Here is a 72,089-nt window from a genome sequence, read left to right as displayed (position 1 = left end):
CCTTTCCTTTAAAAGAGTGTAGTCAGAAAGGGTTTAGTTTATTTTTACTCTACGCCTGATCGGCCCGAACTACGCCGGTTTGATTTTCGCAGGGTGCGAGATATGTAGGCAACCCTCATCGGGTCCAACCTCCTCTTTTCAAAATAGCCAAAATGTTAGAATTTTAATTTCGTCATGCATGATGTCGGGTGATGTCGTTTCGTCAAAGATAGCTGAATGTTCCCCAAAGGGACGCCGGAAGGCTGACTTTGCACAAACGGCCATTATTGGTCATTTTTTTTTTGACCAAATTGCCCAACGACCTCAGAATCCTCGTCCCTGAGGCTCTGTGAAGCCATGTTCCCCATGTTGTTCTCATTACTACTAAAGAGTCATAAATAAATCAAGTGATTGTTTTGTCAAAAATAGCCAAATGTTCCCGCAAGGGACGGCGGAAGGTTGATTTTGCATAAAACGGCCACTTTCGGTCGTCTTTTAGAGTTTTTGATCGATTGACCCTCACAGCCTTGAGATCTTCATCCCCGAAGTGCTGAAAGGTCGTGTTCGAAAATCTGATCTTCTTTTTTAGAAAGAATATAGTCAAAATATTTTTGAGTCAAGTCATTTTTGCTTAAAGTCACCTTAATAAATGTGCAGGATGAGCACAATGCAAAATGAGCACTTTTCGATAATGACTAAAATCCCTGTCAAGTTACGGCTATGGTGGAATGATCTAGGTGTTCAAGGACAAGATAAGGTCAAGAAATATCTGAAAGGTCTCACGGGTTTACTGAAAATCCAGCCTCGGGGAGATATCATAAGAGCTTTGGTCACTTACTGGGACCCAGCGCACAATGTTTTCCACTTCTCTGATTTTGAACTCACCCCAACTCTGGAGGAAATGGCTGGGTACATCGAAAATGCTGAACTTCCATTAAGGCAAAGATACCTGGTCGTCCCAAGAGCTGTCACGGTGCATCGATTTCTAGACTCACTAAAAATACCCAGGACGGTCCACAACCCAGATTTGGTCGCCGGTTTTTGTAATCCATGCTTCATATACGACAGGTATGGTCATGTAGGAGGATTCAACAATCCGATTAACAAGATATGCAGCAAAGGTAGTCGTCAGAAGTGGGATAAGCACAGACGGGTGGCTTTCATGATAACATTTTTGGGCCTTCTGGTATTTCCGAGGAAAGATGGGAATATTGATCTGAAAATATTCGGGGTCGTCAGTACTTTACTCACTCAAAATGACAGTACTCTTGCGCCTATGGTGGTATCCGATATCTTTCGAGCTCTCACAGCCTGCAAAGCCAGGGGGAATTTCTTCGAAGGTTGTAACTTGCTGCTACAAATATGGATGACTAAACATCTCTGCCATCGTTCCGAACTTTTGAGCCATGGTTCCTCGGAGAAGACTTGCATAGAAGAGTTTTACACAAGTACCAAAGACATCAGTCTACCCAAAGGAGTTGTGGCATGGACTTCATTCTTTCAAGCTCTTACTGCCAGCCAAATACAGTGGACACTCGGATGGTTGCATGTTGATGAGGTCATGTATATGCCAGCAACTAGAACTCATTTCCTACTGATGGGACTTAAGAGCATTCAACCTTACGCGCCCTGCCAAGTCTTGAGACAACTCGGAAGATACTAGATAGTACCACACGTGGAAGATCTTAGTGCTCAAACAATTGAGATAAGCCCTGACGGACAATTTCCTGAAGCAAAAATCCGCCAAATCTGGAATGAATGTCAATATTTGAAAGCAGATACTTGTGTGCAGGATCGGGCCAAAAGTGAAATGGCGTTAGGTTACCTTGCATGGTACAGAAGAGAACTCGAACATGAAAGGCCGGCTAAAAGACCCCACATCCTGAATTGCGCCGAGTCATCGCAAAAGCAGTGGGATTGGTTGGCAAAAGAAAGAGGCTATCGTACCGAAATCAGCAAGTTGAAGCAACAAGTGGAAGGTCTGAAATATGAGCACAACGTGCAAGTTGCTACTGATCTGGGAGAAAAGAACAGGTTGGCTCAGGAAAACGAGATGCTTAGGGCCCGGATCAAACAGATGAGGATAGATGCTGATAACCAACAAAGGAGCCGGTCGGATGAACGATTGATAAAAGCTTTAAGGATGGAAATTGGGGAGTGCCGGAGTGAGTCAGAAAATACCATAGCGGGGCTCGAGGCACACTGGGCAAGAAGGACAGAAAAACGTAACCGGCACCTACAACAGTTGGAAAGGGATCACGAGCGAACCATTGCCAATATGAAGGAAAAGGTGGACAGAGCGTTTGAGCAAACCCGAACCCTAGGAGTTGAAAATAGACATTGCCGCAAGCTTTTAGCCCAGATGGAAGTAGAAATTCAGCAGTGGCAAAATCAATGCCTCCAGGATTCTCGGGTTATGACAGCCCGTAATGATCAAATAGAGCACTTACTCAAAGAAAAGAGGCAAACCAGGGATAAGATCAGGACCATTGCCCATGCCATCATCAGAAGATGTCTACGGTGTGAAAACATGACCGCCATTACCGTTCTCTCAGCAGTGATGGTTTATGTCAAGCAAATCATGCATGAGCTGGAACAACTTGAAAGGGACCTTACACCTAAGACCGCGGCAAGGCCGAACGATGCCCCGCGGGCGCCAATTCGCGAAACCTTAATGTATTCATAGGTCGAGTCTGTCCGTCTTTTGCATCGAGGTGTATTAGTCTATTGAGTCTGTACCTTTTTCAAGGCTTGTTATTTTCCTTTTTTCAATAATGTTAGTTTATAAAAGATTGTTCAGTAATAAAATGTGTATTTCTTTTACACTTATTTGTTTTCGAACTACGTAATGATCTGATTCACGCGGCATCGTGATACGTAGGCAATCCTCATCGGATCCGGTCACATTTTTAACTGCAAATAATGAAAACAATAATAATAGGGAAAAAAAAGAAAGAGAAATGGTGATAATAAAAGGAAAGCCTAAGGAGAAGCCGGAATGACGCATGTCTTTGTTGCAAGCATGTAGAAACTCACCTAACTGTATAGGTGCATCACACCCCAATGTGAGATTGCCTGTCTGTTGATTGTTTCAAACTAACCATTTGTTTGCTGATAAGTTCAGGTTCCTAGAAAAGTGGTTTGGTTTTGTGGTAATCGGGCCTCACATTCGTACTTCACGAGATCAAAAGGAAACGTTCAGCCACCCGTCGCTAAATCAAAAGGAAGTGTTCATACATACTTCACAAGGTCGAAAGGAAGTGTTGAAATGTCTTCAGAAGTTCCTCTGCCAACGATTCCTATTTCGGAGGAAAGTTCAATCTCAGCCATCCCAACTTCTTAGTCAGCAACGGTCGAGGAAAATAGAATTCTACGTCTCCGCATGATAGAAATGTGGGACGCCTGGGCCAATGGAAAAGAGCCACCAAGTGTGATCCCTGGATTCCCTAAGCTTTTTCCTAGGGCAAGTAGGACCTCCAACATCCCCATAAGTTATCCAAATACCCCACTGGGATTTCCTACCATCTCAGCCTACTTTACTGGAACACCTTCTGAGTCTCGCCCCCAGGTGTTAGCTTCCGGTGCGGCTTCAAACATATTCACTGCTCCGCCTTGTTCAGCCACGGCACAACCTGTTTTACCCAGGCCTAACTTCGATTCATCATCCTTCACATTTCAAGTGCCCCCTCTTTCATTGGAACCTAGCCAGTTCACTACCAACGCTTACCCTCAGCCGTCTCGGTACGAGTTTATCGCAGGGCAGGAGAAAGCCAAAAAACACCTGAACAAGAGGAAATGACCAGAAAAATGAGAAGCATGGAGCAAACTCTCAAAAATATACAGGGTCTGAGCGGGCAAAAGAGCGTATCTTACGCTGACCTGTGCATGTTCCCGCACGTACATCTGCCCTTGGGTTTCAAAACCCCAAAGTTTGAGAAATATGACGGGCATGGGGACCCCATAGCCCACCTCAAAAGGTACTGCAACCAGTTGCGGGGAGCGGGCGGAAAAGAAGAGCTTCTTATGTCTTACTTTGGAGAAACTTTGATCGGCATTGCTTCTGAATGGTATACGGATCAGGAAGTATCTCGTTGTCACATTTGGGACGACTTGGCTCGGGATTTTGTCAGGCAGTTTCAGTATAACATCGACATTGCCCCCGACAGGAATTCATTGTCGAATCTAAAGAAGAAGCCTTCGGAGAGCTTCCGAGAATATGCTGTCAAATGGCGCGAACAAGCGGCCAGAGTCAAACCTCCGATGGATGAAACAGAAATGGTCAGTGTTTTCCTTCAAGCCCAAGAGGCTGATTATTATCAAAATATGATGTCTGCATTGGGAAAGCCATTTGCTGAAGCCATCAAAATCGGTGAAATGGTGGAGAATGGGTTGAAAACAGGGCGAATCTTGAGTCAGTTTGCTATAAGTGCCACCTCCCAAGCAATCCAAGGCGGGTCTGGAGGAGGAGCAAACCGAAAGAAGAAGGAAGAAGCAACAATGGCAACTTCGAGTGTAAGAAAACCCCATCCATCCAGATTTCATTTCTCTGAAAGAGCCCCGCAACACTACTACCCCCATCAAGATGCGGCCTATGCTATGAACCTTCAGCCCTACACAGTAATGAATGCACAACCATATATTAGGCCACAACAACAATTTCACCAAAAGCGAGCTCAATTTCCAAGAAATCAACCTCCTCACCAAGCTCAGTATAATCCCCGACCTCCACAAAATAATCTCCCCTACAACGCCTGCACTCGAGAGCCGCCCAAGAAAACGAACTTCACACCTATTGGTGATTCATATTCCAACCTTTTCCCTAAATTGGTCCAAATGGGTTTGTTACAACCCGTACCCCAAAATAGGCAAAACCCAGAGTCACCCTCTTACCAACCTGGTGCCCGATGTGCCTATCATTCTGGAGTGGAAGGGCATGACACTGAGAGCTGTTAGACTTTGAAAAGGGTTGTTGAAAACCTCATAGAACAAAAGCGGATAGTGTTAAAGGACGAAGACATTCCTAATGTGACCAACAACCCGTTACCGGCTCACAACAATGGACCGATTATTGGGATGATCTGCGAAGATAAAGAGTTTGATCCTGTCTTGAAAGCCATCATTGCAATCGCTGACATTGAGAAAAAGCCCAAGATGTATTCAAAGCAAGTAAAGGGGTACAAGAAGAGTAACCCCCCCCTCAAAACACAGAAAAAGCAGTGGAAACCAAAACTGAGGTAGTACCCTCGAAAGATGTCGTCCTTTATGTCCCCCGAGGTTCGAAGAAAGGACAAGTGACATTGAGCCCTCCAAGAAGGTTTGAGCTGAACAAAGGATCTAAAATGTATGTGCCCAAAGGGACCTATGCGGAACGAGGGCCAATAATTTCACCAAGGCTGAATGAGCCCGTGATTATTGGATGCGCGCCGTAGAGGCCCATGACAGATCCTACTATCATCCCGTGGAATTATAACAAGGCGGTAGTAACCTACAAAGGAAAACAAATCCTGGGAGAAGTATATGAAACTAACCCAACTGAGAAATACCTCAACCTGGAGGAGTTGAATGATTCTACAAAGAAGCGTTTCCCACTCAAGAAACCAGTTAGTGCCGAGGAAACGGAAGAGTTTTTCAGGAAAATGAAAACTGCGGACTACGAAATAATTGACCAACTCCGAAAGTCTCCCACTCAGGTCTCGTTGTTGTCTCTATTAATGAATTCAACTGAGCATCAGAAAGTGTTGATCAAGACCCTCAATGAAGCTTACGTCCCAATTGAAACTACCGTGGAACAGCTAGAGAGGATGGCAGAAAGATTCTTCATGATCAATCAGATTTCCTTCAGCAAAAATGATCTACCCCCGGAAGGGGCCGCTCACAACAAGGCCCTCCACCTAACAGTTAAATGTGAAGGGTACTATGTGAAGAGGGTCATGCTAGATGGCGGGTTCGGAGTAGATATCTGTCCCCTTTCGACTCTGCAAAGAATGGAGATCGAGACAGAGAGAATCAGGCCCAACAGCGTATGTGTTCGTGCCTTTGACGGCATCAAAAGGGACACCCTAGGCGAGATCGATTTGATTTTGACTATTGGACCTGTGGATTTTGAGGTGACCTTTCAGGTCCTAGATATGGATACTTCTTACAATTTCCTTCTAGGAAGGCCTTGGATTCATGCGACGGAAGCAATACCTTCTACTCTCCACCAGATGGTAAAATTTGTATATGAAAATTAAGAAATTATAGTCCACGGAGAGGATGAGCATTCAATTTATCGAGACCTATCGGTTCCATGCCTCGAAGCTAAGGAGGGTAGTGAACACATAGTCCATCAAGTTTTCGAGGTTGTGGTCGCAGACCAATGAGAAGAAGGAAGCCCTTACCCTCAACCTTTTCTCTCAAAAGCGTCAGTTATGGTTGCCAAGCAAATGATCAGGCATGGTTATAAACCGGAGAAGGGACTCGGGGCATCATTGCAAGGTATCACCGAACCTATCACCTTACCTGCCGCCGAAAAGTTCTTCGGTGTTGGTTTTTACGCCGAAGAAACTGACGTAATGTGGGCAAACCAACGAAAGAGCAATGGTTGGGTTTTATCTCAGCCAATTCCGCATCTTTACAGAACATTTGTCAGACCCAAGTACATTGAAGAAAGAGAGGATGAGACCTTCACGACCGAGGAAATTGAAGAAATCTGTGGGGTTATGAGGCAAATGCTGTATGAAACCCATATGGTTCAGTCGGGAGAAGGCTCGAGCACCACTGAGGTGCTTTACATGGGGCCTGGTGCCAAATTGCAAAACTGGAAGGCTACTCCATTTCCGATCAAGCGGGAATCCTGGTAGACCAGTCTTGCCACCTTTTCTGCATCACGAGGTATTTTGGGGTGTAACTCGAATGATTTACTTTTAGTTTCATGTCCTTAAATTCTGATGTAAACCCTATTATCTTCAAAATTCAATGAAATGAAATTAATATTTCATCTTTCATCTTATTTATTCTATCTGATTTTTTTTATTTTTTGTTGTTTTATTTCTTTCAGTTCTAAAAATGCGGTTTTAAATAACATGACATGTTTGCGGACTTCATGCACGGATCCAAACATGCAGTCTAGCTGCGAAATAATGAACCAAGAAATGGAATACGATGAAGAAGAGGCTTTTAAGGAAATAAATCGAGAATTGGAACACTTTGAGAACAAACCTAAGCCGAATCTGAATGACACCGAACCGGTTAATTTGGGAACTCCTGAGGAAATCCGAGAGACCAAAATAAGCATTCACACGGACGAGAGAACGCGAGACGCGATAATTCAACTCCTTTTTGAATTTAAAGATGTGTTTGCTTGGTCATACGATGACATGCCAGGATTAGGTGTTGATCTAGTGGTGCATAAATTGCCAATTCACCCTGATTGTCCTCCAGTTCAACAAAAGCAAAGAAAGTTCAAAACTGATGTCAGTGACAAGATTAAAGAAGAAATCACCAAGCAGCTGAAAACGGGAGTAATTCGGGTAGTCCAGTACACCACGTGGTTGGCGAATGTAGTTCCAGTGCCGAAAAAAGATGGGAAGACTCGGGTATGTGTGGATTATCGAGATTTGAACAGAGCGAGTCCCAAAGACAATTTCCCATTGCCCAACATCCACATCCTTGTTGATAATTGCGCCAAACATGAGATCCAGTCTTTCGTAGATTGTTACGCTGGATACCATCAGGTGTTGATGGATGAAGAAGACGTCGAGAAGACTGCCTTCACTACACCATGATGCACTTACTATTACCGGGTTATGCCATTCGGTCTGAAGAATGTTGGGGAAACTTACATGAGAGCCATGACTGCCATTTTTCATGACATGATGCATCAAGAAATAGAGGTGTATGTGGACGACGTGATAGTCAAGTCCAGGACTCGAGACAATCATATCCAAGACTTGAGGAAATTCTTCGAGAGACTAAGAAAGTACGACTTGAAGCTGAACCCGACCAAATGCGCCTTCGGAGTCCCGTCAGGCAAGCTTTTGGGTTTCATAGTAAGCAGGAAAGGTATAGAGTTAGATCCAACAAAGATAAAATCTATCAGAGATCTACCTCCCCCAAGAACGAAGAAAGACGTGATGAGTCTGTTGGGCAGGTTAAACTATATCAGTCGATTCATTGCCCAGCTGACTAGCACGTGTGAACCCATATTTAAGCTATTAAGGAAGGATGCAACGATCAAATGGACGGCTGAGTGTCAAGAAGCCTTTGACAAGATCAAAGAATATCTTTTAAATCCCCCAGTTTTGGTCCCGCCAGAGCCAGAGAGACCCATGTTCTTATATCTGACAGTCTTGGAAAATTCTTTCGGTTGCGTCCTCGGGCAACCTGACATAACCGGAAAGAATGAGCAGGCGATCTACTACTTGAGCAAGAAATTCACCGGCTATGAGACCAAGTACACTCTGCTGGAAATAACGTGTTATGCTTTGACGTGGGTTGCTCAAAAATTGAGACATTATCTCCAAGCTCACACTACTTACCTCATAAGCAGGCTGGATCCTTTGAAGTATATATTTCAGAAACCAATGCCTACTGGAAGACTGGCCAAGTGGCAAATCTTGCTTACTGAATTTGACATAATCTATGTTACCCGCACGACAATGAAAGCCCAGGCATTAGCAGATCATTTGGCCGAAAATCCGGTTGATGAGGAATACCAGCCATTGAGTACTTTTTTTCCAGATGAAGAAATAAATACCATAGAAGTGGTTTCGGAAAACACTCACGTTTGGAAGATGTTCTTTGATGGGGCCGTAAACACCAAAGGCGTAGGAATTGGGGCAATCTTGATCTCACCTGCTAGTCAACATTATCCAGCCACAGCTAGGCTTCGTTTCTTTTGCACGAACAATACAGCTGAATATGAAGCCTGCATCATGGGTATGAATATGGCTATCGATCAAGATGTTGGGGATTTGTTGATTATGGGGGATTCTGATTTGATTATCCGGCAAGCCCAGGGTGAATGGGAAACTCGAGATATCAAGCTTATTCCTTACCGGCAGCACGTAGAGGATCTCAGCAATCAGTTCATATCAGTAGAGTTCAGGTATATCCCGCGATGTCACAATGAATTAGCCGATACACTTGCCACTTTAGCTGCAATGTTACCTTATCCAGGCAACGCCCACATCGATCCCTTGGAAATACAAATCAGGGAAAGGCATGGTTACTGCAATGCCATCGAGGCAGGACAAAGTATCCAGCCATGGTACCAGGATGTTAAGAGGTTCTTGAAAACACAAGAATACCCTGAACATGCTACTGGAGATCAGAAGAGAACTATTAGGCGGCAGGCAAGTGGATTCTTTTTGAGCGGTGAGATATTGTATAAAAGAACCCCTGATCTCAACTTATTAAGATGTGTTGACGCCGAAGAAGCAGGCAGAATCATGCATGAAGTACACGCAGGAGTGTGTGGACCTCATATGAACGGGTATGTGTTGGCAAAGAAAATCCTGCGGGCCGGGTATTACTGGATGACCATGGAAAAGGACTATTTCAGCTTCGTTCGAAAGTGTCATCAGTGTCAGGTGCATGGAGATCTAATTCACGCACCTCCCACAGAACTGCATCCCATGTCTGCACCTTGGCCATTTTTTGCCTGGGGTATGGATGTCATTGGTCTGACTGAGCCCAAAGCTTCAAATGGGCACAGATTCATATTAGTCACTATCGACTACTTCACAAAATGGGTCGAGGCTGTCACTCTCAAATCAGTCACTAAGAAAGCCGTGGTGGATTTCATATATTCAAATCTTATCTGTCGTTTCGGTATTCCTACAACTATAATCACAAATAATGCAGCAAACCTAAATAGTCATTTGATGGAGGATGTGTGCGAATAGCTCAAAATAACGCATAGGAATTCCACTCCTTATCGGCCCAAGGCCAACAGCACTGTTGAAGCGACGAACAAAAACATCAAGAAGATTTTGAGGAAGACAACCCAGAGTTCCAGACAATGGCATGAGCAGTTACCCTTCGCCCTACTGGGATATCGCACTATAGTACGCACATCAGTAGGGGCAACCCCATACTTGTTGGTTTACGGGACCGAGGCTGTAATACCGGCAGAGGTAGAAATCCCTTCTCTCCGGATCATTGTTGAAGCTGAAATTGAAGACAGTGAGTGGGTCAAAACCCGTTTGGAACAATTAACGCTGATCGATGAAAAGCGAATGGCTGCGGTCTGTCACGGGCAGTTGTACCAACAAAGAATGGCTCGTGCTTACAACAAGAAAGTGCGACCCAGGAATTTTGAAGTAGGTCAACTGGTGTTAAGGCGCATTCTTCCACATCACCAGGAAGCGAAAGGAAAATTTGCTCCTAATTGGAAAGGTCCATACATCATCAGGAAGATATTGCCCAGGGGAGCATTATATCTATGTGATATTGAAGGAAAAGATCCCGACACAGCCGTGAATGCGGATGTAGTAAAAAGATACTATGTCTGAATTTGCTCTGATTGTTTTTGCACAATTGAGAGGACGAAGGCTTTCATTACCGCTACCCAAACACTCAAATCCTTTGCTAACCCTTTGAGCCGTTTACCTTTCTTTCATTACCCTCTTTGGAACCCGGAGGTGCTCGTAAAAAAAATGAAAGTATCCTGAACTACATTTGACTTGATTCTGAAAGGATACGTAGGCAGCCTCTCTATGGGGTTCAGTCACACCAAAACAAAAATCCAGTTTTTCTCCAAAAGTTAAACTGGGGCAGACATTATAATAATTTAGCGATAATCCTGCCTGGACGGTTCCAAAGTTGTAATTCGATCCAAGTTTCTTTTGACCCCAAACCTATTGCAAGTCCTTCCGATCAATCGGCAAAAGTTTCTTCAAAATCAAAGGACGCAGTTGCTCGGATCCGACGCAGTCAGGATGAGAGAAATAAAATGAGAGAGTCTTATTGGTGAAAACCTACAGTCACCATAAGGCAATGGCAAGCAGAGAAATCAAAATGAGAGAGTTTTGTTAGTGAAAACTCATGACGAGCACTATAAGGCGACGGTAAGAAAAGAAATGAGAGAGGTCGGCTAGTGAAAACTCGCAAAGGGCGCTGTCGGGTGAAAAGAGGATTTCACCACTGAAGGTTCTGGCAAGGTCCCTTGGTTTGGAAACATAGATCCGTTTGGTTCGTGATAAAATGTAGGTTCGTGTGAGTCGGGCATCCAGTCCAAAAAGCAAGTTATGTCAATTTATAGCCAGCATGCACCTCAGACAAGTCTTTCTTTTCCCCGAAAAGGACGCTTCTCTTTTAAATTCATTTCCTCGCTCTTTGTTTACCTTTCTTTGGATTCTTTTTTGTTTTAACCCTAAGCCCCAAAACATGCTAGAAAGAAAAGGTAGCAGGACCGGTTTCACAGGGCTCTGTCTGGAAAGAGGTGGAGAACATACCCGACCTCAGTGGTGCGTTGGTCCAATCCCGACTGATCGTGACGTCTGGTTACCTCAAAATCCCCAAGCATAGTTTGAGACGGAAGAAACAGAGCCTTACACGCGCAAATCATAGTGAAATCCTGAAATATTGAGTCTTATCAGTTTGAAAGGAGGTCGCCTTGGAAGCCAATCAATGGCGAATTTTCTCAACAGAAATGAGGCTTGGGACCAAGAAAAACAATGAAGGCCACAAAACCGACCACAATTTCAAACTAACAATTTTCCTTTGTTTGAAGTTGAAGCAGTTGCAATACAAGACGAACTAAGCAGGAAGCAGGTACAACCCTGCGAGAGGCAGGTGCAGCCAAAAGGAAATGCGCAAGGGTTAGAAATAGCTATGCTGCAATAATCAACCCAAAAGGGAAGTCTCCTCCCGATTCTTTCCTGCATTTTTTCTAACCCGATGATTTCCCCGGTATAACCCGAGGACTCTCTCACTTTTCCGGCATAACCCGATGACTTCCTCGGCATAACCCGGGGACTCTTTCCCTTTCCCGGCATAACCCGTGGACCTCTCTGGCATAACCCAGGGACCTCTTTCCCTTTTCCGGCATAACCCGAGGACTCTTTCCCTTTCCCGGCATAACCCGTGGACCTTCCTAGCATAACCCAGGGACCTCTTTCCCTTTCCCAGCATAACCCGTGGACCTCCCTGGCATAACCTAGGGACCTCTTTTCCTTTTCCGGCATAACCCGATGACTTCCCCGGCATAACCCGAGGACTCTCTCCCTTTTCCGGCATAACCCGATGACTTCCCCGGCATAACCCGAGGACTCTTTACCTTTCCCAGCATAACCCGTGGACCTCCCTGGCATAACTCAGGGACCTCTTTCCCTTTTCCGGCATAACCCGAGGACTCTTTTCCTTTTCCGGCATAACCCGATGACTTCCCGGGCATAACCCGTGGACCTCCCTGGCATAACCCAGGGACCTCTTTCCCTTTCCGGCATAACCTGATGACTCTTTCCCTTTCCCGACATAACCCGATGACTTCCCCGGCATAACCCGATGAATCTTCCCGGCATAACCCGTTGGACCTTTTCCGGCATAACCCGATGAATCTTCCCGGCATAACCCGATGAATCTTCCAGGCATAACCCGTGGACCCTTTCCAACATAACCTGGCAATCCTCCCAATTTAGGGCTCCGATCCCTAAGTTGAGCAAGTTTCTATTTAGCCAGCATTAGGGCTCCAATCTCTGAGTTGAGCAACCTTCCTTTAGCCGACATTAGGGCTTTAATCCCTGAGTTGTGCATTTTTACCTTTTGCGACATTAGGGCTCCAATCCCTGAGTTGCGCTTCGTAGACTAGGGTTTTTTCCAATCCCCTCATCAGTGCTGTAAATTTTCATGACAATTAACTCACAAAATTTTCCTAGTGAAACTGGGACAGAAAATTTCGTTCGTTTGTTTTTGTTGTCTCAGCAGGTCTGACCCTGAGGTGCATGGATCGAGACGACCTACGGGATGAGTCTCAATCCAGAATAAAGAAAAGAAGAAAAAAAAAGAAAAAAAAAGAAGATGTTCCCACATTTTGGAACAAACAAAGGGCAGGTCGCGCAAAAATTGGATCAAATTCCCGAGCTCCGTCAATCCCGTTTCATTCAATACTACAGAAATAAACAAGCGCCTACAACTTGCAAGCATCAAGATTTGGATCAAAGTCTACAAGCAGAATCAGCTCATACCCAAGATAAAGTTGCAAAAGAATTATAGATAGGAATCTTGTAACTAGCGGTTGACAGGCATAAGTAGTTAGTTCAGTTTCAATTTCCTTTGGTTGTAATAAGGAGGTCAGTAAAGCGGTAGTAGCAACAGCAACAGCAGTAACAACAAGCATTGCAATCCCATGGTAGTCCCAGCTACCAAAATTTCCCGAACTACATTGACCTGATTCCTGTTTAGCCCAGGATATGTAGGAAACCTCTGAAGCGAAGGTTCGGTCAAATCGTTTTCAAAAAAATGCTTCACACGGAGTACTCAGATGGGCAAAAATCGCTCAATTTATCTTTGCACGAAAACCCTTCGTGTCTTCGGGCAAAGAGGGGCAGTTGTAAGCATGTGATTTTTGTCCTATATGAGAATTACTCCCAAAAAAATCAAAAATAAAATGATATTCCTTGGTGTGCAATTTTGTGATATTTTTGGATAATTATTTGTATTTGTCTGTGCATGTTTATTTGTTAAATTAATAAAAATACAAAAATATGTCGCATTTTGCATGTAGGATTTAATTCTACAATTGTTAGTAATCAAGTTTGTTTTACAAAAAATGAAAATTACAAAAATAGGCATCTTTTGCATTTTTAGCATTTAATGTCCAAATATACAATTTTATGCTTAATTATTACTTAATTGTGCGTTAATTATTATTGGGAGTTAATTTGCGCTTTTATAACTTACTTTAGTTCTTAATAATAATTTAAGGATTTTTAGAATTTAGTTTTAGAAAAATAAAAGAAGAAAAGAGAGCAAAAATACAAAAAAACCGGAATTGGGTCTCTTCTTCAATTTCAAACCACAAGCCCAAATAATTGCCCAACCTTCCCCACGACCCGGTCCATTCCAAACCGGGTTGACCCAGTCCATAACACAACACTCCTATTATCTTACATTTCACAAAAGAAAACACAAAACAAAACAAAAAAAACTAAACCTAACACTAACCATCCGCGCCCCCCATTCCTCATCTTCTTCTTCTCCAAAAACACCCCTAGCTCCCCTCCCATGGCAGCCATGGCTGCTGCCCTTCCCCCCGTCCCTCACACCTCCAACACACTCACACACGCACAACTCCTTCGTCTTCTTTCTTTAATAAAAAAACGCAGCCAACACTCCGTCGAACCCCGTCGCGCTGCTGCATCGTCTACTTCTTCGTAGTTGCTGCTGCATCATCTGCTTCTTCTACTGTTGTTGCCCGCTGCTGCATCGTCTGCTTCTTCTACTGCTGCTGCCCGTCGGGCAGCTGATTCGAAACCACCTCGTCGCCGCTGTACAGAAAACCAACGAGCAGCATGAGGTGAAGAAGAAGAAGCAACGGTCTTGGAGATGTTGTTGTCCGCCATGGCTGCGTCTACTGCTGCTGCTCCGCCACTGCTGCGTTTTGTTGCTGCCCGCTGCTACTCCGTCATGCTGCTGCTTGCTTTTGCTACAACCAGCTATGGACGAGCTTCATCGAGCTCGAACTCGAGCTCACATGGCTGTCGCTGCGTCTTCGTCTCCATTCGCGCTGCTGCTACTGTGTCGCGCTGCTGCTACTGTGTCGCGCTGCTGCCTGCTCCGACGTGTTGCTGCTGCTGTTCCATCGTGTTGAGCTACTGCTCCTGGAACTGCTACTGTAGCTGCTGCGTCGTCTTCAAACGACGCTAAACAACCATCTTCTTCGATCGTCGTTTCGATCCGGTACACAACTGACACACTGATTATTGTAACCTGAAACAGGAAGCATGAATACGAAAAATGAAGAATTGAAGTTCTAAATTTATTTTAAATTATATTTTGAATTTTATTTGTATATATAAATTATTTAGCTTACAAAAATCAGAATCATGTAGCTATTTAATATATATATATATATATATATAGTGGAACATCTGACGATAGCTTAACGGATGAACTATCTATATATATTGCCTAAAAATAAATAAATGGTGTAGTAACTCCGTCTAAGTTAAAAATCAAACGAATAGACCATTTCGGAACTTGTAAGAATATTGTTTAGTTAAATAATATTGGTTAATTCCAGCATGTAATTGGTTTAGGATTAAAATTAGATTGCTAAGTTTTTTTTTAATTTGACAAACTGAGAACATGCCTAGTATAATGTAACTAGTTAGTAATACGTGAATAAGACGGCCCAGGTTTAGTTTTATGCCATACACGTTGGGCCTGGGCCCGCATTGGCAACGGACCGCCCTGCTTACATAATTTTCAGAATTTATGAATCATATCCGAAACTCAACTATAACAACTCAAGCATGTAAATAATTTAAGACCTTTTCTCTTTCATTTTGTAGAGACAATTTTAATAGAAAAATGTAGGCACTTTAGGATTATCCTGTTAAAATAAATGAGATGAGTCTCGCCCAATAAAATGCACAAATAGTGGGGGCCTCGATGTTTAATTAAAATTACTTAGACTTCGGGATGAGCCGTTTAGCAAAATTCCACGGCCTTACCCAGAAATAATAATGCGATAATTGCTTCAGGTGCGCACTTTAATAATCTTACCTTTTTAAATTCGGGTGCGCATTTATGTGACCCAAATCCAAATCTCAACGGAGTCGGAATGTATTAACAACCACGAGCGCATTGATTGTGACGTGGTTCGAAATGCATTTTCACGACGTTGTAATTTCATAAAAAATAAATAATAATAAAAGCGGTTTAAATCTAATAAAAGCACACAAGTTATAACATGTATTTAAAATCATATATTTAGCCATTATAACAATTTAAGCGACCGTGCTAGAACCACGTGATCCGGGGGTGCCTAACACCTTCCCTCGGGTCAACAGAATTCCTTACTTAGAATTTCTGGTTCGCAGACTTCATTTGGAAAGTCGAACATTTTCCTCGAATTGGGATTCAAGATAAACCGGTGACTTGGGACACCAAAAGCCAAACCTTTCCCAAGTGGCGACTCTGAATTAAATAAATAATTTCATTTCGAATATTGTCACTTAAATTGGAAAAAACTCCCTCGCGCATCTTACCCTTCGGGGCGGGCACACAAAAAGGAGGTGTGACAATTGGTAAATTACAATATTTTCAGGGTCAAAATGGTAATTTCAGTAAGGTCAGGGGGTATTTTTGGAATTAAAATTCTGAACAATTATTTATTTTGAGTGCTCTGTCAATTAGGATTAAAATAATATTAAAATAATCAATAATGGGGGGACAAGATATAATGGTGTGGAATAATGAAATTGTTTAATATAAGCATGGTGGACAAGATATAATGGGGTATTTGTTTAATGTAGTGGGGGATAAAACATTAAGTAGTGGGATTAAAAGGGGGGTTGAGTGGGAAGATAGTGAGTTTTATGTTTAAAAAAATGCTGAAAGATGGGGATAAATAGAGGGACTTGATCAGATTTTAGGGAAGGAGACATAGAAAAAAAAAGAGAACTGAAGATTAAAGAGAGAGAAAGAAAAATTCCGAAAAATATTAAGACTTTCAAAAAAAGAAAAAAAATACAAAATAAAAAAAGGCTGGAAATTAAAAGAGAGAGTAGTATACACCTGATAAATATTCTGATATACGGGTTCAGAAATTTAGGGTTAAATATTAATTAGTCTTTCAAATCTGAAAAGATTCCCTTGGCTTCTGTCCGTTGTTTGTTGTCGGTGTTTCTGGATTTTTTATCTTGATTTTCAAATCTGTCACTGGGATTTTCTGTTGACTGGATTGCTGGTTATTATTGTTGTTGTTGTATTACGTACTACGTTGCTGACTTTCTTCTTCTTATATTGGCAATACCAGGTACACAACTGTAATTTTGGCATTTTGTAAGCTGAATGAAGAATGGAATGTTAAATTTCTAATTTAGTTTTTTTTTTGTTTTTTTTTTAATTGTATTTAGGTTATTTCATATATTATTATTCTGTGAATCGCCGTCGATTTGCATAACTAGACATATTGTAGCGATGTATTAAATAATGCTTTGCTTTAACCTGATTATTAGGTAACATATATTTAAGCATGTTCATTACTGATTAAACTGTCTAATAATTAAAATGAGAAGAAAATAACGTAAAAATGGCTTTATTAAATCAGTTTGGCAAAACTAATTAAGTTCACTATTCATAAGGGTTTTAGTATCGCCAACATTAAGTTAATCGAAATCATGTAGCTAAATTTAGTTAAAACATGAATTTAAATTAATTTTGCGAATCAAGTATTAGGACATGATTTGAATTAAAACAAGGTTAGTTAAGGTTAAATTAATTAAATTTTAGAAATACGGATTAGTAATCAAGATTGTTTCTAATTTTCAGTATTTGTAAATAATTAATTTCAATAGCTCAAGTCATCTAACAATATGATTTTAATCCGGTTGTGGGATAATTAGTTTCTTTTAAAAAAAAAAAATTATTTGACAATTCCATATTGTATTTATAATTATAATTTTAGTAATATTACTTTCCGTTAATACTTGTTTTAAACTAGTATTTAATATGTTATTTTTAAGTATGTAGAGATAGATTTTATATTTGTAGACAAACTTAATAATAATAATAATAAATGTAGTCATTTTAAGATATTCATAAAATAAAGGAGGATTTCGCTAAAAAAAATAAAAAAATATAAACAATACAAAAATTTGCAGGGTCCTCCAATCTTATTTATTTTTTTTTAAAAAAAACTTAGATTCTGGGATGGGCGGTTTAGTAAATTTCATGGTCCTACCTAAAAGTATAACAACGCGTAGTCTTTAGGCGCGTATTTAATAAGGGTATTTTCTTAAATATGGGTGTGCATTTATGTAACCCAAATCCCAATCTTGGCGGAGTCAAAATGCGTCAACAAATCACGTGTACACTGGTTGTGACGTGATTCGAGATACGTTTTCACGACGTTGCAATTCTTGTATAAAATAATAATAATAATAATAATAATAATAATAATAATAATAATAATAATAATAATAATAATAATAATGATAAAAGCGGGTCAAAGTTAAATTCGCATATAAGTTCTTAATTGTTAAAAAAATCAGATAAATAAGCCGACCGTGCTAGAACCACGGAATCCGGGAATGCCTAACACCTTCTCTCGGGTTAACAGAATTCCTTATCCGGATTTCTGATTCGCGGACTGTTAAACAGAGTCATTCTTTCCTCTATTCGGGATTCAACCGGTGACTTGGGACACCATAAATCTTCCCAGTGGCGACTCTGAAATAAATAAACAAATCCCGTTTCGATTGCCCTTTAATTGGAAAAAACTCCTTCACCCCTCGCATGGCGGAAAAAGGAGGTGTGACAATGACCACAGGTAAGAACCTGATAATAGTTGAAGTATGCCAGTGCCACTACTGACGGCTCTTAGAAAACAAGGCTCATTCTCTTTTTCTTTTTTCCCTCTTTTCTTTTTAACAGCTTTTCAGGAGAGCAACTTGAAGAGTGCAATGTTAATCAATAGCGCATACGGAAAGTACCTTGCCACGCCATATGACTTTGGTGCAGGAGTAGCAACTATGTCTGGACCACTGAAACCAGGTTTGGTTTATGAGACCGAGATCACAGACTACCTGCAATTCCTCTGCTCTACAGGCTATAACATATCGACAATAAAACTCATCTCAAAGACACTTCCAAACAATTTTTCATGCCCCACCAACTCAAGTGCTGAATCAGTCTCCAATATGAACTACCCATCGATGGCCATTTCTATATCCACTGAAGAAGAAACCAAACAAGTTACCAGAACTCTAACTAACATTGGTGAAGAAGAAGAAGCAGTATATACAGCTAGAATAACAGCACCAGATGCATTAAGAGTCCGAGTGACTCCAAAAACGTTGAAATTTACAAGTCGAGTGAAGAAACTGAGCTATCAAGTGACTTTCAAAGCTACATCTTCAGAGAGAGAACTGTTTGGATTAATTACATGGACCAATGGTTGGTATAAGGTTCGAAGTCCATTTGTTGTAACGTCACCTTTTAATACCAAATTGCTTGTAACTTTTTATGCCAATGGATCCATTAAAAAGAAGTGTTCATTTCTTGGTCCGTACAATACTTGTTCTCTAGCAACAACTCGTAAAAATGCCATGATAGACAATTCAGCTATCTAAAGGGCAGCTTGGTGCACTAAGCTCTTGATGGAAAAAAATAATATTTTTAATATCTCAAAAAGAAATATTTAAATTAATGTCTATGTTCATTCCTTGATATAATATTAATTGCTCTTTATTATACAAATTAATCTTATTATTTGTAACAGATTCTATAATACAATTTTGAAATAATAAAACTGATTTTGAATACCTATATATATATATATATATATGAGATTTGAATGTTTGACATTTTGTAGCCTTAAATGGTTTTATGTTTTGTTATTAAAGCCTTAATGGCCTTTTGGATGTTATTCAGTCAATAATAAACTGACTGACTATTTAGTAACTGACTATTTAGTCTTTGTATTGATGTTTCAAAACATATTAATTCTCAAATGAAAACGTCTGTTTCTTTGTAACAGTCATTTTACTTTGAAAAAGCCATTATGGCTTGCACGTTCCCAATCAGAGAGTCCATTTGTTTTGGGGTATATATATTTTTGTTTTCATCTTCTAAAGTGCGTGCAAAAAGTTAAAAACTTTTTTCCCTTTTCTTTTTGTGCTGGGTTTTCCTCTTATAAGTTTTTGTTGTTTTTGCTCTTAGTTATACTAGACGAGTTTTTTGAATCTTGGGGATACGCATAAAATTATTTATCTCGGTGTGGGCGAAATATCCTCAAGAACAGTGTCTTTGACACGCCTCAAGCTAAACCTTTTATTCTCCATAATCACCCAATTTTTTCCAACAGCTCTCACTATGTACGAGGTCCGGAGAAAATCCGGACCACAATGGTCTATTGTACACAACCTTACTCTGCATTTCTGCAAGAGATTGTTTCCACTTTGCTATGTATCTTTGATGCATTCATCCAGATAAATCACGATCAACTTAAGATTGTAACAGCCCTAATTTTTTTTTAAAGTTGTTTTTAGAAAATATGGGAAGACCTTTTAAGAGCTGCAATCACCAAAAAGTGAGAAAATTGTAAGTCGATTATAAAGGGAAACATTTTCATAACAGCTGAAAAGTCAGTAAAACAGTCACAAAAATTTATGAATACAGTCAAAATAATACCTTCTCCGTCCCAAAAAAGAATGACAGTGTCAAATAAGAGAATCGAATCATTCTAATTGCCCGGGGGAAACAGGACGCCGATTCTTTTATTTTACAAAAATAAATAAATAAATATCTTAGAACTACACAAAAAATACTGTACGTCACAATCTTTTTTATAAAAAAAGTATTTGCATTTGCTGTTAAAGAAACAAAACTTGACTCTCTAAATAATTATGATGTCATAAAAAGAGAGAGAGAGTAACAATTTACTCCATTTTCCCCTTTTTTATAACACGTCACTTCTCCTCTTGTTAGTTTGTGCCAAACAAGATTGACACCTATCTGTATATGAAAATTTTGTCATCTTAACATTTCTAGTTAACACTTAATGGCTAGACATGAGCATCGCTCGATATTAAAATCACATATTTTTATATTTAAAATGTATATGTGTTAAATTATTTATTATTTTTAAATTTCGTATTCAGTAGGTTGTTATTTAAATATTAGCCAGTAATTATTTTGTTCTAAAATTCTAAACTAAAAAACTTAACTTTCAGAACATTTTTGTCCTGAAATATTGAATTGAAGAAGTGAAATTCAAGATGTACCGGCTAATTTCTAAATAGCAGCCCTTTAGAGTGGCTATCTGGTGTCATTTCTACCAATTAAACAAGGAAGAATTACACAATAGATCACTTCATAAGGTGACCTTGCAATATTTTAGCTCAGATACAAGTTTGCAAATGTGTAGCCAAATATCAATAAACTCATATCCGATTTTTTTTCTTTTCTTTTGATTCTCTAGATCTTCCAGCGTAAAAGATCCTTGAGTTTCCATTCTCCTTTTTTCCTCAAGTTTATACATACCTATCCCATCTACAAAAATGCAAAAATAGACGCGAGAAACCTAAAATCTCTTCTTCTTCAATGCTAATTTTGTTAAATTTTAAACATGATTTTGTGAGAAATTTGGAGTGGGTATTGTTTGAACTTATTAGAAATAATCTAAGTAGGTTGTATACAAAGTTTGAAGTCATTTGATGGAGTTTTGAACTACTTTTATACAAAGACATAATAATGTATATAGTTGTATAAAAGTGTATAAAGATGTATAAGCACTGTAAGAAAATATTAGTGATACATATGTATGTACGTGTAGAAGAAAGAAGAATATGTGAGAAATTTATCAAATACATGTAAATAATGTATTATTGTATATGAGAGTTATTTATACACTATTATATACTATTTATACAATTTTATACATTATTATACATGTGAATCCTATCAATGGAGCTTCACATGTTCTTCTTCTTTCTTGGGGATCTTCTAAAATTTAACTCAAATCAAACTTAAATCTACTCCAAGTCACTTCAAATTTAAGTTTTGGACTTCTCTTGATGATTCCAATCAATTGGAAAAACACCCAATGCAAACAACTAACAAATCAAAAAACGCAATTTATGAAATTGAAGCTTTGAAACACCTTTAATGGTGACTTCTATTTTCCAAGCTTATAATCAACCACTGGAATTCGAATTACACGTGGAATGAGGATAAGACCGAGACCATATCACTACTTTCTTTCTAGTTTGGTGATCCAACAACCTACCAAGTGAATCTCTTTAGTGCAAACACAGTTATGTCCACTCCATTGCAGGAAGTAATCTTCATATGACTCCAAAAAACTAATTCTTTTATGTATTATTTTTTCTTCTTCATCCAAATAGTGATTATCAACTTTGAATTTGGAGGAGCATTGATGGAGAATAATAATGATAGAGAAAGTTTGCGATAGTTGGGACACGAGGAGAAGAAGAACTGAGGAAAAAAAAGAAATTAAAAGAAGTGGGCTAACGGGTAAAAAGTGATTCTCACATTATCAAATGTGGACCATTTTTTGATGGGCTATTGAGTCAAGTGATAAGGAGTGTAATTCTCCCATTAAACAATAGAAAAATTGGTATCCTATAACAACACATAACATAACTTGGCAATTTGTTAGCCTTATATTAGGTTTGGCAAAGATAGCCCTAAACAATTGGCATTATATAGCCACATCTTAAAAAAACTACTCTCTTTTATATTCTTTCTAAAAAAAAAAACACGCTTATTTTGGCTTCCCCCTCCCCCTCTTTCTCTCCTTATATTTTTCTTCTATCTCTTCTCTTTTGCTCTCATAGTTTAGCAAAATTATTGCAAATTATGCAAAAAAAAATCAGTGGGATAAAAAGGTAAGGTTGATCTCATATCAGAAAAAATCAGAAGCAAAAACTAAGAGAGAAAAAGTATATCTTAACTTTGTTTTTCTTCTCTCTTCTTTTTTTTCCGTTGGATTAAATGAGTGGGTGTGATTGAAATTGGTTGAAAATATCTAAACGAGGCTATGTACAAAATTTGAGCAAGATTAGCAAAAACTAAAAGAGAAAAAATATATTTCAACTTTGTTTTTCTTCTCTCTTCCTTTTTTTGGTTGGATTACATGAGTGGGTGTGATTGAAATTGGTTGAAAATACCTAAACGAGGCTATATACAAAATTTGAGCAAGATTAGAAGTGATTTAGACTAGTTTAAGGTAAAAAAATCAGACCTAAAAATCCAACTACGATATGTGTATATCACGCTGTATATCGGGTACATCAGTGTATATCACACACCGGTTTTTAAGGATGTATGTGTATATCACTTTGTATATAGTGTATACAGCACAATTCTTTTATGGAAGCCCGTGTATATCGCATTGTATATCGTATATATAACACAAATTTTCATGGATATACATAGATACACATAATATACATGACACATCACTGATGTACATAGAGACAATTTTGGTATATACTTGTCCGATGTGCTATACAATGTGATATACAAATAATACATTATTTTTATTGTGATATACATTGATATAAAGACATCAATAACTATATATATAATTTTATATTATTTATATACAAAGAATGAAAATAAAATTTTATTATACATGTTGACATATACAAAGAAGGAAAATAAAGTTGTGATATACATATTATTATTGTGATATACATTTATTGGCTATTTGATGCTAATATCTATAACTAGGGTTATTTTCTGCCAATTATATAGGTATGTTGTTATACCATGCTAAAACGTTAAAATAGCACGGTCTAGTCAGTTTTCGGACTAGTCATTCAAAAATAGCCAGCGTTTGCCAAGTCATTGAAAAATAGCTATTATTTTGCTGCAATAGAGACCAGTCCAACATAATATACTGGAGTTCGGTGCACCTGTGTATGAACTTCCAGCATATTATGCCGGACCAGTATACTTTACTGGCTCCAGTATAATATATGGGAGACTGGAGCCCCGGTGCTCCAAACTCCAGTATATTATGCTGGACCAGTATATTATACTGGAACTCCAGTATATTATGCTGGAGTATTTCCGAATTTTGAATAGTATTTTTGTTTAGATTTATCTTTACATGAAAAAGTGGCTAAATTTCGATTACTTTTGAAACTGTGACTATTTTTGAATGACCACTTGTAAATCTGGCTATTTTTGAATTTCTCCCTGCCAAAACCACTAAACAATAAGAGTAGGTCCTTCAATTTGGTTAAAATAGCACGGTCTAGCCAATTTTTGGACTGGTCATTCAAAAATAGTCAGTGTTTACGAAGTCAATAAAAAATAGTCACTATTTTGCTGCAGTAGAGACTGATCCAGCATAATATATTGGAGTTCGGTGTACCTATGTATGAACTTTCAGCATATTATGCTGGACCGGTATACTTTGCTGGCTCCAGTATAATATACTGGAGACTGGAGCACCGGTGCTCCAAACTCCATTATATTATGCTGAACTGGTATATTATACTGGAACTCGAGTTATTATGCTGGAGTATTTTTCCGAATTTTAAACAGCATTTTTGTTCAGATTTATCTTTACATGAAAAGTGACTAAATTTTGATTACTTTTGAAACTGTGACTATTTTTGAATAACCACTTGTAAAACTGGCTATTTTTGAATTTCTCCCCTCAATTTGTATCCTTGGAAATTATTGGGCCTTGACAAAGTTGGATGTTTCTTCAAATTGGGCTTTTGATCAGCCCAATCATTTTAAAACCCAGCCTAAACCTTCTTCAGCAGTTTCTGTTACTCCCACTCTGCTTTCCCTTTGCCACCATCTCAGATTCTCAAATTCTGAGAGGGATCTTTCACCATTCGAACTTGCAGCAGTTAATTAGGAAAAACTAAAGAGCAAAATGGGTTTCAGAGGAAGAAAGTCAAGAACTCAGAGAAAGCACTTCGTTCAAAGCAGAGAAAACAACTGGAAAAGTAGCAACAAAAATGGTGATTCTGATGAGCAGCAACAAAATGCTGCCATCACTGATAATAATAAGAATAATAGAGAAAACAGTAACCCTACTTGGCAACGATTCGCCACCCAAAACCTTGCCTTTGATGAATATTATAAGGTATACTGTCTTATTCCGAATTTTATCAGACTGTATTTAACTTGACTAGAAGTTAAAATGTTAATTTGCCTTTTATTTTTATTTAATTTTTTATAATGGTGGTGTTTGGGCCAGCTTGCACATAGGCAGATGAGAGTAATTTTTTTTTATTAGTGAACATGAAAGAAAATAATGAAGTATTGGTGGAAAACTTAAGTTCAATAGAATATGAAGAAAACATCATATCAAAGTTTGAAATTTGGATAATTTAATGAATTTGAATCCTTGAAAGTTGTGGAATTTGTGTAGAGATAGATGGGTTTTAAACATTTTGAGACATCCAAAATGGATAGATTGTCATTTATTATTATTGTCTTTTTGGTGAGGAAGACGGTATAATAAATCTAAATTAGTATCACTACATGCATGATGCTTCTTTGAGCATGGAAATTGCTTAGACAAGCCAAAATATTACAAGTACCAGGAAAAATTGTTGGTTGGTAGGCAGAGAGGCGGATCCAGGATTAAACTCTATGGGTTCATTTTATTTTTTAAGCTACGGGTTCATATCTACTAGATGTTGCAAATTTAGCGAATTTTTTACACATAAATTTATGCTCTGTGTTGAAAGGTATGAGTTCAATTGAACCCGTCTCTATAATGCTACATCCGCCCCTGGTTGGGCAGGCAAAATAGACATGGGAGGGTAAGCTAGGTAGAAGTATTTGTAACATCTTCTCTTCAGTCCCTCTTTTGCAAGTAGATCAGCTATAGCATTCTGTTCCCGGATCTGCAAACATGTAAAATAGCAGTATATATTGGAGAGTTAGTATATAGCAAATTAGTAATTTCAGTTAAGTCAGTGTCCGCTTCCAATGGAAAAATTATCATTTAAATTAGTGTAATATCGTATAAATTGGAATGGAAGAGTAATTTATTTGTTTATTTGGTTTTCATATACATGAAATGGTATATACAGATATATGGAGTTGGGTGATATAGTATGTGCATATCTGTGTAGGAGCAAGAGATTGTGCCACCAGAAGAGTGGAATACTTTTGTGGACTGTCTTCGAAGTCCGTTGCCTGCTGCTTTCAGGATCAATTCAAGGTCTCTGTCTCTTTTTGTTATCATTCGATAACTTTTCTGTTTAACAGCTAATCAGTTATGCAAATAGTTTAGTAACATAGCAAAGATTGTATAAATGTCCTTCATCATAGAAATCTAATTTCTACATTAAGAAGTGTAATTTAGAAGGTCTCATGTCTTCACGCTTTCTCTCAACTTTTTTTTCCCATTTCCTTTATTCTCAATTCCAATTTGTAATATTAGAAACTGAGTTTGTCTCTTCTGTTGGAAGTAGTTGATTATATATATTTTTTCTTTCCTCTTATTATGCATATTTGGATTTTTAGCAAGACTGGACTTTATATCCTTTCACGTGGACTGAGGCTAACTCTTCTATGTGTTACAAAAAAAATGTACAAAAACTGATGTAAACTATGAATTTTGTTGTACACTTTTGAGCAACTGTCTATCATGTGAAAAGTTTTCAATTTTTTTGTACTTCTCACTTGTTCAACAACTTTATGCTGTTTGTGTTCCGGATGGTTTACATTAGTTACTGCAATAGTAGTATATGCCCATATTTCCTGTTTATTTGCAAATCAACCTTGTTCAGAGTAACAGTAGACTGAATCAACTGCAAGTAGCATATTCCTATTTGGAAGTGAAAACCAAATAAACTTGCATATAGTGAAATATTCACATTTCTCTAAGTGGCTTCAAAGAAATGAACTAAATTGAGCTAATTTCTTTGTTAATTTGCAGTAGCCAATGCTACTTGGAAATTCGATCCAAGGTGGAGAATGATTTTGTGAAGTCTCTACAGGAAGAGGTTCATCAACTGATTATGCTTAATTAATCTTACTGAATTATTAAATTTCTGCAGTATGTATGCAGCTCTTAGCTTAAAACCCTGCTATTCACTAATATTCCTAAAACTGTTTTGTGATTCAGGGGACAGATGGGAGTGAGGTTGAGGCAATAAGGCCATTACCCTGGTATCCGGAGAATCTTGCCTGGCAGTCAAATTTTTCTCGCCAGCAGTTGAGGAAAAACCAAATACTTGGGAGGTTAGAGATGCAGTCTCTGCTTATGCTATAACTTTTGAATAGTGTAAACTAATTGCATCGACCAGAAAAAGATGTTAAGTTAGAAAGCCGTATGATCGGTGGTAACTATCTTGTACGGTTCGGGGGGTAATCGGCATTCTCCGATCAGTTTGGTGTTGGGTTGGGGGGGATCTTTGGCTCTGTCGAACATACATGGTAGCTTTTTTACGATGTCAAGTCATGGACTACTTTCTTTAGCCTTTTTTCTATGTGTTGGTGTTCTATATGACCTCCATAAGACTCGACTTGTTAGATATTACAGAGGTTCAGTGAGCACCATAACGAATCTCTCTACCATTTTCTTCTCTTCCACTTTGGCCAATATGAGTTCACCCGGTACTAGCAACTTTATCGGGGAATTTCTCATCTTAGTAGGAGCTTTCCAAATAAATAGCTTAGCAGCCACATTAGCAGCGCTTGGGATGATTTTAGGCGCGGCCTATCCCTTTGGCTATATATTCGTACAATTTCTGGGAATTTAAAACCCGATTTGCTCCATAAATTCTCCGATCATACCTAAGTCTGTTGCAAATAATAATAAATATGATTTTTTTTGGAAAAGACACTATAAGTTTTCAATACCTTGTTATGAGCCAATTCTTTTCAATACATCAACATCAGTTCAGATTGTTGTTGACACTGCTGCTAAGCTCGAGGCGGAGATAGGTTTGCTATTTGAGTTTCCGTAGTTTCTTTCTCTCTGCGGTATCACATGTAGGACTGGGAAGAAATATCTACTTTTTCCTTTTTCTCTGAGTGAAGCATCTGTGTAGTTTGTTTTTTAATTTTTTTTTTCTTCAAATTTTTGTTTTATTTTTCAAGTGAGTCACATATAACTTTCTATTGTATAATTTTTGATAAGTTCCCCCATATGATTGTGACATGCATATAATTGAGTTGTAAGATGGTTATGACCAATGTTGTGAAGAGCGTGAAGCGAGGAAAAGCTACAACCCCCATTTCGCTTAAAGCGAGAAGCGAAACGCTCGCTTTTTTGAAGTGAAGCGGAATTTAAAAAAAAATAAGAGGAAGGGTAATATACCATTCTGTTAAAAACTGGGAAGCATTAAAACAATGAAAGAAGAATTGGGCAGCATTTCAGCGAAGAGGAGAAGACTTAGAAAAAAGAACCGAAGGTAAAAAAACAAAATCGTCAGCATTTCGCCGCTATTTGGACGCTGAAACAGTGAAAGAAAAAGAAGAAGAAGAAGGAAGAAATCATCACATACCTGTTGCTGCTGAATCTCTGTTGAAGTTGTAAAGGGAACCCTAGTCGCTGTTGCTGCTGGTCGTGTTTTACTAAAGATAGCTGAACACCTTTAATTAAATAGGCTGGCAGCTATTTAAAACAAAGAAGCGCACGCTTCGCTCGATTCGCTTCGCTTCATCGCTTCTCGCTTTTTAGTGGGAAGCGCACACTTTTGTCTACCTGAGTCGCTTCATATAGCAGAAACAGGTAAGGGGTCGCTTCGCTTCGCTTCTCTCTTTAAGCGAGGAAGCGAGCACTTTTCACAACCCTGGTTATGACATATTTTTGATAAGTAATTACGACATTATTATCGCGAGGGAACGGGCCAAAGATACCATGAACTATTCGAAGTAGGACAACTTTGCCCTCCGTTTCGTTGTTGGCACAAAAATGCCCTCGCCTTTAGTCAACTAGCTAAAAAATGCCCTCCCCCACCAGCCAAGTAGCTCAACATACCCTTCCCCCTAACGGTTACTCAAGAACAAGGGGAAAAGGGCCAGTTTTTCCCTTGAACTATTCAAAATGTTGGGACTATAATGCTAACATATCCATAAGATGAGACCCGTACACTCGGAGGTCCTTATCGAAAAAACATAACCAAACCATCACATGTGACATTCTCTCTATCTTTTTCTCTATATTTGCTACTAACACCTTTTGAAGAATGCAATCGTTGCTCTTTACACACATTTTACAGTTCTGTTCTGGATGTGCTTTGCATCAACATTTCATCAGTGCTGGGTTTTTTTATTACCAATTGGTTGGGGTCAAGGTTAACTGCTATCGGTAATAGTCACATTTGATCCAGTATTTGATAGAAGTCTCTTAGGTTTTGATTAGAGATTGCTACATTTTACTTATAAAAGAAAGATTTGGTTAGAGATTTGCATGAGAGTATGCGTGCAAGTGTGAGATTTAGAGAAAATCTTAAATCTTTAGTTTTAGAGAGTCCTTAATTTGTCCTCAAAGAGAGACTATTGAATGGTGGAATGAACGGTTCCCATGGATCAGAACGGATTCGAATAGTCGGCTTCAACTTATATGGGATTGAGACATGGTTGTCGTATAATTATGTTCAAATGAGAAAAAAAAATGCACATCTCACATAGAAAATTTTATATCTAGAAGTCCATGTGTTCCCCTTTCTGGATATAAAAAATCTAATACCCTTCCTAGTAATTCTCCCCACCTCAATCGAAAATTGTGCAATTCTTTTTCCTGGAATCTGTGGACATTCAAGAAATTTACGGAATATAATTGAAGACAACTTTTGGTTGTCTCTGGTATTGATTTTTGTCATCACACAAAACATTCAGGTTCCATGAGTTCTTGAAGCTACAAAATGAAATTGGTAACATTACGAGACAGGAGGCTGTCAGCATGGTGGGCCAACTGTTGCTATGCTGATTTGTTTGGTATATACAGGTTACGATTGTGCCCTTTATTTATCTTGTGACTGCTTTGACTCAGGTTCCTCCTCTGTTCCTGGATGTACGACCCGATGATTTCGTTCTTGACAGTAAGCTATTCTTTAATCCTCTGTGTCTGAGTTCATTTTGCATCTCTTCATTAATATATGGATATCAAACTGGATAAATAGAAGCTTTACTTTTCCTTTTATCGTGCAGTGTGTGCAGCTCCTGGTTCAAAAACATTTCAGTTACTTGAAATGATACACCACTCAGCTGAACCTGGATCATTACCTGGTGGAATGGTCTCCTTCTTTCCTCATTTTTTTCTCTTAAAATCATTGATTTCTATGCAACTCTGTCTGTAGCTCTTTCACCTATTGTTGTTGAGACGCATCATTGTAACATATTTTTAGTTCTCTTTGAAATGCCTCGTTATATAGGTCTTAGCGAATGATGCTGATGTTCAAAGGTGTAATCTTCTCATCCACCAAACAAAGAGAATGTCCACTGCCAACTTGATAGTCACGAATCATGAAGCACAGCACTTTCCTAGCTGTCATTTGAATAGAAGTTATGCAAAAGGTTCTGAGCCTCGAGAAGCAAAGGGACTTGATATTGATCAACTTCTATTTGATCGTGTCTTGTGTGATGTTCCATGTAGTGGTGATGGCACTTTACGCAAGGCTCCTGATATATGGAGGAGATGGTAGTTATTTATGAACTACTACAGTCATTTTCACTCTCAGTTTGTATTCTACAATCAATAAAATTGTCTTCTGTTCCCTCCTAACCCCCTCTATTTTTCTTTTGTACAGGAATGCAGGAATGGGTAATGGTCTACATGGGCTACAGATTCAGATAGCAATGCGAGGTTCATTGTACTCTCTCTCTCTCTCTCTCTCTCTCTCTCTCTCTTAATCGTACGTTATTGTTCTAACTCAAACAAGCTGAATGTCACTGGCCTATCATAGATAAGAATGAGTTTGTTGGCTATTTCAAAGATTTATTATTATGAGTGTAACACACAAATGATAAGATAAGATAAGGTCGTGTGCGATGATTTAAACATGTCCTATGTTGACCTTCAGGCTTTGTGGTCCATAGATATGAAAATATGATAATTGAAGGTAATAAAAGGGATGAGGTAAACCTAAAATCATAAAGAGGGAAGTTGTCTCAAAGTTTTAAAATCTCTCGAAATCATAGTCTTATCTAAGAACAGAACATCATGGAAGTAAAGGATGCATATATGCGATTCCTACAAGTTGGGACTAAACTAATTATCCATGCAGATGCAGGGATAAGTGTGAGATTTCGAGAACCCCTGATGGCCTTAAAATGCAAATTATTTAGTATTGGAAATTTGGAATGAAATGGATCCGAATAGAGTCGTATAGATGATTTCATATAGGCACCCCGACTTATTTGGAAGTGAAGCTTAATTGATTGATTGAATGACATTGCCTCTATCACATACTATGTGTACATTTCTATGTTGGAAAGAAGATCAATAGTAGTGTTGTAAATTTTATACTTTGTCTCACAAAGACGAAGTAATAGTGGTAGTTGTTATCTCATCCCAGCAACTCTAACATGTGTTAAGGCATGTGGGTGCCTTTATTTATATAGCCAAATATCTTGTTCCTCCCCTTGTGAAAGAGGTCCTAACTAATGGAGCCCAGTAGCGGTCTAAGGTTAGGAACCACTGTCATGACCTGAATTTACAAACTGCTTTTATGCCACAGTTGCACCAAACAAATAAAGAAAGGATTTTTTCATGCACATCAAAGAGATTGCATAAACAGGCTATTTTATATGCTTGATTAAAATTCAAAAGATTCGGCCCTTCCTAAGTAAACATAGAAAGGAAAAGATTCTAGTTGCCCTAACAAGATGGATTAGAAGACCACAAAAGCATGAGATGAATTTTATGTCTTTCAAGAAGCAACATCAGTTAAAATATAATTTAGTTGCTCGGATTGCTGTGGAACCCTGGCTATATTTTCCCTGGTAGGGATGTTTATTCTTTGAGCAATATAGAAGAGAGAAGCTTAAGTCTTTAGGAGAAGTTTCTCGAAGAGTCTGAGCTTTGGAGAGATGCTAGTAACTAGAACGACATGAAAGGTTGCTGAACTGACACATGGTTGTTCGTACATATATTTCAGGTATGTCTTTGCTTAAAGTTGGCGGAAGGATGGTTTATTCAACTTGCTCAATGAATCCCATTGAGAATGAGGCTGTGGTTGCAGAGGTAATTTTCAGAAAGAGTTCATCACTTATTAATTACAATTCTGTTAACTGTGTAGCTTTTTGTCACGCAATGAAAATTTTGCTCACTTTTTGCTTCCCAGAAAGTCACTGAGTGATACTACCAAAAGTAGAAGGAACAAGAAAAGAAAATTATTGAATACTGATCTTGCTCGATTAGGATAGGGTGGAAGAGCGGAGAAAGGAATCCCTCAGTTAGCTCTTCAGTCATTGCAATGGCTGCAAATTTTTATCTGATTTTCTTTTTTAAAGAGCTCCCTTTTATTCTCTCCCCTGTAACCGACATGTTTGTCTGACCTGTTCTAGTTCTAACTTATATCAACAAAAGCAGTGCAGGTATTCCTTCTCTTTGATTTGTTTCTATGTTTTCCTTTGCTACGTCAACTATGATACCCCATTAATATAAAGGACAAAATTGTAATTAATTTTTGTTATGGATTTCATGGAAATTACTTTGATTTCTCTCTTCAATGTTGCAGAAAACTGTAAAAATAGTAGCCGCATGTGCAGCCTCTGTCCTAGTATTACAACCATTCCAAATAATTACTTTTTTCTGCTGGTGTCATAATCATCATAATTCTCCTGAATGACACAGAGATAACAATATTGACATTGCATTGCGACTTTGTAAATTCTAAGTCCACCTTTTCTTCTCATAAAACCTGGTTGTTCTCTTGTTTCTCAGATTTTGAGGAGGTGTGGGGGATCTGTTGAACTCGTTGATGTCTCCGGTGAACTCCCTCAGCTTGTTAGAAGGCCAGGTCTAAAAAAATGGAAGGTTTGTGGTAAAATTTGTTGGTGCTCATTTGCGATCTTTTTCCAGTATGATGTTTGGAGATGACAGATTTTGTCTAACTTGCTTTGCATGATGTTAGGACATTGACTGTCTATGTTAAGTTGTAATAGAAACTAAAATGGTGAAGGGAGTATTACTGAGAGATTTGCCTATCTTGCACAGGGATATTGCTTTTCGGTTTTGCCAATGTTAGCATGGTTGTGGGATTCATGTCAAATCAAGTTCAGATGCTATAAGACTATATCTGGAGTGAGCATACCCTTTCAATGAGAGATTAATTGTGAGACCTAATGTTAACTACTTAAAATTTACTATCATATTCACATGTATGAAAAATACAACTAGATAGGCATTTTTGTGCAAGGTGAAGTTGGGGCGGACAAGAAACCAAATCAATTTAATGTTTGCACAAGGTAGTTCTTCACCTACTATTGTAACCTTTACCAAGGTGCTGCATAGGTTACCTCCTTTTGCTTTATTATGTGTTCCATCTTCCATGTAGTGTATTCTCTAGTAGCCTTAGTTTCAGTCAGTTTCCTTAAATTCTAGTATCCATCCTTTAAACATGCTGCTTCATTGAGTTTGATTTACTATTCATTCTTCTGTGCATGCAGGTTAAAGATAAAGGAATGTGGTTGACTTCTTACAAAGAAGTCTGTAATTCTCGAAGAGCTGCAGTTGTTCCTGGAATGTTCCCCTCTGGCAATGTCTATGTGGATGCACCTGAGCATGGCGATGATGCTAGTAGAAGTCAATTGCCTGACAATGGGAGTAATAGTAACTCTCAGAATGGTATTGGGGTGCTGCAGGATCCTACAACTCCAACTACAATCTTGGATGAGGAAGCTTCAAGTCTACCATTGGAACGTTGTGTGAGGATAGTGCCACATGATCAGAACACTGGAGCCTTCTTTATTGCTGTCTTTCACAAGATTTCTCCTTTGCCAGGTGAGTTTAAACGCCAACTATTTGTCAGAAGTAGAAAATTGGGGCATTTAACATTTAATATGCATGATATGGCTTAGTTCTGATAGAACATTTGCACAGCTTAATCTTCTTTTGTGGTCTGGTTGTGCTTGTGCACAAGTGATGGAATGTTGTCATTTTCAAGGATATTAGGCGCAGGAGCACACACTCTTGATAATAATACAGTTTTCTATCTTACTTTTGAGCTGTACTTTGTGTAAATATTGAGGTTCTGCTCTTTATGATTTGCAGTCATACAGAAGAAGCCTTTCGGTCAGCCAGGGAAGACAACTTCCAGAGGCAATTTCCAAGCACAAACGTTTACTGAGGTCAAAGATATAAATGCTGATGAAGTTGAGCAAGTGGATTCCGTAGATAACCGGATATCTGAAGTGACTATGGATGATGATGATATACTTGAAAATGGAAAGGATGAAGCTCCACCGGATACTGACCCCAGTAAAATAGTGGACGAAAAGAGGCCGGAGCAGATTGAACCTCCCAGTGATGGAAGATCTGACCCTGAGTTGGTTACAGGGAAAAGAAAGTTACAAATGCAAGGAAAATGGAAAGGGATTGACCCAGTAATATTTTACCAGGAGGAGGTAGTGGTGGATCAGATAAAGGCTTTTTACGGCATCAAAGAATCCTTTCCATTCAAAGGTCATTTGATTGTAAGGAATGTCGATATCAACCATGTGAAGAGAGTTTATTATGTATCTAAATCTGTGAAAGAAGTTCTTGATCTCAATTTTTTAGCTGGGCAGCAGCTCAAGATAGCTGCCGTTGGGCTCAAGATGTTTGTAAGTTGCTCAAAATTGACACTTGAAATTTATATTCTTGTGACTCATCTCATACTGTAGTTTCGTGGTCATGTGTTTGAATGTCCATCATTAACAGTTTCTCTTAGTAAAGAACTTAGCAACCTGCACCTTTCCCCCTCCCTTTTCTCTGAGAAAGGAAAGGAGGTACAGGACAAAGCAAGTCTGCTAAGCCCTCTTAAAGAAGTATCAGCAAAATACAAAAGCACCATTCCGATGACCTTTTTGTCCTCTTTTCCTGTGACTTTTTTCTATTGTACTATTCAGGTGACTTCCTGTCTTGTCTCCCATGTTGCAGGAGCGGCAAAAATCGAAAGATGCCGGTGCATTCCGCATAACATCTGAAGGGTTGCCACTGCTGTTGCCACATATAACCAAACAGATACTGTATGCATCTCCTGTAGATTTCAAACATCTTTTGCAGCACAAGAGCCTTAAATTTGGTGATTTTGAGGACGCTAAATTTCGGGAAAACGCTTCAAAGCTGCAGTTTGGCTGTTGTGTGGTGGTTCTGAACAAAGGTTAGATGTGATCTGGTATCTTCATTTTAGCAGACACGCTTGGTTTGTTCTCGCATAACTTTGCTTTGTATTTCTTTCAGATAATAAGACCTTGTCAGAACCTCAAGTGGATGCATCAACTATCGCTATAGGATGCTGGAGAGGGCGGAATAGTATCACAGTGATGGTGACTGAACTTGATATCCAAGAACTCCTACAGAGGATGTTGATGTATATGGAGGAGAATGCAGATAACAAGCCATTGACTGATGAGGCAGATAAAATAGTTAAAGCACATGAAGCTGAATTTAATATATTGAAAAACAATGAGACAAATCATAGGTAAACTAACAATATTGGAAGCTGTTATATGTGTACCATTACAGGGAAATTTGTGAGATGTTGCTCTGCTTATTTGTTGGTTTATTCTGTTTAGGCATTTTTTACAACTCTAGATTTCAGATGAAAATGGAAAGAAGGATCCTCTTTGTAGTCTTACTGTTATGTATCGTAATCAAAATGTTGAGGAACCAACTTATTAACTTTTGTTGGATGACAAAATCAAATCTCAGTCAATGGTGGAATATGAAATATTATGGGCTAATGAGTTGGATCTTAATAATTAGTTTTCGAGAAAGGTTTTAATGGCAACTGGACTTCTCCTTCTCTGGAAGTCTAATGGTTTGGGAGACGTTGATTCTCTGGATATTCTATCTTCCCTTTTCGGGGCAAGTGCACAGATAGTCATTCTCAGGATGTTATTTAGAATTAGCCAATACTTATTTTGTCCTGAAATTTTAAACTAAAAATCTTAACTTTAGAATAATTCAGAACATTTTTTTCCTGAAAATTTGAATTGAAAAACTGAAATTCAGAACACACTTGGCTAATTTTTAAATAGCGGGCTACTTGGTGTCATTTCTACTCCCTTTTCTTTCAGACAACCAGTCTTTAGTTATAAATAATAATCTAGGAGCGTATGATTTGTACGTACATCTCAAATTCTCAACATATTTTATGTGTTGTTTAATAATTTAAGTACAAAAAAATCTCAAAGGAGTGTATATAGCATACTTCAAATAATTCTGGGACTTAAATGACGTTTATAAAAAAAAGGGAACTTCCTAGTAGTATTTTAACTTTTTAAAATTCATTTAGCTATAGTTAATAAGATAAACAAGATTTAAATAGATTGATCAGATTATACAATAGGGTGAGAGGTCCGAAGAGGCAGAAGTTACAATATGCAGGGAAAATACTCAGAAGTTGTCACGAATACAAGAATTACAGGAGAAGAGTGATTTTTTTTTTACTAACTTTAAAACTTAAAAAATAAAAATAAAAATATGCCCTTTTCTTGTTGCACGAATTGCAATTAAAAAAGTTAGCATAACTTACAAACATTATTTACTTACATAGTGTTAGAACATTATCATGATAAACTTACAAATTGTTTGAACCACGTATCAAATCTCGTATATATAGCATCATGACCAAATTGATCCACGAAGTGACTGTCACACATCAAATATTTTTAGTAGTTGCATCGAGATGTAATCACTATAAATTTTATATTTTGATAACTAATAAATCAATACTTACTTGAGAAATGGTACAACTTGGGGATAATTTAGCAACACATGAAGTGTAGCTGACTTGTACTCCATATCACTCAAACTTCTCTTTCTAACATCCTTAGAACGTCGGCCTGGTTGATTGAATATGGACATTGGCGGATATAATGGATCATTCACACATTCGACCGTGTGTCTATTGGGCCTATTTCTAGAACATGGTACATTACTCTCAAAATAATAAGAGCAAAAATGAGCAGTTTCCTTTGCAAGATAAGATTCACATATATATCCTTCAATCTTATTCCTCTGCTTAACAAATTATTTGCATTTGCCAATTGTCCTACATAATGTCATGTTAGCCATAGATCCTTCAAATAAAATAGAAAATTACATCAAACTTATAATATTACCTCTCAAAGGGATACATCCATCTGCATTGAATAGGCCCTCCAAGTCGTGCCTTGTGTACAAGGTGGATTGGAAGGTGTTCCATCACATCAAAAAACCCACATGAAAATATCTTTTCCATCTTACTAGAAGTTACATGAATGTTCTGATCCATCCGGAGTAGGTTTTCTTCCCTTAATGTGGTAGAACACAAGTCTTTGAAAAACAAACTAATCTCTATGGGTTTCCAAATTCTTTTAGGCAAACCGCAAAATGCAATAGGCACTAAGGTCTCCATGAAAACATGACAATCATGACTTTTCAAATGGCTCAACTTCCCTACCTCCATATCTACTTTTTTTCCAAGATTCGACGCATAACCCTCAAGCATCTTCAATTTCATAACCCAATCACAAATTTGCCGTCTTTCCTCCAAAGTGAATGTGTAACTTAATTTGGGCTTGAACACCTTACCATTGTTTGTTGTCTGCAAGTATAATTCAGGCCATCTGCAATATTCTTGTAAGTCCATTCTAGCCTTCTGGTTATCCTTTGTCTTACCTTTAACATCTATCACTGTGTTGAACAAATTATCAAAATAATTTTTCTCAATATGCATGAGATCAAGGTTGTGACGGAGAAGATTATCCTTCCAATAAGGCAACTCCCAAAATATACTCTGTTTCGTCCAATTATGAGTAACACCATATCGTGGGAATCTATAAGGGGGAGTTTCAGTAACTTTACTGAAATTCTGGACGCTCTCCCAAATTTCCTCACCTGAAAGTATCGGAGGTGGAGAATCATATTCCATTTTATTCTTTTTGAATGTATTTTCATCCTTCTAAACTCATGATCATGAGGCAAGAATTGACGATGACAATCAAACCATGATTGCTTTCGGCCATGTTTCAAAGTGAACACTTTACTATTTTCTATGCAGTAAGGACAAGCTAGCTTCCCAGCAGTCATCTACCCAGACAACATTCCATACGTAGGAAAATCGTTAATAGTCCACATTAAATTAGCACGTAAATTGAAATTCTTTCGGGACGGGCTAAGAGCCCATTTGGATTAGCTGATTATAAAGAGTTGATAAGCTTGAAGTGATGAAAAATATTTTAAGTGCTGAAACTAATTTTTAAATAAGCATTTACGCATTTGGATAGACATGTTGAAACTGATAATAAGTATTAGATATATTTGGTAGAAAAATATTGATAAGCTGTTCTACTATTTAAATGACTAAAATACCCTTAAAAAGTTTACAAAAAATTATAAATTAAAAAGTTTCTTTATAAAGAAAATGATGAACAATGAATATAGAATGAAGGAAAAAGTTAAGAAATTTATTTTGGAAAAAAAGATTTTGTGTCAGTAATAGTAGCTATACGTTCAAGATGCAGAAGAATATTTTTATGAACGTACTTGGATTGAGTTTAAATTTGGAATTTTTACATTCCTATGCCATATCGGAAACTATATTACCCTCAATGTTTAAGGTTTGATATAATTACATTTAGTATACCTAATTATCAATACTATACCATAAGGTGTTTTAACTGTACATTAATTGTACCATATATCACTCCTAAATTAATGGTACCGTATATTCCTCCAATTCCCCCCTCCCCCCACGTTTCTCTCTCCCAAACCCACACCCTCACCCACGTATCACCCCACACCTACGTTTCAAACCATTATTCCCTCTGCTAAAACCAGAGAAACATATGTAACCCCCTACCATTAACGTCCAAAATCAAGTTTTTTCTTCTACAACTAGTCAAAATTGAAGTCAAATCTTCAAAGTTCATACACATATTTACCTTCAGCTTCAAAATTTCTCAATGAAGAAGAACAAACCTTCAAAGCACAGCCCTAAAAAAGCTCTAGAAGCTGATATACCTTCTTTCGATTTGGGTGTATTATCACCACATTCACCCAAAAAGCAAGGGAAATATGCACATGCAATTGTAGATATGAAGCATAGTCTTTCACCGCGTCAAATCAGGGCTGAAGCTAGAACTAAACAGAAACATGATTTCGATGCTGGAGAATCTTTGAAGCCAATCAAACAAGCGGATAGGAAACGAAAAGAGATAGTGTTCGATGATGATTTTGTAGAAGATGTGCCTATCAGTAAACCTGGAAAGAAAGAGAAGGTGGCTCCCAGTGCAAAAACTCTCAAAAAGAAGAAAAATTCGAAAAAGCCCGTAGTGTTAAATCTCCTAAAAATGTTCGAAAACAATCATTGGTGAAGGTAAGAATTTAGTAATATCTTCACTAGTTATTTCGCTTGTTTTAGTTGTTAAAAATCTACATAATCTGTGTTGTTTTTGCTTTGTAGATTTTTTGTAGAAATATTGTATATAAATTGCAAATGTATCTATGTTTTTTAAGTACTGAATTAATGTGCGATTATTTGTCTTAATTTTGAAGATTAATTGTAGATTTGTTGATATGTTTAAAATTGTTGATATTTTGTATATTTTTGAAGTTATTTTGTAGATAAAATGCAAATGTATCTATGTTTTTTAATCACTGTATTAATGTTAGATTATATTTTTTGAATTTTGCAGAATGGACATTTTTTTGCATCCCATAATGTTGATTATGGGGTGTTTAGATTCTAGACATTATGTGATCCTATAGCCAAATTAAAGCGCTTTTGTCTCCAAATGGTTTGAAGCTATTCAAGAAGACATGCTTTGGTTATTTACTATCATGTCCCAATTTATGAATGCAAAATCAAGCTATTCATCTTCTTATGAAGTATGAATTGAATTCATCCGATGCTTCCTATTTTTCAGCTGAGTTAAAAGGTGAGAGGTTAAATTTTGGATTGAGAGAGTTTGCACTAATAACTGGCCTTAGATGTCATACCGAGGTGACAGACTTTGGTTACACTCCTAATTATGTCAGTAAGATAATGAGCAGTTACTTTTCAAACAAGGTAAAAGTGGAGAAGACATACCTAAAACAGATAATAACCAACAAAAGTTGGGTAAATGATGAGGATGCAGTAAAGTTATGTATTCTATATCTTATAAAATTCTTCATTTGTCCTTCAGAGAGAAACCATATTGGGTTAGTACATCATTTTAGGTTTTATTTGGTGGAATCCGGTCAGTACAAGTCATTTCCATGGGGTATTCAATCTTATAGACAGTTGATTGAATCAGTTAGGCACATGCTAAATCCTTTCGTTCATTCTTATTTCATTCGAGGATTCCCACTAGCCATGCAAGTATGGGTGTATGAGTGTTGCTCCTCCATCAACATTGATATAGCTACAAGGATTTCTAATTCAATCCCTCGCATACTTAATTGGTCAGCTAGTAAGGGTCAAATTTGGTTAACTGTAATTGAAAACAGAATGATCAAGCCTGAATGGATGAAGGTAAATGATTTTTATTTATGATAATACAATTTACCTACAAAATATCTACAATTTGTATATATATCCTACCTTAATCAAGCTAATTTATTTTTTTCATCATTCAGTTCACCAACATAAATGAATCACCTGAAGAGCTTTCAGTGATGTCTTTGCCTGATAAAGTTGAGTACATAATTGAAGAGGTTGAACGTGTTTCTGAGGATCCAAAAGTTGATGCTCCTCCATTGGAACCCAAAGAATCAATTGGAAAAGAGGAAAATGAGTCTATTCTTCGTAAAATAAGAAAGTTAAAAAAAGGCGTTGAGAAGGTAACATGTATTCCTAAACAACATTGTGATGTATATATAATAGTGCATCTGTTTTAATGTATTTTATGACATATTTATGAAGTTAACTATGTATTTTTTTAATTATGTAGGTCTATGAAAAGCTTGAAGATTTTAGGAAAGATGTATTTGAAGAACTAGGTAGCCTTCAAGACCTAATAAAGGAGCCAGTCAAGACTGTTTTGCAGGTGATAAACAGTCCAAATGATCAAATTGATGCAAAGGTAACATTTGAATTTTAATCCTATTAACAAAACTATTTATGTCACCTATAAAATATATATCCTAACTAATATAAAACTTTCAGTTTGCTGGGAGTTCAACCAAAAATACTGACCAACCAAAAGATAAGAACAATCAACAATTTCAGTTCAATAGTGGTGAACCAGTGCAGGTCAGTCCCAGCAAAACAGGTATCTACAATATATCTCCAGTTTATCTACAATTATCCACAAAATATCTACACAATATCTATAAGTTATCTACAACATAACTACAATTTGTCTATATTATATATACACAATATATACAAATAAATCTAGCATATTGGCACAGCTTTACAGATTTATGTAGATCTTATAACACACATACATATCTTCATAAATTGTCAAGCCAATACTATCCAGTATGATTTAACATTTTTAATGAAAAAAACAGAACATGTTGAAGGTGCACTTGGTGAAGAAAATCATCCAGCACGTGTTGATTTATATACACATTTTGAAGTAGCAGTTGATGAAGAGAATGCAGGTATGAAATTGTATTCAGAGATATTTTCTTTATGTTTTAATATTTTTACCATTCTATTAAGTTAAATATACATGGTGTTACATAGAGGGAAGATATGCATTCACAATCTCCAATTCAAGGAGTGACAGTAGCAGTTGAAAGAGAACAACAGAATCCGAAAAATGAAAATGTAGGTGAAGAGGCAGAGTATGTGAATGTAGGTCATTCAGAAGACTCCGGAGGTGAGAAGAAGGAGGTTACGCTTGATGATTTCAAGCTGCCTGATAACTCATCCCAGTTGGTTAAGTTCGGAGAGCCTATACAAGATGAAACAACACCCGTGCATCAAGGTAGAACAAGGCAGCCGGGAAAGCATGCCCGATCACCATTTCTTCCTTTATACAATTCTGGTGGCAGCACCTCGGTTGGACCTCAAATTTTTTACCTCAAACACCCATTTACTAGTGTTATTGGTCACAATGTAGACCCTGAGTTGTTGGATCAATTCCACAAGTGGTTATACCACGGTACCGACACAGGTCCAAAGAGGTTAGGTTGCACAATTTGACACTTTTATTCAAGTATTCATCTTTTACACATCCACTTCATGCAACATTTTTATTTTAATTTCTATTTGTTTATATAGGAGGAAGGCTCGGTATTCTATAAAGGACAACCAAATTAAGCCATGGTTGGATCTTGGAGTAGAAAAGGTTGACAAAAAGGAGTGGTTCTTTTCCCTGGAACACCCAGGATAAGTCCTCAATGACTCGGTAAGATTCAATGTATTTGATTTGTAGATATTTTGTAGATAATTTGTACTTTCATTGTAGATGCTTTGTATTCTGTTTGTAGATGAATTGTAGTTATTTTGTAGTTTTGTGTAAATTATTTGAAGATAACTTGTAGTATAAATGCAATATATTTTTGTTGAAACACATTAATGTTATAATGTATTACTTGAAGAAAAGAGGCAAGTATAGCCCCCACAACAAGACCAAGTTTATTACAATAGATTGTTTGTTCAAGATTAGGATTGATCAAATCTATGAAAAGTTCCAAAATTCTCCTCAAGAAAAGAAGTTTTCTGTTGTCAAACCCCGGGACGTTGTAGAAGAATATATATTGGGGTATAGACTACTCACAAATATTGCATGGGATGAAGTTGATTATGTCATCATGCCCGTCAACATTGTAGAAAAATTTCACTGGGTGTTGGTTGTTTTTGACATTGCAGAAAGGTGTCTTTATGCGTATGATTCCATGGTCTCTTCACGCAATTACCCTATTGTTGAATCTTATGTCGACAAGTTTTTTGTTATTATCCCTTGTATTTGTCATGCACCGATTTTTATGGGAAACGTAAAGACATCAACTTCAAGAATACAAAGGCATACATTGAGAAACCTGTTACCGACCCTCTTAACATTCAGTTGATCGTCGGAGAGATACCACAGCAAAAAGAAGGATCACTGTAATAAAAATCTTCTTTTTCTATATATTTAACCCTTTTATTTTCTGATGGTTTGGTAAATATTGACATTTTTTTAATCTTTTGCAGCGATTGTGGTGTATTTGTTGCTGCCTTTGCAGAGTATGTTAGTCTTGGAGAGTTATCAATTCCGGCAGAAGACCTTTCTGATATTGACCAACACCGTAGACGCTATGGAGCGCTACTTTGGGACTATGCTAGAAAGAAGCAGGAGCATTGGGCAATTGGTGATAGTGAGGTGACAGGCAAATTGGCAAGGAAAAAAGGTGCACCAGCTTTGAATGAGAAAATACGAGTCCAGAGGAAGAAGAAGTAGTTATAATGTTTTGTATGGAAGATGTAGTACAATTGTTTAGTTGATGCTAGTTTAGAAGAAAGATGGTAGACACGTTTTTGAACAATTTTTGTTGTTTTAATTGTAGCAGACTTGCACTACAATTATAGTAGCTTTTGTTTCTTTTTTCTTATCCAGTATAGTAGTTCAAATGAAAACATTCTGTTAGTTTTATATTCACTTGTTAATCTTTACAGTACTTGATCTTCATTATTTTTAGCATATAAATTCTTTCCAACTGAATTTTTATACAGTTATTCTGTCAACGGAAAAATATGTAGTTATTTTGTTGTTTTTTTGTAGATAAAGTGTAAAAATCAGTAACTAAACATTTTGTTGCTTTTAAATTCAACTTGTTGAATGTATAAAGTATCTGATCTACATTATTTTCACCATATAACTTCTTTATACCTGAATTATAATCTAGCTATTATGTCAGCTACAGATATTATAGTTTTTTTGTAGTTGTCTTTGTATATAATTTGTAGATTATATGTAACAGTGTGTTTTATTTCTATTATATTCATTTGTTGAATGTAAACAATACTTCATCTACAATATTTTAAGTTTTTAACTACTTTCCTACTGATTTATAATGTAGATACTCTATAAATTCCTGTTAATGTATTTTTTTTTGTAGTTTTATTGTAGATAAACTGCAAAAACACATTAACAATTGTGTAAAGGATTCCAGAGATAGTAAAAAAGTTGTAGATTATATATATAGAAACCATTCATAAACAAATCACTCCATGAAAGTATTATCTCAATACAGAAAAATCCTAACTAACTACATTATGATCTTAAAAAACCTCAACAATTACACATCAAAATTTGTTATCCAGAACTAACCAACAATTTTTATGAAATATTCTGTTAACTACATAAAATTTTATTTCTTTTTGGGTGCATTCTTGCAAGATCTTTTGTCATGCCCTTCTCCTCCACAGTTGCCGCATGAAACCTTGTACTTCTTTGAATTTATTTCATAATATGTTTTGTATCTTTCTTTTTGAGGTCTTCCTGGCTGCCTTTTCCCTCCTTTAGGTGGATTTACTACTTCTTCAGTTATATGTTGTGGCACATTCCATTTGCTTTCATTAGGCAAGGAATTTACTGGTATTTCATAAGTACGCAAGAGGTTCGCCCTTGTGTAATAAGGAGAACAATATTGTTCAAAAGACTCATCTCTGTGTCTTAAAGTATCCAAAGCATGTGGACAAGGAAGTTTGTCAAGCTGAAATTGCCCACAACTACATCCCTTCTTTTCAAGACAAACAATATAGCGCCTCATACCATCTAGTACTGTATGGATGTAGTCTGTTGAAGCCCTCACCTACGATTACATTACAAACAAAAAACAATTCATCTATGGTTAAACTCAAACTATATACAAAATATCTACATTGTTCTGTATGAATTAATTTGATTCAATAAATAATCAGATCTTACTCTAAGCTTGTACGACAATGTTCTGTTGTCATCCAACTCTTTGTTGAATTTGAACCCAAGGTATGTGAATGTACCATTTACTTTCAATAACTTTTCCTTCGTCCAACGTTCAAGAAGGGTCCTCATATACTCTAATAGTTCTACTATCGACAACTCTCTTGCATATTTTATTACAGCATTCAATGACTCTGCAATGTTTGATGTCATAGTCCAAGTTCTGTTCACCATAGCATGTACTCGAGACCATCTATGATAGCCAATATCGTATAAGTATGCTTTAACACGGGGGTCAATCTCTTCAATCTTTGACATCCTTTCACTAAATTCATCAAGGGTGTATGACCGTGCTGTGGCAAAGTATAATTCACTTAACTTAAGATGTCCTTTCTTGAATTTTGCCCGTATATTTGTCCAAATATGTCACATGCAAGAATAATATGGCATGCTGGGATAAACAATAGATGTTGCCTTCAAGATACTCTCATTCTGATCCGAAACAACACACATATTTGGTCTTTCATCATATGCGAGTTTGAATTGCTCAAAAAACCACTTTCATGATGCGTCATTCTCTGAATCAACAACAACATATGCCAATGGTAATATGGTACCTACATTATGTGACAAAAAGCAATTAATTGGCTACAGAAAAAATGCAGAAGAAGACATACATATACAAACTACAACTTTTTTACAATATATCTACAATAAATCTGCAAGTACTACAAAAGACATACAGGCTATAATATTTCTACAATAAAACTTCAATACTTGTTGCATCCATTGTACTAGCTGTTAGTATTATTTTCCTGTATGCTGACTTTAAAAAGGTCCCATCAACTACTACAACTGGCCTACAATATTCCCAACCACTGATTGACGTAAAAATCGCAACAAATACATACAAGAAGCAGTCATCGTCCGTCTTCTTCAATTTAACTACAGACCCCGGATAAATCTTCTCTAGAATATACAAATAACTAGGCAATTTGCTGTAGGAGTCAGCAGGATGACCTCTCAAAAATTGTAAAGCTTTTTCCTTTGCTCTCCAAGCTTGCATGTAGGTTAGATTCACGCCGTGTTCAGACAACATGTCAAATTGTATGTCTTTTGGAGTGTCAATTGTCTTAGGATCAGAATATTTTGGAATAACCATGCTACCAACTACATGGCAGTAGGTTTGCGTTGTATGAATGTATTGTCCATTAAAGAGCACGTGTGCTGGCTATTGAAATTTCTGACCTTGAACATTATAGAATCATTTATGCTCGTTACCTTGAAGTGCCATGTACAGTTTTTACCAATACATATCAGCCAGTAGCTACAAAATAAATGCAATTTAAACACTGGTTTAAAATGTAGATTTAAAAAGAAAAAAAAACAGTTTTAGCTTAAATGATCACATTATACAATCTATATACAACATAACTACAATTCATCTACAATTCTGATAAACATTATCACAAGAAAAAACTTAAGAAGTAAAAAATTACAAATTAACTACAAAATTAAAGAAATAATGATCTTTGACCATTCATATGTTCATACCTTCTAACACTAGATCTTTTAACCCTGAATTGGAACTTGTGCATGACAGAATAGTGCTTCATTGTAGTTGCAATTGTTTCCTTGTCTTGGTATACTTGTCCTACTTCAATAGAACTTGGTGTACTATCTGTTATTATTATACTTTCATATTCCTCTATAACGGGAGATGTTGGCTTATCAAGTAACTTTAGTATTCCAGACGAACCTGCATGAAAATAAATATAAATACTGTTATAAACAGTTTGTATAAATTTTGTAGATAATTTATAGAAAGGTTGAAATTCTGTATTTCATATTAATTTTTCAAACGATATGTAGTTTATTGTAGAATAAATGTAGAAATTTTGTAGATATTATGAAAATCCATACTGAAATATATTTACTCTGACATGTAGTTTATTTGTAGATAAAATATAGATAAAGTGTAGTACATTGACATACAACCAGAATTTGATGGAAAAATTAACATCACACACCTGCAGTTGTGTTCTCATTGGTGATACTCAATTCCATATTGAAATTGCGAACAGTTATACATTGCGGATATGATCCTAAGTTTTTGTTTTCCTTTTTCATCTCCATGTATACACGAACACCCATATCGTTCCTAATTTCCATTGGAGGACAATGCTCGTTGACAATGTATTTGATTTCTATAATTTTTTCGGATGTGTCGATCATTAATTGTTGTGCTATTGTAGAAATCAATAGATTATAACTCGCATCCTCATCGACTACAATGCCATCGACCTGAAATTCTCTAAATCTCCCATAGCTATCCCAATTCCCATTCAGTTGTAGCATAATTGAGATTTTGGACATAATTGCGTTTGTTGCAGAAGAATTTTAGAAGATTTAGTCGGTTTTGATTTGTGAAATCAGAAAAAAGCTTGAAACAGAGTGTATCGCAAAAACAGAGTATGGAAACTTTGAAACGAAGCCGACGATAATTATGAATATGCGTGATTTGCGTTGGGGAAGATCTGGAAGAATATTTAATTCCCCAAGTTTAGAGCGCCTAAATAAGGAATCCTACTGCTACAATAATTTCTTATTTAATGTATTGTCTATATGTTGTAGAAATATTATTAGCATGAACATATTTGGTAATATGTAAACTATGAACATATTTGGTAATATAGTTTCATATGTGGTATATGAACAAAAATTTCCCTTTAAATTTTTATGTACTGATAACGAAAAATATTTACACAACAAGATCACCTGTAAGGTAATTATCGATCAATATTTATGATATACGTTAACTGGAACCTACTAAAAATAGTACCTAAAAAACGTGTCATCATATGTCAAATTTCATGGATTGTGTAATTTTATTTTAAATCGTCAGTGCATATACCTATATTTGGATTTAGTCATCTCACCGATAAACAGTTCATTCAATTCAGATGTACATTGACTTAATCTAAAAGTAAGCATATTCAGTGTTTTATTCTCCTAGCAAAGTGCAAACAACGACGGTCAAGTTATTCCAGCACTTCTTTTAATATATATTTCAAACATGTAAATAATCTTAAGTCAACATCAATTTATTCGGTTCCATACTTAATTCCAAAAAGATAATGCTGCTCCTAGTACGTATACATAGTGATTAGGGTTATACAAAAAAAAATCGACAAACCGCACCAATTCGATAATTCGAGAAAAAAAAACCTGACTATGGTTTGGTTTGATTTGATTTGGTCTTGGAAAAAAAAATCCGACCATAATTGGTTTGGTTTGGTTTTAACTAAAGAAAGTCAAACTGAAACCAAATCAACCCGACATTACATATATAGAAATTTTAAATATATTTAATATATAAATTTACTTATTATGATGTAATTTATAAATATTTCTTAATAAATTTCATAATTTTATCTTTTAAGGTATTATTTCAAGATTGGACTTAGAACTTTTGAATGCTCCAATAAGTTTTATATCCATAAAAATTAATAGTAAATTAAATAATGCTAACAAAAGTCCAAACCAAAATCAAATCAATACTAATGCTAACAAAAGACATTCAATTCAATACTACGAACGGGAATGTATTGAATATCTATTTTTTGTTTTGCAATAATTTAGATAAAAATGCATAACCTATTTTTATTTTTTCTTTAGCGTTTAGTCATGTAATTAATACTCCCTTATTAGTCTACTTATTTTAGCATGACATAGTACTTTTAGATTATGTTTATTTTTATTATGGCATTTTAATTAGCAATATTTATATTACATAATTTTATTATCTTTATTGTTGAATATTTTAGGATAATATCATGACACATCTCATATTTTGTATTATTTTCTTGAAAAATAATTTATATAGTTGTATCTTACTAGGATTAAAGAAATATTTTAAGCACAATTTATATGTTTTGTTCTACCAAGATTTTACCGGGAAAAAACTCGAAAAAATCGAAAACCCGAGAAAACCCCGAGAAAAACCGAGAGCGAAAAATCCGAGTTTTATTGGTTTGGTTTAGTCTTTAGATTTAATAACCCGACACAATTGGTTTGGTTTGATAATTGTAAAATCCGAACCAACCCGACCTATGTACACCACTAATAGTGATGTTAGAAAAATGTGGCTATATGGAACCCACTAGTCACAGGTGACCTACAATATGATAATATCGACGATCGGTGCGCCCAGAGGCGGATTCAAGATTTATATTTCATGTGTTCAATTTTTAATATTTTTAGCATTAAACTCATTGTACTATTAAAATTATGGGTTTATGTGTTATAAGATTTATTGAAATTTTTACATATGTATCTATACTATGTATCAAAAGTTATGAGTTCAAGAAAATGGGACACTTTGTGATTCCCAATAAGTGGAAATTTAACTAGAGAAGGTTCTATATAAAACGAAACCTGAGTCAAGAAATCTTGGTCAACGAATGAGAAGGAAAATATAAGAAAACTAAGACAAACAACGTTATAACTTGGTAATTACTACTCATTTTTAAACCTAGGAAATGTTATTATGTGTTTACCTCGAAAAATGGGTAACAATTAAATATAATTTGTGGTTTTAAAAATATGTGATTTATTCTAATACTAGTGAATATATGAATAATATTAAGTGTAAGTAAGAAGAATTGATGAACCAAACCAGTGCTGCTATAACAATATGAGGACCTCGAGCTTGACTCTCTTGGGGGCCTCGAGGTCAGCTAAGAATAATAAAATATGAATAAAGTAAAAGCAATAAAGCTGAAGAACACTTTTTGAGCATGTTAAACAAGAAAAGCAGAGAAGAATATTCTATTGCAATCAATAATGTGTGATTCTCCTACAAAATGATAGGGGGTCCCCTTTATATAGGAAGAGAAAACCCCAATATAATACATTCCTAGTTGTAGCAAAGAATCCTATTGATACAACTGTATAACAACCTAGTACGAACCTGTACCATTTCATACATATCTTATCCTTTAATATGCCCTGATCCACGTGTCGTTGAGAGATTCCCGCTCTTTCTTGATTGCCCTAAAAAATATACTGCCCTCGATATAGGTTGTGCCAGGCCTTCGAGCTGCTTCCTCGAGGTGTGTGTCCTTTAACCAGATCCGACCCCTGCTCCGAGTAGCCCGGACTCGGACTTGTAACCAAATTCAATGCTACAAAATCGGGCTTCTTAGTTGTGACCATATACATTATGGACGTCTGAGAATTTATGTACTACTTGACAAGAGAGATACAATATAGCATTGATAAATTAATTAATCTACCACGAACAGTTGCCGGCCAATTATTGATATCAAAAGTGTGGAATATGTATGTGATTTTATATTAGTATGTAGAAGTTTAGTCTACGTCAAAAATCGGCCATATACACGTAGGGGAATAATTTATGGAAGCAAACTCACTACCATGCAAGTACGTGAAATATTGAATTACCCTGGTCTTAGCTTAGTGTCAACATGAATGATGCTTTTAGAGTTATATGTATAAATATATATGACCTAAAAAATTATCAAATAAACCAAAATTAATTGTAAAATAAACTTTTATACAATATCAATCCATCATACAAGTAGGGGACAACACATTTTCCAACTTTTAATACACGCAAAAGTAGGCAAAAGACCAACAAGGCATTGGTCTTAAATACAACAAAACTTTAGTACATTTTATATTAACAACAAATATAATTAACGTAACATTTTACACCTCCGGTTCACAATAAGTGTTCAATTTGCTTTTAGCACGCCCATTAAGAAAATACTAAATTCTATACAAAAATACCTACTAATGTTTAGCTTAAAATATATATATTTTTATGTATATCGCCTCATATCTTACTCTTGTTTCGTGAATTTGGGATGTTAAATGCTATGAATTATATTAATTTGAAGTGTTTTTACTTGTAGAAATGGTTCGGGAGCAATTGGGGGCAAAACATGCAAGATTTGAAGCTAAAACAAACATAATCGGAAAAGGAAGCCAGTTAGGCGCCACAGGCAGCGCCTAGTGCCACCTATGGCGCCAAAAATAGTATGCACAAATTTGGGGGCGCTGTGGAGGGCGCCGGGCTGGGCGCCGATGACGCGAATTGTGTCCTATTTCGCTCGGGACACGGTTTATTCGACCCTAGACTTATCCAACACGTATAAAAGGAAGACTAAGCCTAATTTTGGAGGGGGAGACGCACTTTGGAGCAAAAAATACACGCAAGAAACATTGAGGAGCAAGAACATCTCGGAATTCTTCATCTTTTCTAGTATTTTCAATTAATCAAAACTTATGCAATTGTTTGATTACATCATGAGTGGCTAAACACCCATTGTTCTGGGGTTGTGATTTAGCCATGAATATTGTTGTTTGATATTAGCTTGACCTTGATTATAATTCACCAATATATGATTGTTTCTTCAATTCTGTGTTTAATTGCTTAATTGTCTGGCCAGCAGTTAGGTTCTATTTACTATCTATGCTATGCTTGGAAAAGCCGTATTTAGATTAGAGAAGAATTGAAGAGAGCACGATCTTAACCTTCAGGTGGAGCGGATTTGTGGTTAGGATAGGAATATACCTAGTCACCGTGCTTAATTAAATATCGTGATATTAATGCGTTCTTAATAGATTGATTTCATAGGAATATAGGCGTTAATCTGTTGAGAATAGGTGAGTAGTACTTCAGGAGAAGGATGTGAGAGCATTTATCGATTAATTAGCAACCACGAGTGAATTATACGAAAGGGAGAGTTAATTAGAACACAATACGAATGATGAATCGATCACAACCCTGGAATATTTATCTCTATTGAATACACAACAATCAACTCATTACTTGATAATTTAGTTATTGTTTAGAATCGTATTATAATATAATCATATTATTGGACGTTGATTTTAGCTGGATTGAATAACAATTTTAGCGATTTAGTTAGTAATTTACACAAGTCCCTGTGGGTTCGACACTCAACTTATCATTATATTACTTGTCGACCACGTATACTTGCATGTGCGTTTGGGAGAAACAAGTTTTTGGCGCCGTTGCCGGGGACTTGAATATTAGCTACTTGCCAGTTTTTGCTTTAATTGTTTATTTCATCGAGTCTAACGTTACTTGATTGTTGCTCGGATCTCAGGAACTTTGATTGAATGCGTAGGGTCAGAAGACAAGATCGACTTCAAGGCTTTGATCCTGAACCTGAGAGAACATTTCACAGGAGGTTAAGGGAAGCAAGGGACACGAATAATATTCAGGCACTTGTTCAATTTCCCGTGGACATGGCAGAGGAGCAACCCATGGCTATTCAGGAGGTGGCGATGCCCAGCATTGCTAATGTCACCTCCAGTATAGTGAAGCCCAAGATCACTGGGCACTTTGAGCTGAAACAGAGCATGATCCAGCTGCTTCATGCAAACGGGCAATTTATAGGTCTTCCACACGAGGATCCACAACAACATATTCTGAACTTATTGGAGATTAGTGATACTTATATCACTAACGGGGTCACTCCAGATTATGTGAGGCTCACACTGTTTCCATTCTCTCTGTTGAGCGAGGCTAAGCAATGGCTAAAGGCAGAACCAACTAATTCAATTAAAACATGGAATGATTTGGCGAGAAAATTTCTGGCAAGGTTCTTCCCTTCAAGCAAAACTGCAAAGATCAGAAGTGAGATAGTTGCCTTTAAACAGAAAGCGGGAGAATCTTTATACTCAGCTTGGGAAAGGTTCAAGGGGCTACTCAGAGACTGTCCTCATCACAATCAGACGAATGAAGTGTTAGCTCACACTTTCATAGAAAGGCTACATTCTGAAATAAAGATCGTGGTAGATGCTACAGCTAGGGGTCAAGTGTTGGAGAAAAGCTTTGACGAGATATATGCATTATTGAACAAATTCTCCAAGAGCAATCCGGATTGGCAAAGAGAGATGGGCAGACATACAGTGCAAAAGTCTGCAGGGGTTCTTGAGTTACATGTCGTCTCAGCATTATCAGCGCAGATTTCTACACTGACCAATCAAGTCAACCAGATGAACTTGAGTATCAACAAGCAACATGTACAACATGTTCAAGCTTTTTGTGAAATATGTGGAGAGGGGCACACGAGCGACATATGCCCCGCAAACCCAGAGTCTGTCTGCTTTGTGGGTAATTCAAATAGGGGCCAAACAAACCTATATGGGAACACTTACAATCCCAAGTGGAGGAACCACCTAAACTTCTCTTGGGATGGAAACCAGGGCACTCGGAATCAATATAGGCCTCAAGCACCTCAACAACAATATATACCACCTCAGATTGAACAACAAGTGAGTCCTGTGAGCACGTGATATTTGCCTCATATAAATTACTCCAAAAGAATTCCCAAAATTAGGTCTTTTCTTTAATTATGTGTTATTTTTTAGGAATTATTGTGTGATTTCCCTAATTGTTTGCATATATTTGTGTGCATGTTTAATTTTATTAATGCATTAAAAATACAAAAATATAGCATTTGCATTTAAGATTTGATTTTTATATTTTTTGGAATTAATTAATAATTAGGTGTTTTAAAAAATGAAAATTCAAAAGATAATAACATGTTTTGTAATTTTAGTCAAATTGTTGTGATTTTCTTTTAATTTGGCATTTAATTATTTGTAATAATTATTAGTTGGAGTAAATTAGTATTTTTAAGTTAATTCGGGTTTTATAATTTAATTAGGATTTTAGTTTTAATTGTTGAAAAGAAAAGGAAAAGAAAATTGAAAAGGAAAAGAGAATAAGAAGAGGAAAATCTGTGGGCCAATTTGGCCAAGCCCAAAACCAAAACTCAGCCAAACCCAGCCAAAAAACCAGCCCATACCCGTCCCAACCCGGTCCGTCTCCATCCTCAACCAAACGACGTCGTTTCGAGCATCTCAATCTGGACCTTTGATTTGATGAGATCAAACGGTCCAGAATCTCACCCACAACCCAAACCCGACCCAATCCCTGAACTGATCCAACCCCAAAACCAAAACGACCCCATTCCGTGCCCATTTGATCACAACCGTTGGATTTCTATCATCTAACGGTTCACATTAATCACCCCATTTTAATAATACAAAGAACCCCCAAACGACCCCTACCCCCCAAAATCAGAACCCCTCCCATTCGTCTCTCTCATCGATTCAGAGACGACCTTGTCTCACCACCGCCCTCCGCCCACCAAAAATCGCCCCACGGCGGTTCCGGTGGTCCAATCCCTCCTAAAAATACACCCCAGAACCCCCTCGATCTCCTCTTCCCAAATCCCCAAACCATTGCCTTCGAATCTTAGCCAAATCCTTCGAATTTCAGATCAGGGCCTTCGAATCTTCAATCAAAGATCGACCAAAACCCTAACTAATCCAATCGGTTCCAGGCTAACACCCAAGGTCCACCTGAACTCCCTCGTCCCTAAACCACCCCTAGTTTCCCTCAATCAAACCGGAGTTTGTCGAATCTCAATTCTAATGAACGAACGCTGAGTTTTCAAATCAAGAGCCTGTATTGAAGATTTGAGGCCGAAATAGGTTTTACTCGTGTGTTCTCGTTTGAGAACTCGTGATTAAGACCTATTCCGACCAAAATCAAAAGATGCCAGATTTTGTTCAAGCTGAGCTGGTCGTTCATCTTAGGTATTTCCCATTTCCATTTGGAGTTTGTCATTTAGCTTTCATTTTCCTCATTTTCTTTTTTTTTCTTTCTCTATTCTTTGTTTCATCTCATTTTTTAGGCTTCATTCGATATGTGTCTTTTCGGATTAATTTCCTGTCACGTCAATTTGTTTTGGTTTGGTAATTCATGTTGACTCGTTAATTTTAGTCAATTGTTGAAGCTAGTCAGTTTGTCGATTTGTTAGAACATTTTCGATTTTGCAATCGATAAACTAAGTTTGTCCGTTTGCTAAAATTAAGGATTAGTTCATCACAATGTTTGAATCGCTTAGTCGGTTGTCACATTGTTTTGAATTGCTTGGTTAGTTGAAATGCTTTGAAAATACATGAACTGTTGTTTTGGTTGTCACCTGAACCTACTGTGTCATTCCCTGTAAGGGTGTTCTGAATCATTAAAATCCTTGGCCTTTATTTTGTTGCTATTTGATTCAACCTGGTTCAAGCTTAAGCTGTTGTTGAGTTTGATGAATTGAATCCTACTGTTTAGGGTATGAAATGAATCTGACATTGGTTTAAATTCAGTGTTGGTATGATAATGTTAATTAGATAGTAGTGAGTTATAAGGTTGCATTCAGAACTTAGGAGAATTGGTTATAGCTGCAGTCAGAGGGTCTTCAGGGGTATTTTGGGGGTTTAAAAGTTTGGCAAATGGTCTTGCTAAGTGGACTGTCAGTAAAGTACTTAATTAACCATTAATCTAATGTGTTAGTGGGGAACAAAACATAATAGTATGGGGAGGCTTAAAAGGAATTGATTAAAATATGTTGCCCATACCTGCTTGAACTTTAAATAAAGAAAAGACAAGGGTTAATGAGGAACAAAACATACTCTAGTGGAGTTCTAAAGAATATCATGGGTAGAATTAGTTTCTTAATTCTGCCTGAGTGCTTTTACGAGCTGGCAGGGTCAGTGTTTGGGTATAAATGGAGGGACTTAGGACAGAGTTAGGGGCGGTTTTTGGGAGAAGGGAGATAAAAGAGTTCAAAAGGTTCTGATTTTTGAGACCTTAGGAGTTTGAGAGAGGTTCTGCTTTTGGTTCCTCTCTAATCAGTCTTAGAGAGCAGTTTTGAGGGTCCAAAAGATCAGTTTTATTTGAGGGCTTTTAGGATCAGTTTTCAGAGGTTAAATTTAAAAGAATCTTTGAGGAGAGTTGAGGCCAGTTTTTGAGAGTTTTAAACAATCAGTTTCTTTTAGAGAGTGCTGGAGAGTTTAAGAACGTAAAACCAAAAGAAAGATACTGTTTCATTGCATCCGTAGGTGTAATTCGAATTCTGGACAGTGATTCTCATTCCTTTTGATTGCTTAAGTGGTTCAGTGGTCTACTGGTTCAGTTTTGGATTTAATACAAGCTTGGTTGAGTCCGTTTGTCTTGGTATTTGCTGTTGCTGTTGGTTTACAACCTTTCTAGGTTTTTCTGGAGAATTGATTGAGTCGCTGCTGCTGGTGTATTGCTGTTGTATTGACTGCTACTAGCCTGTTGCTGACCTCCTTCTCTTCTCATTGTATTGCCATTTCCAGGTATCCCTTGAATCCATAGAAGATGAGATATAAAAATATGTAAAGTTGTAATTACATGAAGCTTGATGAATGAATGATCTTTGGCCTTCAGTCTTCAATAACAACTTGTTTGGAATCCAGTAGAATAATGTGAAAGTAGTTAGTTTAGTCTGTTTCATCCTAGTACAAGTAGTGTATTCTGGGAACCAAGTTGCTCTTTCTTTCTTATCTGAATATTTGTGGTATGTAAAGTTAATTGAATACTTGAGATACTGTGTATATGAACTATTAACCTATGCCTATTCTCTTCAATAGAATCGACTTTAGTGTGGTTCAATTTTAGTATAGTCCAAGTATGGCACCCTGTTCTATAAAGTATTAAAATTGGAATATGATGGAGCCTAAAAGGTTAGGAAGAATGTCTATGTTCGTACCAGTAATTCCATGTATAATAGATAGTAGAAATGGTTTACACTTCATTGTTTAGTGTCAATAACCCTAGCCTGGATATCGTGTAGTCATAGTTCAGAAGTTGCATCTCTTCTAGCTTCAATATTGAGTTATTATGATTCACCCACTAATTGCATATTGAAGGAAAGGATTGAGGTATTAGTGTAAGTTCGTTTGATTAAAGTTTGAAATTTTTGGACCATGGAGATTGGACTTGAATGCGTGGCAAACAAGCCCAAAGATTTCCAACCCACACAAAGGTCTCCTAGGAGAGATTAAAAGAACGTTGGGCTCTAGAACTGATCCACGACTTTGAGCCCAAACCGGGTTGCTGCAATCGTGCACAAGCAAATTCATTATTTGGACTTGGCTGGAAGAATTCAATTCATAGTTCAACGTATTATAATTCAATACATAATTAACTAGGACTCTTCTTTTATTTTAGAGACAAATAAAGTAGAGAATCATAGTTGCTCTTAGGTTCGCCCTTTAAATAATGTACGAGATGAGCCTCACCAAATAAAGCACCTAGATTGCGGGGCCCTCGATAATTGTATATATTAAAACACTTAGATTTCGGGACGGGCCGTTTAGCGAATTTCACGACCTTTCCCAAAATAATAACGCGTTAGTCTCTTTAGGCGCGTATTTTAATAACATTACCTCCCTAAACTCGGGTGCGCATTTATGTGACCCAAATCCAAATCCCAACGATGTTAAAGTATGTCCAAAAACCACGGGTGCATTTATGTGACGTGGTTCAAGACTTGTTTTAATGACGTTGCAATTTTCTTTAAAAATGAATAAAAGCGGTTAAGGTTAAAATTTGCACATAGGTTCATAATTGTTAAAATCAGATAATTTAAGCCAAATATAACAGTTGAGCGACCGTGCTAGAACCACGGAACTCGGGAATGCCTAACACCTTCTCCCGGGTTAACAGAATTCCTTACTCAGATTTCTGGTTCGCGGACTGTAATACAGAGTCAATCTTTTCCTCGATTCGGGATTCAACCGGTGACTTGGGACACCATAAATCTCCCAAGTGGCGACTCTAAATCTTTAATAATAAATCCCATTTCGATTGTCCTTTAATTGGAAAAACTCCCTTATATCACCTTCGGGTGTGAAAAAGGAGGTGTGACAGCTCTGGCGACTCTGCTGGGGACAAGAACCCAAAACTTTTGGTTCAGGGTTCAGAAGTCGAGCTTATAATAATTGTTATATCTGGCTTTGTTTATTATCTGATTTTATTACATGTTTGGGCCTAATGTGCTAAATGTTGCTTTTTAACACTTTGATATTATCTGAACTGTATATATAAACTGCTACGAAACCCCTCTCTTCTCCCTCCTGAGGAGTGCACGCTGGTCGTGACTTCTTTCTGTTAGTGTCAAATCCCAAATAGAACGAGGTTCGGACAAGTTGCAAAGCCGGATGATCTTTTGGTTACCGGTACGCAGCCCCCCCCCCGGCTCGAGTTGTCCGCTCGGGTAAGCCAGGTCTAGAACAAATAAACCTAAGTTTTTAAACCTAGTATAATAGTACCTCATGCCGGATCCCTAGTAGGAACGTTTGTTTGCATCATGTGCATTTTGACTTTGGAGACTCAACACAAGGGTTGGGTCTGTCTAGGACAGGTGCACTCGAAATAAAAAGACCATCTTGATGCATCTTACTTGCTACTTGCACATTTATTTGCTTCGGATTTGCATGTTGACCGGCTTTGGAATGAAAGGAGAGAACTTGAGAAAGAAATAGCAGTGTAGAGGGTTAAGAGAGTGAATCACATGTTTAAAGAAAAACCAGTGTCCAAATAGCGCTGAAACTCTTGAAAAAAAGAGAACGAATTAAAAATGAGAAAGGAGTTTTGTTTTCGAAAATAGTTCATTTTATTTGCCCGAACTACGCTAGTTTGATTCTCACAGGGTGTGAGATACGTAGGCAACTCCCATCGGGTCCAACTTCCTTTTCGCAAAAATAATCCGAAAGAACAAAAATTTTACTTCTTATTTGAAAATAGTTAGGGTGATTCCATTCTTGTCAGAAATAGCCGAATGGCCCTAAAAGAGCGCCGGAAGGCTGTTTTTACAAAAACAACTGCCTGTGGTCATTTTTCAAGGTTTTCACCGATTAGCCAACACAGCCTTAAAATCTTCGTCTTCGAGGTGTTGAAAGGCCGTATTTGCAAAATCGAATTTTATTTTTTGGAAAAAAAGGGAAAAGAAAAAGTGTGTCAATTTTGTCTTCGAGTCAAATGAGTCTTGATTTTTGCTTAATCACCCTAATAAATGTGCAGAATGAGCACGAGTCCAAGTTTGCCGATAGCAGTTATGAACAAGATCCCTTTGGATTTGCGTATGTGGTGGGAAGATCTGGGCAAGTCAGATCAAGATAGGGTCAATCAACATTTGGGGGGTCTCACCGGGTTATTAAAGATCAGACCTAGAGGAGACATCATAAAGGCTTTGGTTACGTTCTAGGACCCGACCCTTAACGTATTTCATTTCTCGGATTTTGAACTCACCCCGACCTTGGAAGAGATAGCAGGTTATATGAAAAGTATTGCAGGTTTGAGGCATAAGTATCTGATCGCTCCAAGGGCCGTTAACTTTCACAAATTCATGGATTTGCTAAAGATAAACAAGGGAATCCCATACTCCTAGTTGGAATGGGTTTTTTCCACTCTACGTTTTATATACCAGAAGTACGGGCATGTAGGAGGGTTCAATGATCCGGAAAGCGGGGTTTGTAGTAAAGGGAACCGAACAAAATGGGATGAGCATAAGCGTTTCGCTTTCATGGTAGCATTCTTAGGCCTTGTGGTTTTTCCCCGAAAAGACGGGAATATTGATTTGCGGGTGGCCGGAGTCGTCAAGGTCCTGGTTACCAACGCCAAGAGCACTCTCGCCCCTATAATAGTGTCTGAGATATACCGAGCTCTCACAGCTTGTAAAGCTGGGGCAGACTTCTTCGAGGGATGCAATTTTCTATTACAAATGTGGATGATCGAGCACTTGTGCCACCACCCTCAGTATATGAGTTATGGATCCGCAGAGAAAAGCCGCATTGAAGAATTCAACACAAGGGTTTCAGGGTTCAAGTTACTGGAGGGGTTTGGAGAATGGATAGCCCGCCTTCGCTCCATCACTACGGGACAAATATAATGGACACTAGGTTGGCTTCCTGCTGAAGAAATTGTGTATATACCCGCCACGGGTCCTTACTTCCTCCTAATGGGTCTTCGAGGTATTCATCCTTACGCTCCCTACTGAGTGATGAGACAATTAAGAAGGTGTCAGGTGATGCATCCAGATGAAGATTTCAGTATCCACGCGGTTGAGATTAGCTCCGACGGCCAATTTCACAAAGAAACAGTTCGTTCTATTTGGAATGAGTGACAATATTTGACGGCAAACACCTGAGTGCGGAACCTATCTAAAGGAGAGGTCTCACCCGCCTACCTTGCCTGGTATAGAAATAAGAACACTACAAGGGCCGAATCAGAAAGACCGGCCAAAAAACCGCACATTCAGGAATTCGTCGAGGCATCGCAAGAACCATGGGCTTGGTTGGCCAAAGAAAACGAGTACGGGGCCACGATAAGAAAGCTGGATAAGCAAGTCAAAGACCTTGAATTCGAGAATGGCTTACAAGTAACGACGGATGAGGGTAAAAAGAAAAGGCTAGCCAAAGAAAATGAGGCCCTTCGAGCTCAAATTCAGAAACTGAAAGTAGCAGCAGAAATCTAGTCCGAAGTAACAGAGATGAAAAGCTCGTAGCTAACCTAAGGCAGAAAGTGAGTAACTATAGTTTTTATTTGAACAAAGCAGAAAGTGAACTAGCCGGGGCTCAAAAACAATTGGCTAGAAATGCAGATGAACGGGTATGCCTAGTTAAGCAGTTGAGAGAAAGGTACGACGATGAGGTCACGGGGTTGAAGAAAAGGGTCATCGCCATGAGAAACAAAATGATCAAGCAGGCAAAAGACTTCAAGGTTGAAAGGGAACACTGTTACACGACATTGGCACAGTTAGAAATAGACTTGCAACAACTTCAGGAACAAAACTATGCAGCCAAGCAAACTTTGGAGGCCAGGTCCCAGCAGATTGGGCGTTTGTTACAAGAAAAGGGCGTCATAAGAGAGAGAATTAGAAACATCGCTGACTACATCGTTATGAAGTGCCACATTTGTGAGGATATAACTCGCACTACATTCTTTGCAGCGGTGATGACCTTTGTTAAACAAATAATGTACAGCTTGGACCGACTTCAAAGGGTTCTTGCACATAGGCCCGTGGCGAGACCGAATGATGTCCCACGAACACCAAGAGCATTGATGTACTCATGATTTTCAGTTTGAGTTTGTATTTCCTTTTCTGTCAGAGTCTGTAAGGCATGTTGGGTTTATATTTTCTCTCTGTTTGAGTCTGTATTTCTTTAAAGTATGATAGCTTAATTTCAGAGTCTGTATTTTGTCTTTGCATCAGAGTCTGTTAGTCTTTTGAAATTTGTTAGTATGGAGTCTTTGTGATCGAAGCATCTGTTTTTATAAAAGCTGAAAATCCCAAAAAATATTTTATTTACTTTCACACTTATCTGACAGAACTACGCACGGTCTGATTCATGCCGGGACATGATACGTAGGCAATCTCTATAGTATTCGACCACCACTAAAAAGAAAAAGGGGAAATAAAGAAGGATAGAATAAAAGAAGCTTAAAAGAAGGGGCACAATTATGAGAGTCCGAAATGACGCACGCAACCGAAGCAAATGCATGATAGAAAATGGTTAATTGCCTAGGTACATTGCATCCCAACGTGTAATTGCATATGTGTTAAACTCTAAGAACTAACAAGTTTGTTGTTTTCCAGAGAATTCAAGCAGTTAGTTTATTTAGAGGATACTGGCACATTATCATTACCAAACCAGATCAAAGGGACCAATACCAGAAATCATGTCTATCCCGGATATCGACACTAGTGTTGAGGTAGAAGAGTTGGACGTCAATAAAATGAAAGAGGAGATGCTCAAGCTTAAGCAACAGATGGCCGAAATGTACCAGGCTTGGTCCAAAGGGCAATCATCGCCGTCTTACCCAGCCAACCCGGCTTTTACCACACCATTAGCTCAGTCTCAGGATCATCCCACCACCAATCTAGGTTTTCCCATTTATCAACACTACCATGGCACTACTTCTCATATGCCGCAAGCTCCACCACCAAAATCGATTCCATGCCATCCTTCGCCAGTCACCCCTATCTTTGTGGCATCTCCACCAACTGCACTCCATAGATCCCTGAGTAAACCTGTGTTCCAAGCTCAGGACAACCAGTATTATCCCCCGGAACCCACCTTCAAAGCTCCCGAAACCTACCCCTACGATCCACGTTCTGATCTCCCGAGAGAAGCTGAAAGACCAGCCAAAAATCCCGAATATGAGGAGATGTTCAGAAAAATGAAAAGCATAGAACAATCCTTCAGGGATATGAGAGGGCTAGGAGGTCAGGTAAGCGTGGCTTACAAAGACCTGTGTTTATTCCCAAATGTACAACTACCGGCAGGGTTCAAAATGCCCAAATTCGACTTGTACAACAGGCACGGTGATCCGGTGGCTCATTTGATAGGTTTTTGTAGTAAGATGAGGGGAGTCGGAGGAAAGGATGAATTGCTAATGGCTTACTTCAGTCAGAGTTTGAGCGGAGCAGCATTGCAATGGTACACCCGCCAAGATCACGGAAGATGGTACACCTGGGATGATCTGGCACAAGCATTCGCTTGTCACTTTCAGTATAATCTTGAGATCATTCCAGACTGACTATCTTTGAATAAACTAGAGAAGAATCACAGTGAAAGCTTTAGAGAATATGGTTTCTGGTGGAGGGAGCAAGCAGCAAGGGTAGATCCCCCAGTGAAAGAGAGAGAGATGGTCGATTACTTTTTGCAGGCATTAGAGCCAACTTACTTTGGTCATTTGGTGTCCGCAATTGGCAAGTCTTTTAATGAGGTTGTAAAAATGGGAGACATGGTCGAGGAGGGGCTTAAGTCCAACAAAATCATGAGTTATTCAATGATCAAGGAAACTACTCAGACCATTCAAAGCGGCAGTGGGGGTGTACTTGGGAAAAAGAAGAAAGAAGATGTCACGACTGTTGAGTCCGGAGCCTGGTTCGGATCTAGAGGCCCGTCACCCTACTATATCCAACCACGACCCTACCACCAAAATTACCCCCACACTCTATATAGCCCTCCACAACATTACTACCCACCGACAGATCCCCATTTTTCTGTCCATCATGCACAAACCTATACCCAAACTCCGACACACGCACAATGGCGTGCGCCGGCTCCACAAAATACATACCCAGCTCCACAAAACACATATCCACCCCCAAGAGCCTACAGAAATCCCCCCTGAACGGGTTTCCGACCAAACCAAGCCTTCAAGAATGAGAGGTTACAGAAGCAAAAGACTTTCACTCCGCTGGGGGAATCATATACCAGTCTTTTCCACAGGTTGAGGCAGTTGGGCATGCTGAATTCAATTGAGCCTAAAATGCCAAATCCTCCTCCTAGAAATCTTGACCACTCGGTGAGTTGTAAGTACTATTCAGGAGCCCCGGGGCATGATACAGAGAAGTGTTGGAAACTGAAAACAGCTGTGCAAGAGTTTATTAATACTCATCGGATCGAGGTTCAGGCCCTAGAAGCACCAAATATCAATCAGAATCCACTGCCAGCTCACCATGAGACCCATATAATTGAGTTGATACACAAAGGAGGGGATCACAAGAAGCCCTCGCAGACGGTAATGATGGTCCGTTCCAGTGAAACCAGCTCAAAGGAAAAGGTAACTAGTGAGAAATCAATGGTCTAGGACAATAAGCCAGCTGTGGTAGCCGAGAAAGGGTCGTCAAGCATTGTTGCAGTAAAACCCGAGAAAGCTAAAGTGGTAGTGCCGGGGGTCGCAAGTAAACCTGTTGTGGTCGTGAAGGGTGCTCGCACAGAGCCTGTTATTATAAAACCAGTAACTCAGCTTCCAGTGATCAACAACAAAGCTGTTCCTTGGAATTATGAATGGGTGACCATGATTTACAAAGGGAAAGAGATCAAAGAAGAAGTTTGTGAAGCACAAGGTTTGACTCGCTCAGGAAGGTGTTTTACTCCCGAGGAGTTAAGAAGAACTAAAGATGATCCAACGCTGGTGAAGAAAGCTGTAACTAAAGAAGAGGCAGAGGAATTTTTGAGGAAAATGAAAGTGCATGACTATTCTGTTGTAGAGCAGTTGAGGAAAATGCCAGCTCAGATCTCATTGCTCTCATTGCTAATCCATTCAGATGAGTACCGCCGATCATTGATGAAAATCCTGAATGAGGCCCATGTTCCCGACAAGATCTCGGTGAACTATCTGGAAAAGATATCCAGCAAGATTTTTGAAGTAAACAGAGTCACTTTTTCCGATGATGAATTGCCCGTAGAAGGTACTGAGCATAACAAAGCCCTTTACCTTACAGTGAAATGCGAGGATTCCGTGGTTACCCGGGTATTGGTTGACAATGGTTCAAGTACGAACATCTGTCCTCTCTCCACTCTAAGAAAGCTGAAAGTAGAAGATGAGAGGATCCATAAGAACAGTATCTATGTGAGAGGATTTGACGGCGGAGGCAAAGACTCAGTCGGGGACATAATGTTGGAGCTGACTATAGGTCCAGTAGAATTCACAATGGAATTCCAAGTGCTGGATATAGTTGTTTCCTAGAATTTGCTATTAGGACGACCATGGATACACACCGCTAAAGCAGTATCATCAACACTCCATCAGATGGTCAAGTTTGAATGGGATAGACAGGAAATAGTTGTGCACGGTGAAGATAATTTGTGCGCTCACAGCAACACCATTGTGCCATTTATTGAGGTGGAAGATGACAAGGGGCCATGGGTCTACCAAGTTTCTGACACAATGTCAGTCGAGAAAGTTCCAGAGGGGAAGTGTATCCCAAATCCGAAGATAACCACCACATCAATCATGGTAGCGTACGAAATGTTGAAGAATGGTTTTATACCAGGAAAGGTTTTGGGACCAGCTCTGCAAGGCATCATACATCCCGTGTCTCTTCCCGAAAACTTGGGAACATTTGGTCTAGGATTCAAGCCCACAGCCGCAGACATAAAAAAAGCTAGGAAATTGAAACAGAGGACATGGGTCCTTCCAAAGCCGGTCCCACGTCTTTCCAGATTATTTGTCAAGTCCGGTACAAGGAGTCGCCCAGTGACAACAATTCCTAGTTCTATGATTAATCATGACGAGGAGTTAATTGAAAGATTTGAAAAGTTGTTTGGCGGTGTGAACATAGTGGAAAGTGGTGAAGGTCCTAGCAACGCAGAAATTCAATTCGTCGGGCCAGAAATAAAGCTTAATAATTAGAAAGCCACTCCTATCCCCATTCGAAAGGAGTCTTGGTAGTTTATTTTGATTTTCCTTCAGTTTGTTTGGGTTATTCCAGGGTTGTAATCCAGATTTTTATCTTTTAGTCTGTTAGAAGTGTGCAAACCTTGTTATCTTTCATCATTCAATGAAATGCAGTTTCCCTTTCTTTATCATTCCTGATAGTTTTTCTTTTGTTTTTCTTTTCTTTTCTGTACAGTTCTTTTTACGCTGACTCTAGTGATATGGCATGCATAAGGAATCCTCAGCCCAGTCTTAAAAATTGATCTGATTCCGAAATAATAGTTCAAGAAGTAGATTGTGATTACGAATCAGAATACGATGTGGATGAGGCCTTCGAAGAGATTAGTAAGGAGTTAATTCACTTAAAAAAAAACCCAAACCCAGCCTGAATGATACAGAAGCCGTCAATTTAGGAGACACAGATAATGTCCGAGAGACTAAAATAAGTGTCCACCTCGAGCCAAAAATCTGGGAGGAGTTAATCAAAACACTCATCGAGTAAAAAGATGTTTTTGCGTGGTCATATGACGACATGCCAGGTTTAAGCACTAATTTAGTGGTCCACAGATTGCCCACTGATCCATCATTCCCTGCCGTCAAGTGAAAGTTGAGGAAATTCAAAACTGATATGAGTGTGAAGATTAAAGAAGAAGTTACCAAGCAGTTGGATGCAAAGGTTATTCGGGTCACTCGGTATCCTGTTTGGTTGGCTAATGTCGTACCTGTGCCGAAGAAGGATGGCAAGATCAGAGTATGCGTCGATTACCGCAATCTCGACAAAGCAAGTCCGAAGGATAAGTTCCCACTACCCAATATTCACATTTTGATCGATAATTGTGCCAAGCATGAGATTGGATATTTTGTGGACTGCTACACCGGGTATCTTCAGATTCTAATGGATGAAGAAGATGTAGAAAAAACGACATTCATCACGCCATGGGGAACTTATTGTTACCGGGTAATGCCATTTGGTTTGAAGAATGCCGGGGCAACTTATATGAGAGCAATGACTATTGTGTTTCATGATATGATACACAAGGAGATTGAGGTATATGTAGATGATGTGGTCATAAAATCAAAACATCAGGCCGACCACGTCGGGGATTTGAGGAAATTCTTCCAGAGGCTTCGCAGGTACAACCTCAAGCTTAACCCCGCCAAGTGTGCATTTGGTGTTCCATCCGGAAAACTATTGGGATTCATAGTCAGCCGGCGAGGCATCAAGTTGGACCAATCAAAGATCAAAGCCATACAAGAATTGCCCCCTCCGAGGAACAAGAATGAAGTGATGAGTCTGTTAGGAAGATTGAACTACATCAGCAGGTTTATTGCTCAGCTCACGACAAATTGTGAGCCTATTTTCAAGTTGCTGAAGAAGGATGCTGCGATCAAGTGGACTGATGAGTGTCAAGAAGCATTCGACGAGATAAAGGGATACTTGTCTAACCTGCCTGTGCTGGTACCACCAGAACCAGGGAGACCTTTGATTCTTTACTTGACTGTCCTGGAAAATTCATTTGGCTATGTACTGGGGCAACATGATGTCACCAACAGGAAAGAACAAGCCATCTACTATCTTAGCAAGAAGTTCACAGCTTATGAGGTTAAGTATACTCACCTGGAAAGGACATGTTGCGCCCTAACTTGGGTGGCACAGAAATTGAAACATTATTTGTCATCCTACACTACTTACCTCATTTCACGCTTGGATCCATTGAAGTATATCTTTCAAAAGCCTATACCGACAGGAAGACTGGCGAAGTGGCAGATTTTGCTCACAGAGTTTGACATAATCTATGTGACTCGGACTGCAATGAAAGCCCAAGCATTGGACGATCATTTGGCTGAGAACCCGGTCGATGAAGAGTATGAGCCACTGGGGACTTATTTTCCTGATGAAGAGGTGATACATATTGACGAGCTAGAACAAGCCGAAAAACCATGTTGGAAACTTTTCTTCGATGGGGCTGCTAACATGAAAGGAGTGGGGATAGGAGCCGTGCTTATTTCTGAAACAGGGCATCACTATCCTGTTACAGCTTAACTTCGTTTCTATTGTACCAACAATATGGCTGAGTACGAAGCATGCATTTTGGGTTTAAGGCTAGCTGCAGACATGAATGTCCAGGAAGTCTTGGTCTTGGGATACTCGTATCTTCTGGTACACCAAATTCAAGGAGAATGGGAAACACAAGATTTGAAGCTCATACCATACCGACAATGTTTGCATGATCTTTGTCAATGTTTTCGATCAGTAGAGTTTAGGCATATTCCCAGGATCCATAATGAGGTCGCCGATGCATTGGCTACCCTAGCGTCAATGCTACACCATCCGGACAAAGCTTATGTCGATCCTTTGCATATTCAAGTACGAGATCAGCATGCTTACTACAACATGATTGAAGAAGAACTTGATGGCGAACCATGGTTCCATGATATCCAGGAGTACATCAGAATGGGGATATATCTAGTGCAAGCCACGGGGGATCAGAAGAGAACAATTCGACGGTTGGCAAGTGGATTCTTCTTAAGTGGAGGAGTTTTGTATAAAAGAACACCAGACCTTGGATTGTTAAGATGCATAGATGCTAGACAAGCTACGACTGTCATGTCCAAAGTACATTCAGGAGTTTGCGGACCACATATGAGCGGGTATGTGCTGGCAAAGAAAATTCTCCAAGCAGGTTATTATTGGCTCACTATGGAGCGAGATTGTATCAGTTTTGTGCGCAAATGTCATCAATGCCAGATACACGGAGATTTGATTCATTCTCCACCATCGGAATTGCACACGATGTCGGCACCATGGCCCTTCGTTGCTTGGGGCATGGATATCATTGGACCAATTGAGCCAGCAGGATCCAAGGGGCATAGATTCATTTTGGTAGCCATTGATTATTTCACCAAGTGGGTTGAGGCCAAACTTTCAAATCGGTGACCAAGAAAGCAGTGGTCGATTTTGTTCACTCAAATATCATCTGTCGATTCGGCATCCCAAAGGTGATCATCACGGATAATGGTGCTAATCTTAACAGTAAATTGATGGAAGAGGTATGCCAACAGTTTAAGATTACACATCGCAACTCTACCCCATATCGTCCCAAGGCGAATGGAGCAGTTGAGGCAGCCAACAAAAACATAAAGAAGATACTTCGGAAAATGGTAGAAAGTTCCAGGCAATGGCATGAAAAATTACCGTTTGCGTTGCTGGGTTATCGTACTACTGTCTGTACTTCAGTAGGTGCAACTCCTTATTTGTTGGTATATGGAACTGAAGCAGTGATACCTGCGGAAGTTGAAATCCCGTCCCTTCGGATTGTTGCCGAGGCTGAAATTGATGATAATGAGTGGGTCAAGACCCGTTTGGAGCAGTTGAATTTGATTGATGAAAAAGGATTAGTAGCAGTGTGTCATGGCCAGTTGTATCAAAAGAGAATGGCAAGAGCATACAACAAAAAGGTACGTCCCCGAAAGTTTGAAGTGGGCCAGCAGGTGTTGAAACGTATCCTTCCACACCAGGCTGAAGCGAAAGGCAAGTTCACCCCAAATTGGCAAGGGTCATTCACTGTGACCAGAGTATTGTCCAATGGTGCTTTATGTTTAACAAATATCGAAGGAAAATGCATAGACATGGCTATCAATTTTGATGCAGTAGAAAGATATTATGTATGATTTCTTTGTTATAACTGTTGATTGTTTGTATTTGGAATTATTTCGAAGATTGGAATGACGAAGGCAATTTGTTCTGCTATCTAAACACTTCACCTTTTGTTCCCCCTTTTTGAGCCTTATTTATTTCTTTCATACCCCTCTTTTGGAATCAATAACGAAAAAGAAAGAAAAAGTAAGAAAAGAAAAGAGAAAAGAAAAGAAGTGAAAAGTATAACAACAAGGAAATTCACCTGTGAACTACGTTTGACCTGATTCCTGTTAAGGATATGTAGGCAGCTTCCTGGCTCGGTCATAGTAAAATAAAATATCAAAAGAGCCCCAAGCAAGAAACTGGGGTAGAAGTTGTACTTGTAATAAGAAATGTGATTCCAAAAGTTGTAACTTTAAACCCGTGTCAAAATTGCTTTGAGCCTTTGATACCCTTTCTTTCTAACACTATCCAAAATCCACATTACGGTCCAAAGAAAGACCTTCCGATCAGTCTTTGAGAGATTCCAAGTTGAGCAATGTACAGAGAATTCATATAAGGGGAAACACTCCAGTTTAAGTAAGGAAAATCAAAAAATGAGAGAGTCTTATTGGTGGAAACACTCATGGTCACCATGAGGCGACGAAAGCTGAGGGAAAAGAAAAATAAGAGAGTCTTATTAGTGAAAACCTTCACGGGCACCATCAGGCGACAAGTAATTGAGGAATCAACAAATGAGAGAGGTTTGTCGGTGAAAACCCTTCAGGGCACTGCAAGTCGAACGAGGTCCGTAAGTTGGCGGAAAGTAAAATTGGGATGTGGAAATCTTGGAGAACAAAGTAAAACAATTGGAAAGGAGATTGGTTAAATAGACTGGGCTGATTAATCCAAATGCATACCATGATCATTGGTGCCGGTGATTCCGCTCAGATAAGTCCCTTTTCCTATCTCCAACAGTCATCCAAATTTGGATTCTTTTCTTTATTCTTAAAATCCTTGCATTTCATTGTTGTTAATTTTACTTCTCTAAAGCTCTACCAAGTTTAACCTTGTAAGAAGGAATTTCAAAGCTTACTACCAGTTTCGGAATTGCACAAAGCAAAATGCAGCTAGAACATGCCAAAGAGGATATGATGAAAAATGGACCTATGGTGTAGTCAAAAGTTAAAACTGTGGAATGGTTCAGTGATGTCGTGGGAGATGTACGGTTTCAGGCAGAAAGGTCAGGAGGGGAGAATAGCAGTTGGGGATCTTACAATTAAGGATCGGTCAGGAGGTCAAAACGATCTTTTCGATCAGATCAAGGCAGTTGGACGAAGCAAAGAATGGCAAAGAGAAAACCACCTCCAGCAAGAATGCCACGATGAACCACCACGTTTTAAACTGACGAATTTTTTTTGATTTGAAACAGGGGCAAAAATGGCATTTGTTTCGGGAAATCATCTGTAGGAAGAGTAAGTACTAGGCAGATCGCGGAAATTCTCAGGACCCTCCTGGAAAATAGGACTTAGTTTAAAATTCAAAATAATCATGAGTAGCGGAATTTGGCATGAGTGCACCCTAGAAGATTATAAGTGGAACTTTGAAGTTTGTATGTTTGAGATACACTTTGGACATTACCCCATGAGAACAAAGATTATGACTTCTCTTCTTTCCCAGATTAATGATTATGATTTTCTATTTCCTCAACATTTTCCCCAAGCAGAAATGCCATCTTTTCCCGCCTTTTCCAAATTTAGTCGGAAATTCTCAAGACCCTCCTGGAAAATGGGACCTAGTTTTAAAAAACAAAAATCGAAACAATTGCGAAAAACAAGATCTAGCATAAGTGTACCCTAAAGGAACATAAGTTGACTTCAAAGTTTGCATGTTTTAGATAGGATTCAGTTAGGAATTTTCAGGATCCTCCTGAACAATGGGACCTAGCTTTGAGAGTTTTCATTAAATAACGAGATTTAGTGGAAGTCACACCTTTAAAAGATATAGCTTAGATTTAAAATTGTCAAGAGTTGTCAGGACCCCCGGGATAACGGAACTTAGTTTTCAAATGCTTATTGATATTTGATAATGTGATCCATTTTACACTTACATATGTGCCCAGCTACCAAACTGGGGCAGAAAAATTTTCTTTGTTTTTGTCTATTTTGATGAAGTCAGGAGCCCGCCTGGAGAGCAGGGAATACATTTCAAGTTCAGCAGTCAGGAGCCCGCCTGGAGAGCATGAAAATATATTTCAAGTTTAGCAATCAAGAGACCGCCTGGAAAGCATGGGAACACATTCAAGTTTAGCAATCAGGAGCCCGCTTGGAAAGCATGGGAACACATTCAAGTTTAGCAATCAGGAGCCCGCCCGGAGAACAAGGGAGTATAATGTAAGTTTTAGCATTCAAATTCTTGGTTTGTCTATTTTGAAGTCAGGAGCCCGCCTGGAGAGCAGGGAATACTTTCAAGCGCAGTAGTCAGGAGCCCACCTGGAGAACAAGGGAATACCATTCAAATTTCAAGTAATCAGGAACCCGCCAAAAAACGAAGGGAAGAAGCAATTCAAGTTCAAGCAATCAGGCGTCCACCTGGAGAACAAGGAAAGGCAGTGGAAGATTCAACAATCAGGCGTCCACCTGGAGAACAAGAGAATACAATTCAAGTTCAGCAGTCAGACACCCAAATGGAGAACGAAGGGAAAAAGCAATTCAAGTTCGAGTAATCAGGAGCCCGCCTGTAGAATAGAGGATAGGCAGCAATAGTCAAAGAAAGACGTTTAAAGGTTCAACAATTAGGTACCCGCCTGAAGGGGGGGGGGAAACATCTCAAGAGTACAATTCGAGTCAGCAGCAAAGGAACAACTGAGGGAAATACAAATCAACAAGGCAACAACACTCACAAGACCAAGTTTGAAAATAAATCATTGTAAAACATAGATTATAGCTCAGTCTAGCTTCTTTATTTTGTCATGGTGTAATAAGGAGGTCAGTAAGCAGTATCAGCAGCATCAACAGTAACAGTAAAACCACAGCTCATGGTAGTCCCAGCTACCGAAACTTTCCGAACTACATTGACCTGATTCCTTTTCAACCAAGGATATTTAGGAAACCTTTGACGCAGAGGTTCGGTCAAATCTTTCAAAATGCTTCCCCACGGAGTATTCAAATAGGCAAAAATTGCTCGTATCCGCTCACTTTATCTTTGCACGAAAACTCTTTTTGTTTCCGGAAAAGAGGGGCAGCTGTGAGCACGTGATTTTTGCCTCATACGAATTACTCCAAAAGAATTCCCAAAATTAGGTCTTTTCTTTAATTATGTGTTATTTTTTAGGAATTATTGTGTGATTTCCCTGATTGTTTGCATATATTTGTGTGCATGTTTAATTTTATTAATGCATTAAAAATACAAAAATATAGCATTTGCATTTAAGATTTGATTTTTATATTTTTTGGAATTAATTAATAATTAGGTGTTTTACAAAATAAAAATTCAAAAAATAATAACATGTTTTGTAATTTTAGTCAAATTGTTGTGATTTTCTTTTAATTTAGCATTTAATTATTTGTAATAATTATTAGTTGGAGTAAATTAGTATTTTTAAGTTAATTCAGATTTTATAATTTAATTAGGATTTTAGTTTTAATTGTTGAAAAGAAAAGGAAAAGAAAATTGAAAAGGAAAAAAGAATAAGAAGAGGACAATCTGGTTGGGCCAATTTGGCCAAGCCCAAAACCAAAACTCAGC

General features: G+C 38.0%; 2 protein-coding genes and 1 non-coding gene across 3 annotated transcripts; 1 reads left to right on the top strand and 2 right to left on the bottom strand.

Annotated features, from left to right (window-relative positions):
• The first annotated feature begins 24,440 nt into the window (after positions 1–24,440).
• On the top strand, positions 24,441–35,535 carry LOC104229518 (uncharacterized). The gene is made up of 15 exons (XM_009782171.2): positions 24,441–24,766; positions 25,767–25,855; positions 26,576–26,642; positions 26,765–26,880; positions 29,485–29,551; positions 29,639–29,687; positions 29,797–29,882; positions 30,021–30,286; positions 30,396–30,451; positions 31,746–31,831; positions 32,534–32,626; positions 33,259–33,592; positions 33,863–34,413; positions 34,730–34,952; positions 35,033–35,535. The coding sequence occupies exons 1-15, from the start codon at positions 24,554–24,556 to the stop codon at positions 35,275–35,277; spliced, it is 2,541 nt and encodes an 846-aa protein (XP_009780473.1). The 5' UTR covers positions 24,441–24,553; the 3' UTR covers positions 35,278–35,535.
• An 8,533-nt stretch (positions 35,536–44,068) lies between these two features.
• Positions 44,069–45,784, bottom strand: LOC138868303 (uncharacterized). Its single transcript, XM_070145848.1, has 3 exons — positions 45,400–45,784; positions 44,629–44,975; positions 44,069–44,512 (listed from the first exon to the last, which is right to left on the bottom strand). Exons 1-3 carry the CDS (start codon positions 45,782–45,784, stop codon positions 44,069–44,071), a joined length of 1,176 nt encoding a protein of 391 aa, XP_070001949.1.
• A 6,521-nt stretch (positions 45,785–52,305) lies between these two features.
• LOC138869796 (small nucleolar RNA R71) lies at positions 52,306–52,410 on the bottom strand. Its single transcript, XR_011400049.1, has one exon. It is a non-coding gene; the product is annotated as a small nucleolar RNA R71 (small nucleolar RNA).
• Positions 52,411–72,089: the final 19,679 nt, after the last annotated feature.

The sequence above is a fragment of the Nicotiana sylvestris genome, chromosome 5, assembly GCF_000393655.2.
Source record: "Nicotiana sylvestris chromosome 5, ASM39365v2, whole genome shotgun sequence".
Taxonomy (NCBI): Eukaryota; Viridiplantae; Streptophyta; class Magnoliopsida; order Solanales; family Solanaceae; genus Nicotiana; species Nicotiana sylvestris.
Note: the sequence above shows the minus strand (reverse complement) of the source record. Positions and strands in the feature narration are given on the sequence as shown.

Bases quoted from the DNA above. Each gene is read 5' to 3' on its own strand.
- LOC138868303 (XM_070145848.1), bottom strand. From the start codon at position 45,784: ATGGTTATTCCAAAATATTCTGATCCTAAGACAATTGACACTCCAAAA. The intron at 44,976-45,399 runs GTATTGAAGTTT...ACTTTGCCACAG, and splicing joins TAGTACAATGGATGCAACAA to CACGGTCATACACCCTTGAT. The intron at 44,513-44,628 runs GTAAGATCTGAT...ATGTAATCGTAG, and splicing joins CATTGTCGTACAAGCTTAGA to GTGAGGGCTTCAACAGACTA.
- LOC104229518 (XM_009782171.2), top strand. From the start codon at position 24,554: ATGGGTTTCAGAGGAAGAAAGTCAAGAACTCAGAGAAAGCACTTCGTT. The intron at 26,881-29,484 runs GTTAGAGATGCA...CAAAACATTCAG, and splicing joins AAAAACCAAATACTTGGGAG to GTTCCATGAGTTCTTGAAGC. The intron at 34,414-34,729 runs GTAAGTTGCTCA...CCCATGTTGCAG, and splicing joins CCGTTGGGCTCAAGATGTTT to GAGCGGCAAAAATCGAAAGA.